We start from the raw sequence: 72,089 nt of genomic DNA, 5'->3' as shown, positions 1-72,089 counted from the left end.
AAATGACATGGCATGATTTTTTTTCATCAAATATTCTATCACATACAGATTGTTCCTACCTGTAAATATTATATCAATTTGTGTGATGTTGATCGTGTTGCTAACTTTAACAGGGAAACTGATGTTCTCCAAATTGTCCCTTAGTTGCTCTATCAGTGCGATGTCACTGATTCTGATTTCCACTTCAATTACGTATTCATACAGCTGGACAGCTTCTAATGAGAAATAAAATAAAACCCCCAAAAATATTATTACAATACTTAAAGATGAAGTGTTTTCTATATAGAATGGAAACACCAAGTACACAGTTGCTAATAATAATAAAATAAGTCGCCATCACCTTCTTTTGGCTGGCAGTACTGCCCATCGGATGGAATACCATTGATACACCTACACGTGTTATCAGTGATCTTATCACAGGCTCCGTATGTAATACAGTTTCTATATGACCAAACGTGCTGATCCTCACATCTGCACTGGAAGTTGGTGTCATTTGGGTAACACACTAAACAAAACAAAAACACATAAGAACAAAGATAAGACACACAAGTGAGAAAGCAAACAAATCTGTGATTAAATGCAATAAAAAAAATAGTTGTTTATAGCTGAAGTAGGTAATTTTTAGTATAAACATTTTTTTCTTATATTTGTTGAAAGTTTCACTATATCCTGACAGTAGAACAGAAAGACAGATAATTTGTGAAAAAAATCAGGTTCCTCTGGCTCCCCCTAGTGCTCCTAATGGCATTTGCAAGAAATCACCACATCTGGACAAAAACAACCAATTAGAGCCAAGAATTGGTTGTTGAGTCTCATTCCCAGGGAGTCAAATACAGACCCTTTGGGACCCTGGGAATGAGACTCCATAACCAACTATCTTCAAGCCATCAACCAAAGGCATCTTTGAATCTTTCTCGGCTCTGATTGGTTGTTTTCATTCAGGCCCGGTGGATTCTTGCAAATACCATTAGGAGCACTAGGAGGACCCAGAGGAACCAGTATTTTTCACAGATTATCTGTCTCATGTTCTACTGTCAGAACACAGCGAACATTTCACCAATAATGATAAACACACTGTTTATCATACACACTGGAGTAGAGTGCAGTAGGTATACTGCACTCTACTCCAGTGTGTAGGATTTAGTGGTTGCAGATTGCAACTCTAATCATTGATAGGCTACCATTTGGTCTCTGCAGTCACTAGGCAGGGTAAGGTCCCCTATGCTGCCCACAGACTGCAGGATTTTAAATTGTTCCTCGTTGAAGTTTAACTTGTGCATGTGTACACAGCGCTTGCTATTGCCCTGTCTGTGAAGCCCAGGATGAATGTTTCTGTTGACATACAGTATTTAGACAGAGACGCATTTTGTATTCTGTTGGTTCTGTACTCCAGCTCGCCAGATCTCAACTGAAACAGTGACTGAGTTCAAGTGCTGATTATCTTTAAAGCTATTCAAACATACAGCAAGACAATGACCATAAGTCCTACCACCTAGCACCTTAACCTCATGGGAACTCTTTCATTCCAGATCTAATGTGTTGGACCAGAAAGCCAAAAAAAACAACCAAATAATGTGTGAATGTCCAAGTTTAAAGCCTGCACTGTAATGTTGTGGTCATATATTATCTTATATGTGCTCAACTAGCATTGTTTAAAATTATGTGTAACATTAGCTGAAACAGTGGTGGAAAGTAACTATTTAGAAGTAGTGTGCTTAAGTATAATTTTGAGGTACTACACAGCGACGGATCTTGTAATGACTGAAAAGATGCAGGCTCGACCTTGTCCAAAATAAATCAGGAATATTCACGCTTTTGGCTGTATACATAGGTTCCCCTGGTTATGTTTTATATGTGTATGAGTGGTTAGCAGTTGCACCAGAGTGAAAATGTCTCCTCTAACTTCACAAAAAGCAAATAAAATTTACATTAAATCTTAATTAATCAGAATTTTGTCTTTTCTTCTCTCCTCTCCTAAAATAACAGCTGTAGTCCTTGTCTAACACATGGTGCTGGAGCTATTGCTGTTGTTTCTTTGTTTGGGTAATCCAGCAAAATGATCATTAAATGGGTGAAACCTTTTTCAAATGGATGCATTAAGCATTAAAAGAAAATGAAAGACCAACTTGAACACTTCAATGTCAAGAGAACAGGTGCATGACTTTAACTACTGTGTTACTTCCTCCAGATATTCAGTTAAAAGGTAAGAAATTGCACAGTAATAGCTCGATTGTGCATTGGTGCAAAGAAGGTGACTGGCTAGAAGCATTCTTTCAAGACCCTGTAATATATAACCCTGTAGTATCTCCATACACAGAAAATCACCAGGACATATATGACGGAATTAACCACGGTGCACTTTACTACACTTGGCTCCCCGTGCTGTGATTCACAATATTAGCATATATGGTTTTCAGAACAGAAGAGGCTCCATTCTTACCTGTGGTGATGTCAATGTCTGTTACATTCACAATGGGACCCAAGGCCAGGGAATAGCTGCCGTTGCTCAAGATGCTCCTAAGATAGTTAATTGTCTCCACATCTGTAACATTCAGTTCCACATCCACTGCATACTCAACCTCAGATAGCAGCTCTGTAAAACAATTCATTGGAATATAAATATAAATTTTACGGGAAACAAGGTTCGACTCCCCGCAGAAGTTGGGGTGGGAAGCCAGTTAGGTATCATGCCTCTTTTGCTGCAGTAGTGACTATTACTTGTTGGTTGGGCCACCTGTGCCGTGTCATTAAAAACCTCCACATAAACATTTATTTCTATGTTTATGTTTATATCATATCTATATATTTATGTATATTTTTGTTACTTTTACCGACATGTTGTGTGTGTCTGTGTTCTGCTAAGAATAGCAATTTTAAAACTGCAATAACTTTCCTCTCAACCAAAGAGAGCAAAAAACTGCCTCTTCAGCTGCTAATTTCGCCACTTTGTTCACCAGCTAGTTGCTAACTTTGTCTGTTAAGTTCTGGACAGGTAGAGCACAGTGGATTTATTGGCTGCCTGCTACATCTGGAAACAAGGCTGAACCCAAACAGTGCAGGCCCGAAACCAAAACAATAAGCTGAAAGACATTATAGCGCTATGTAGAGTTGAGAGACAGGTGATATCTCTGCTGAAAAATGATTTTAGCTGCTTTAACTCGCCTGTGGAGGATGAATAGTTTGTTGGAAGATATCATGCATTGGAATGCACTGAATTGAATTATGGTTAGAATACCTCTGAAGTCATTGTGATTAGACTAATAAAAAATGATGACTTGATTACCTGATATTGGCTGGCAGGACTGGCCGTTAGTTGGAATGGCATTGATGCATTTACAGATGCCACTGGATATGGAATCACAGGCTGTGTACAAGACACAGCTGCTGTATGGCCAAGCAAATTGTTCCTCACATCTACACTGGAAGCCAGAGCCAGTTGGTGAACACACTGTCAGAGGAGAAGAACAGTAATTATATGCTGTCATCCTTGGTAATATAGTTGTTAATAAGTTTGTCAAAGACGGTCAAGAAATGCTGCTCACCTGTTGTGACGACAACATCAGTGATCTCTGTATTGTTATCAAGTTGTATGGGAAGACTAGTTGCATTCAAAGCAAACCGAATCTGCTCGAATGTTTGTGCACTAGAGGCATTCACTACAACATCAAGGATGTAATTCCATTCGTCTGTAAGCACTGCAAATGAGAAAATAAACAATGTTAGTTTTCAGACAACCAGACATGTACAGGGTATTGCACTTATCACCTTCTTTCAGAGATATAGATGAGCTGTATCAATCTCACTCTCAGTGAGAAAGTGAATAAGTGTATTTCCCAAATGTATTCATTTCATATAATTTCCAGACTAACCATTCCTTTTCTGCCTGGTGTGAGGTAGAAAGTGTTCTTCATCATAGTGTACCTGAGACAGAAAAACAGATCAGCTTCAAGTAATTGCTTAATGTTTATATCGAAACCCGTCATCAGTCATCCCATATTTTCTGTTGAGTATCGTAAATACAGTGGACCTACCGGTAAAGCCGGACTTGAAAATTCAATGATGTTCTCTGTTCCCAAAGTAATCAGTGTCACTAGAAGGGCAAAGATGGTCAAGCCATTCTTAGATATTGCCATTCCTTTCAGGAAAGTTAGAGGAGGACAGAAAAAACATGAAATGAACCTTAATAATTGTCCCAATAATTATTCATCATTGCTATTCATCTATTTACCAGCTTTGTCATTAAATTCTCATGGCTTTGCGCCTGGTCCATATTTTAAGCCATGGACTAAAACTTGTCTGTACCAGGTAAATAATCCTCTTATTCTGCAATATCTGCAATATCTGTGTTGGTAGACTTACAATAAAATAGTTCCTTGTATCACATTGCTGCTGCTTTGTGTCTCTGTGATTCAAATCATAAGGTAAGATATGGAGTGCTAAGGGGACAGCACTACCTGGTAATCCTGTCATCACCAGAAATGGACCCATGAAAGAGAGTCTGTTAATGCTAACTAGACCCCCGTCTTTCTATTCTTCCAATTTCTCAGTTGAAAATCTCGACTGGAACACCCCTTGAAGTTGGATTTCCAACTAGGAGAGTCGAACCTCACCAACCCGGATCCATATTTCTTATTTAGAGACAATAAACACAACCCTTGTTTTCCAGTATACACACCTTCAATGCCCTGTTTTCTTCAAGGTATCTCTAACTGTAACAGAGAAGAGTCCACATAGTGCTGGCTGTAAATCAACGAGTGTTGCTGGATGGCACACCAGGAGAAGATTTATCATGTTTAAGATGCCAGAATGGAGACCTGTTCGGAATTGGAAGTGAGTGAGAAATGAGCAAAGACACTTCAAAATATCATAAGGAGAGTACATCTAATCGTGTGTGTCCAATGGCAAGCACCATTTCATGTGCTTGTTTGTTTTGCCCAAATGTGCACTTAGATCTATAGTGCTGTGATTTAACACAGCACAGAGGCATGATGTTGACTGTCAGCATTGTCATGCCAGTTAGTACATTAATGGGAGTGAGAGTCTGTGGAAACACCAGTTGGTTCACAGGTGCAGCACTTTACAAAGGAACTGTTGTTGTCACATTATATAATGATCTGATTGGTCTGGAAACCTCTGTTATGATATCACAGCAAACTCCATTTCCCTTTTATCATTACTGAAATGTATTTAGTCATCAAGGGCATAATGGCATAAAATTAATGTTTTAATTTGTGTTAGTTAACTTCGTTTTCCAGCTAAAATTATGTAGCGACTTTTAAAAGTCTATGCAGTGATGCTACAGCAATATGCAGCATAGTATACAGCACAATATAAATGTACAACTATACCTAGAACCTTAAAAATAGATAAAACACATTTGGAATATAGAGAACCAAAGACAGGCTACCTTCCATATAAGAAATAGTTACAATAATGCATTCTGTAAATGAAAATGTAATCCAAAGGTGACTATAAAGAAAATGTCAGCAATGTAAAAGAGACAACCAAGAATGGACATCTAGTTCTCACACTGCATCACAGAGAACCTCAGGATCATCTCACATCTATATATTTCTTAAGGAAACTTATCAAAGCAAAATTCCTGTACAAAGTTCTTGGAGCGATAGCAAACATCCTGACTGATAACAGTGCAAATTGGCATGGTTTGTGCATGGCATAAAACTACACAGAATATCATTGTTAATCTTCTATCCATTATCAGTGATATCGATGAGGTGAGGTGCCTGCGCAGAGCCCAAAGATTACTCAAACATCAACTGCAGCCACAGCCTTGTTGCAATAGCACAAAGACATTTTTCGTAATATAAGCCCTGCCCACAGCATTTGAGCTAAATTTGAGGGCCAGCTATGGCAAATTGTATTGAATATAAAAATTCTGAAAAAGTCACCTTTTACGACTTCATCCTGTGATGTTCTGTACCAAATTTGGTGACAATTCACTCATAATTTGTAAGAGTAGCAGAAAATCGATCTAGGGTGTGGCTTATATTCATAGATTTGTCTGGTCCCACAGAATCAACAAAAAAACTTTTTGTGACTTATGGTCCAAAGGTTACAAGCCAAAAACGTAAAGTTAATTGTTATAGCACCAGCATCCGGCCAAATACACAAATATACAAACACACAGACTTCATACTGCAAGCTTCTTTGTTTGGCTAGGGCTATTCAATACTTTACTAATGTGCCACAATCATGTTTGTGAAATAAAATATCTGCATTTGGCAGCTTTTTTAAGCAAATATTGATATATAATATAGATTATTTGTGATTAAATCAGCATATATTTCTGCCACCCCTTAAAGTTTGCAGTGCACTCTCTGGCCTCCCCATGAATGTTTCTCCAGAATTCTAGGTGAATTATGTTGTTTTAGCCTTAGCCAGTTTCTTGGTCTTTTATGTGATTCTGAATGTTAGTATTTGGATATAAAACATTATTTTCCCTCGCTCTTTCCATCCTCTGTGTTTGGAGTATTGCTTTAAGCAGACTTGTTTGAAGTTCTTTGTTCTTTCTTTGCTACATTTGTTGCCAAGTTTCCCTTGAAAACTATAGATCACTGATCTCTAAACAGGTAACAATAATTAATACATAAATGTATTCCCATAGCCTCTGTCAAAGTGCTTCAAAGTGCAGATTAAAACATATTTACAATAAAGGTTTAAAAACAGATAAGTGCATTGCCTGAGAATACAAAGGTTCTGCTGTTTCTTATTTATAGATTTGAAGCACTTTTTATCATTCAGTGATGACAGATATGGATACAGATACACTTTGTAAAGTCATACAGCACTGTCTAATGCTGTCATTTTTTAGTAATGTTGGTTATTTAGAAATTGGGAGTTTTAAAGAATATTCAACTGGTGTTATTATTATAATTATTCTAATCATATTTTTCTCATCATGTTTGATTAGATTTATTATACATAAATTTTTATATACAATCATATGCACATATATTTCATAAAGAATGTATGATGACAGTTTGATCAGTAATATCATACTGTAAAATGAAAAGGTTGAGAGAACTTTCATCTTCACTTCTTTTTTAGTTAAACTTGAACTTTTGAAACAAACCTTCTGAATTTCAATGTTGTTCAGTGAACCATAAACCAGATTAATTATTTTGGTATTTGAAAATTAAATAGTTGCAACTAAAATTATTAACCGTTTTACACTTTAAATAATTTTGTTTTACTATTTTTCCCCCCTAAAACTTTTAATATTTTTTTTAAGAAGAGTAATGAAGACAGTTGCCCTTGAAAGTAGTTTTTTCTTCTTCTTTTTTTTACAGTGCAGTAAATTGTATCATTGAGTTTGTACCTTTACATTTATATTCACTGTTTTACAGTAACATTGTACATATCTTTATTTTACTCTGTTTTACTGTTTTTGTACTAATTACACTTGAGAATCAGCCAAGTACTGGAAATACAAGTGCTACTACAATGCAAATGGAAACAGCAATGGCAGACTGGACTAAACTATGAGAAACCAGTTAATGGTTAATGTTAAATAGTAAAGTCAAACTGCTGAAATCTAACGTATCAAAGTATATTCTAACACATGTTAAGATGTCCTTTGACCCACTTTAATGTCGAGGAATAATAGTCAATTATTAGTTTGTCCTTGTCAGTCCACAAAAGTATTGGCAACACTAAGCCAACCATATACAATAATTTCACAGAAAACAAACTGCAAATACTGTAACCTAAGGCAACAGAGACGTGGATGAGCCAAAGTAAACTGACTGACAATCAGGGAAAATCATTTCACTGCTATCTCAATCCTTTCACACAGTAACACACACATATTTACAAAACTGTGGATTGCTTAACAGGTACTATAGAAAAATCAGAAAAGAGCTCACACTGTAAACAACCAGCTCTGTCAGTGAGCCCATTCCTGAAAACACCAACTCTAAAAAACCTTTCCAATAAAGTCCCAACAAATAAGCAAGCATTTTCACAGAATGTAAATCAGACAACTTTCTTACCATAACTCTGTTTTCATCTCTCTTCTGCTCTAAGTATCCAATCTGTATTCATCATAGAAGCCCGCAGAGCATAAAGGCGGTCAACCTCTAAGTGCAACTATGGGAAACATGCAGTGTGAAAAACTTCCTGAAACATAGTAAGGGACACACATTGCTGGCAGTGGCTCAACAGGTTTAGTTATTCCCTCAGCTTCCTTGTCTGATTCTATCTGCTCAGCACAGTTAAAAGGTAAGATGATAACAGGGGGCACCTGGGAGACCTTGAATCAGTATTCAACACAGTGGCTGCTACATTTAAATCCAGATAAATCCAATATAAGGTGCAGCAGACCAGACTGTCAATAAATGCACAGGTGACTCACTTTTATTCAGTAGGCAGTGTAATTCTTTATTAACTGAATTAACAGAAAGTACATTTTCATTTGAATCTTGTCAGTCTAGGTGTGATTTGAGTATAGCCAAGCAGTCACTAACTTGTACATGAAATGACACCTAATGATATTAAGGCTGCTGGGAAACAAACAAAGCCAAGTGCCCTTGAGCAAGACTCTTTCAACACGCAACACTAAACAGAAAGCACTCCTCCCAAATCTCAACAATATATTTCAAACAAGCTCATCTAAATTACATGCAGTCTGGAGAAGCATGTTCAGCACATTTATTCAGTATTCTCTTTATAGCCGACACTCACAGTTTCCTCTGTAGTGTGCAGTGAATTGAGATTTCAGTCAGTTAGTATCATTTTGTGTCTCCACTGACAGGCTTACAGGTGCATCTTCTCATCTGTTTAATGGTGAAACATTGCATGGAGGATGGTCTACATGCCATGGACACTACTACTTTTTTTGTCAGTATAAAGTATGGTGCACAACATTTAGACCAAGAATTCAAACACTCAATAAACTGGCAGATCCTAATGTTAGTGCACCAGGTGAGGATTTTGACACACCTTCTTACATTGTCAGTATTGTTTTAGTGTTTGTTTTAGTGTCAACACGGATGTAAATGAAAGGATGAAAGCTGACTGTTCACTGTTTTGTACTTTGGGGAATTATGACTACAACTGACAGTATCAACAGAAACTAGCATTTCTGCATTGGTAACATTTTATTGTATCACCACTGTCTTTTGTGAAGCACCACTCCACTTACTGTAATGCAAGCAGCTTTTAGCAATTTTAAGTGACACTAACTGTAAGTTACAGAAACATTCTTGATCAAGTACATTTACTACGTATTTTATTACAAATAATGTCAGTGTTACTTAAATTTACTTAAGCTACTTGATCAAGACAAAATTTAGTTAGTTTTAATCCGTTTTAACTATTTTAAGTTACATGAACTTATCTGGTTTTATCAGATCAGATGAGAAAAGTCTTCTATGTATCGAGGGCATGGACAAACAGCCTAGGACTTGGTGAGTCACAGGCAGGTCTAAGACTTCCAGCATGGTTCTTGCAGCAATCTATGTACAAGCCTCACTTGGTTCATTCAATTGAACCCCATACCAATCATTTCCTCTTCCACCCCTTTCAAAAACACACCAAGTAGCTAACTTGAATGGGTAGCCAACAAGTCTTTTAAGTCCAGAAGAACGAGGAAGCTGTGCGATGACGACGTGTCGCCTCCGTTAAAGTTTTTTCAAATAGACATCAAGTTCCTGCTTTCAACTTCAAGAGTGGCCTTTCGGTGTGCACAATGATGGCTACTAACATGATGACGAGAGCACAAGTTGCTCTCTGTACACATTAAGGGTTGCAGATGGTGCAGAGCTGCAGAGGCGCTGGCACACGGACTGGCATCTGGACCACCTAGACCTCTTAACAGAGGTCATAGTCTCAGTATAAGGGAAGATTTCTATAACTCAAATTATTTGAATTATTGAATAATCTCTGTTCACTAATGATGCCATGAAGGCAACACTGTCTCTAGTGTCAAACTAATGTAATATTATTATTATTATTATTGAATGCCAGAGGTCATCCAATAGTAACTATAGCATACAATATCAGTAATCCCATTGCTGTGGAAATTTGCTTTGCTAGGAAAGTAAGCAATTTAAATTGTTTACTTTTGTCGCTAGGAAATTAAAGACCTATCTTTTAAAACTGGCTTTTAATTTAAGATATGCTATAGCCCTCGTTTTTAGGTTTTGAGTCACTGTCACTTTTTTTTACATTATTTGTCTCCCTGTGTCAATTTTACTTTTTTATGTTTTACATTTGATTGTTTCTTTTGTATAAATTGTCAGCAAAGTTTCATTTATTGTTGTTCATTTGTGTGTTGTTTAAGTTTGTTATGTGAAGAACTTTGGGCTGCATGTTTGTATGAAAGGTCCTATATAAATAAAGTTGAGCTGAGTTAATTTATATAACTTTAGTTTTAATGTAAGCTAATATTTAATCCAGATCAGATTGTTGATACTGCAAAAGACTGAAGTGAATTGAATAATCAAAAGTGGAACCAGACTGAAAAAGATGAAAACAATATGTTTAATAATTACAGTTTTTTTCAATTGTTTACACGCAATTTTGAAAACCGGGTTCTTTTTTTCAAAATATAATCACAATTATCCAAACACCACACTCAATTTGCATAATTCCTAGATTGTTTGCAAAATGACACACTTCAGTCAAAACATACACACTTCAGTCAAAACATATACACATATTTGTGAAAATGCTATTAGTTTTCATTTAACCAACACAGTCCTCAATGATCCGACACTATTGCAGCCAGTTTCACACTGCTGTGATAAATAAAAAACACATTTGTGAAAAAACTAATTTTAGGAAATAGCATGTGCTAGATTTTAGGCCAGACATTGTTATGTAAGGGATAATTTAGATGTAAAAAAAAATAGTGACAAACCCACAACATTCTTCATGATTAGTTTGAGATATAGGGAGAATGTACACAAATAGGCCTACTATAAACTTACCAAGCACTGCACAACACTGATGCTGCAGACTGAATATTTCAAGTATTTATTTCAATACTTACAGTATTTCTTACCATAATCAATTACAGTAATCAACCAACAATGAAATCAATGAAACAAATAAAATCTGTAGACAAATAAAAATGACTGCATGAAGTACATACACTTTGACTCTACTGTCTACTACTGTAAAAGCAACAAGAATACTGTAACTATTCATCATCTCTCCGTCTGGCTGAGTGCTGCGTTTTCAAATTAGCACATGTGTGCTTCCACACCTGGTGGATGTGATTATCCAATTTGTTCATTAGTGTGGTCATTGGCAATCTGGGGCTTTGTAATGACAAGGAAGTAACCTCACAATCCTTATCTGTGTCTAAGGTGTGAAAATGTGTGTAGAGTTTTACAAATCACTGTGTGTAATGTTTTACAAAAAGGGTGAAGCAGACATTGTGTGTAATGTTGTGCCAATCTGTGGAGGTGTTTTGCTCCTTGGAGTAGAATATCGCAAATTATGTGGAAATTTTTATTTTAGTGTGTAAACAATCATAAAAAACTGTACATTTCATCTTTAGTTACAGACATGATTGTTGAACTGGAAAATCTGAAATGTGACACCATTTTCTGAGTGATATTTAGTGCCATTATGAATGAATTAATCACATGATTTTAGTTGTGAACTAGATTAGATATTTTTGCGTGTGAAGTTTCAGATACAAGTAACACCTGATGCTGTGTTATCTGTAAGTGGTTGCATATTCAGTACAATAACTGCATCACACCTGCATGTGGTTTAGAGGTTAGACAGTTGGTCCTGTGGCAAGTAGGCTGCAAATGTAATCCCTAATCTGCCTTGTGTCCATAAAAATGCCCTTAGGCAGGACACCCAACCCCTATTTCATCCCCTATTGTGTTTGGTCAAACTCAGCAACAGACTCCATAGCGGCAGTAATGTACACAGTGGCATTGACACATAGCAAAAAGAAACATCCAATCAGCATCATGGCTGAAGTACTTGCTGTGCAGGTTTCACAGCTATTCCAGTAAGAATCTGAGCCTTGGCGCCAGTCAGAACACATTTTCTTCTCCTAAGTATCAGTCAAGGTAATTTAAAACCATAACTACTACACCTCCTCTGCTAGCTAATACTACTAATAATACAGCTTTGGACAGTAGCTTAAACAAATGGTACTCTCCTTTTTCACTTAGCATCATTTCAAGAAGAATTTTGTATATATTGATAATTATAAGAAGCTTTATGGCAAGCAAGCCTCCAAAAAGATTAAAATATAATGCATACATACAGTGTTTTAATAAAGACAACCACAATAAATCAGCTAATCAAATGAAAAGAGAGAAAGGATGTTTTTTTGTGTGCTCAGCCACTTTTAGACAATAAAGAAATCAGTATATTGCTGATGTGGCTCTGGAAAGTATCACCAGCAGCTACATTAAAACCTGTCTGGAAATAACAAGAATTTCTTCGTTGTTACTGTTGAGTAATTGGAAAGCTCACAGGCACAAACTATTCCCGTAAAACAGTATTTGAGTATCAAGCTCAAAGATACAGTACATTCAGGCGTTCATTTATAAAGCAACCTCTGATGGTTGGCTTGTTTCTGTTGAGAGTCAATCACATAACACATGTGAACAATATCCAAGGTTGTTGTTTTAAGACAGCTAACCAGAAAAAAAAGAATCTAAACAATGCTAGAGACCCTGCCCTAGCAGATGTCTCACTGCAAGAGGGGACGAGTACCTGTAGTGGGCCCTTGAAGCGCTAATGAGAAAGCCAGAGAGACAACCTACAGGCTGTAAGGAAAGGAGGAGAAATGTGGATTACAATGCCATGGATTTATCATTAAACAGCGACCTGCTGATACTGAGGAATTACAACTTCTGATGTTATTTGCATGATCAGAGCTTGGCTCATAATATTTCTTTCGATTAAATCAGCATTCAGCATGTGATATATTCAGTAATGCTGGATGCTCACACAGCCACACACAGCTATACAGCCTACAGCCACATAACCAACACACACGACAGCAAACTGGGCTTCAAGCAATGTGTGTCCTGCTATTACTACAATAACCAGCAGACATTGCAGCCCACAACACAAGCAGCAACAACAGTCATCACAAATAATGAATATGAAACAACCCAGCAGCTGTCTGTCTGAATCCACTGCAGTCTGTATGAAATGTCCACAAACTCCAACATGTTTAAACACGACAGATAATCATCATCATCATCATCATCATCATCATCACCACCACAGTTGCTTTCAGGACTCTGTCTGACACAGAGGGTTTGAGTTGTTGACAGATAAGAGGTTTTTTTTAATAAGTTTATTGTAAGGAAAAACAGCAGACAGGACGCCAGCTTTTAAAACTCCCGGCGCTGTGCCTGTTCACGTCCAGATCACCTGGCGGGGGCCCTACTAGGGGGGTACTGAGGGGGTGGAATCAGCGACAGTACACACAGACCACAGTGCCCCCACTGGTGCTGGCTGCTGCATCCCATCGAGAACCCCCTTAGCAGTGGTGAGGGTTCCTCCCTGCTGCAGAACACAGACTGGTCATATATTGTTTTATCCAAGACACACAAACAAACCTTATTCTAAATATTCAACTAAACAACTACAATGGCCTGGATCCGAGAATGCTTTTTCGCCTGAGGGAATGATTGTTTGTACAAATAACTGTGTATTGTTTTTTGTGTTAAGCACTCAATATGTTTAAAGTTCCAGTTATGCAGGCCCTGTGCTGTGAACTGCAATAACCATTAGACATCCCTATGACTACTGTAAACGAGTCAGCCTGGTTGTGAGTGACTAATGCCTTACAATTAGAGCAATGCAACTGACTACTTGTATAATAGTGTTAACTGACATGATCAAATGGTTCATTATTATATAAGACAGATACATACGTAAGAAGAGACAGGAGAGATAAAACAGCAGGAAATGCATTCCTGTGATCAAGCCGTGCAACGTAGGGAAACATCATGAGGCCGAGCTTTTATTGCAGTTCAGTTAGAATAATAATGGAGGCAGTAAACGTGTAGCTGGTCACATATTTTGTGGATACAAATCTTTTGGCTAGCAGTCAAAGTGAACGCGTGATAGGGGAAATACTGTGACTTTTTCTGAGGTTAAGTAAAAACATTGGCTTTTGGATTTGTTAGCTAGCTGTACCAACCTAGTAAGGAACATTATAAATTGTTAGTGTTATAATGTGAACATTGCTCACATTTGTACATTAGCTTCTATTATATATTTGACCTAGAATGGCAAAGTGATGGTCATTGACTTTACTTGGCTAACGTTAGCTAAACAGATAAAATTCAGGTAGATGCTAGCAGGTTGCTATCAAGGAGATACTGTAGTTGTGTCTATCTAATTCAGTTGAATAGCAATTCTAGCATCTAGTATCTATATTCAAATGACAACAGCAATATCATTGCCTCTACATAGCTTTAAATCACTTTAAGGGTCAATTTACTAGCAAGGAGAAGCACATTAAATAGTTTGTGTCTGTGTAATTCAGTTGCGACGGACAAGTTGTACAAACAGAAACCTGTCAAACTGTCCTTGGCTACTGCACAACCTCCAATATGGCTGCCAGAGGATGCATTACATCTCCTGCACGCCCTCTATTCTGCTCTGTTAAATAACATGTTCTTTGTGAATAGGTGAGGATCAAAGACATCTTTGTGACTCGGCAAGTCTGTGGCCAGGTATGGTGAACTCACACACCTACGCACACATATAGTGAACCCACACAACCACACACGGTCAAGAATCTTCACCCATCTCAGTCAGTGTAACTGGAGCCACACTGACCTTTTCTGCTGCCCATTGTAGTTAAGCGAGAAAGTGAGGGATCTACAACAATGAGGGCATGACGTGTATGTTCATGTGTATAAAAAAAAACAAAATGTGAGTCTGGGTGTGTCTGGGATTGGAAAATATCTGATTGTCTTTGCATATAGGTAACAAAAGAACATATGCATGCAGTTTTAGACTGGGAATGAGGAAGAAAAATAAAGACTGAAAAGGAATACACAAGGTAGCATATTATGTAAGCTGTACCCATTTTGTAATGGAACACATTTTGAGATGTTACATTAGGATAAATACAGGTGTAAATAATAAAATGAATGATGGATGAATTCCCTTAACTTCCTTAGTTTCAGTCAGTTTATGCTGACTCACTCTGTTTTCCCTACTATGACAAGTAAAAAATGTGCCAGTATTTATGTGTGTACAAAAGTGTTTTTTGAGCTGTAATTTCAAATGGATATTTCAAAACCCTCTGTACCTTGTACCTAACATGCCTGCCTGCAACCTGAAAATCTTGTTTTGCAAGTTTGCTATAATATGAAGGATGTTCTTGTTTTCCCCTTAGGAGTGCTTTCTATTTCTGTGGCCAGGGGTGAATAGGTTGACTCAACCCTTATCACACACAACACATCCTCCTACAAAGCTGGTGCTGGTAGTTCCAACAAGTAGGATCTCTTCCGCTTTAACCGGGCTGCTCCGAACTATACATGGGCAGATAAGCTTTTATTTGCTAGAAATGTGGATGGCAAGGTACCAAACTGTCAGCAAAGGCCAAAGGAAAAAAAAACTAATACTGCATCTTTTCCTGGATCATGACACAACTCAACTTCTCCACTGTTGCTGTCTGGGTGTCCCCCAGGTGGGTCACATCAGTGGCTAATTATGAGTCATACCCATCTCCCCATGTGTGATGTCAGTGCTGACCTTCTAAACTCTCCCAGGTCGTTCAAAGTAAAAGACATAGATCATAACTATTTCTGATCAGCAGGGCGCCAGTCTGAGCAGATACAGTCATCTTTTATTAATTCTACTTTATTTATGTATTGATTTATTCAGGGACAATGCACATCGATTGATATCAATAACTGGGATATTAAGTGCCACATTAAGCCAAATGGCTAGTATTAATCTACAGATGTGTGCAGATTGATAATAATATAAAAATAATTTATTATGTACTTCAGTGGCATCTAGTGCTGAATTTGCCAATTACAATCATTTGAATACCACGCGCCTTCTAAATGAAGTCTGTCCCATTCTGGGCTACTGTAGAAACATGGCAGACTCCGCCAGATAAAAACAGCTCATTCGAAGGTAATGAAAACAACAATTCTTGTTTCCAGGTGATTATAAACTAATGAAAAAATACCTATGAATATTATTTTCCATTTCTGCCAATAGATCCTCCTAAATATTACACACTGGACCTTTAACTCGGCTTAGCTTTACAAAAATCTGAATAATTGACAACTACACACAAAGTTATGACAAATGTTTTGAGCTTTAATTGGTTGATTTTAAGAGGTTACATAGTAGTAAACATACTGGTTACACACGTGAAATTTGATGAAATCATCCACTCGAGCCGCATGTGCAATTCACATCTCACCTTCATCCTTTCAGACTTCCTTAGGAAAATAAAAAGCTCACACCCTGCAGTTTGAGTCTCCACAGAGACGCGGAGAGCAAGCTCACACATTCTCATCATCACCATCACTGTCATCATCCCACAATCCACAGCAGCACAGCCTTCACTCTTGTTCACTCAGTCTGGAATACTTTAAATAGTCATTAGTCCAGGGTTAAGAACCCCTGTTTCAGGCCAACTGGTAAGAGTTTACATCTAGCACCACTGGAGCTTTTATGGTAACTGGCTTGGTGAAAACAGAGTCCATCATATGCTGCTCTCATGGTGCCTGCAACATCCTCTCCAAACGCGGGTGAGTTTTTGGTGGTGCTTTTCAGTTTTATCATTATTTTAATAACGATGAACTTGGAAGGAACTCAGAGTACATTATTTCTTCCTCATTTAAATCAAGTAACATAAGTGGACAGACTTCAAGTAGAGTATGGAGTATGCATATCTTACATCCCAGCCAGGTCATCTTGTCACGCCAAGCGGGGGGAAATACATGTGAATGCCCATGACAACATGAGATACAAAGAAGTCAAAATGATAACAGAGCTGCTACAATAACATAAAAATAGTAAACTAAAAGTAGAAAACATTACAACAAAATTAAATGTTAGTTAACAGCATTTCAGGAAGAAAGAAAAAGAAAATGAAGGACACAATACATGTCTGCCTTTTCAATAGAAAATAGAATTAGTGCATCATTATTACATTTTAATATCAACTATGTAGCGCATGTAGCAATAACCAATGCATGAAAAGAAATCACATATTTCTACTATAGCACTGAAACACCCAGACATCCACCACACCGACATGAAGCTCCAAAATGTATCAAGAACACTTTATCAACGCTACATTTGTTGAGGCGAACGGGGCTTGCTAGCAGAGATCTGAATGTGTGCACTGGTAGAAGTATTTATTGTATAGCCTACTGTCCATGAGTCCAACAGCTTCCAAAGCAATGTATCTAAACCATTTTTCCTGTCTAGTCCACTGTTAGTTTAGAAGCCTCTGTCCAAAAGCAAACAAAAACAAAGCCATATATCATAATATTAGATAAGGTACACTATTTTGACGTTTAATCCAGTATTTTTGATATATGGCTTTGGTTCCAGAGCAGCAGGCCAGCCATCTCATTTAACACTGCCCCCTGCTGGAGTGGTTAGAAGTTAAAATGCTCAGACCCACAGATGATCTGATTCAGGTACAGGCAACTGGAAGGAGAGGAAGGGAAAAAAAGAGGGCTCATGGGCTGAGAAAAGGGCGTCTTACAAGCTCAGGCACATGACTTACGAGTCAGTTCATACCTGGTCAAATTATCTGTGACGGTGGTTTACAAGAACCGCTAAACCCCATTGAACCCCAAGAATAATACCAGTGTCATTTAGAATAACAGCTTACTATAGTCTGTGTGTAGTTTCCTTTCTTGCAATCATTTAGCAACAACCACCATGTTAAATGAATTTGTTTTAACACTGACATGATGTTAAAGGCAAAGGAAGCCTTGATGATTGGCACAACCAGCAAAAAACACCGGTATTATCCTTTAAAGGTGAAGGCATTGGCCAGTTAAGATAAAGAAAGTGCTTTTTATGTTTTTCCATGTGTTCAGCTTTTCTTCATACCAGCTTTTTTTTTTTTTTTGTTGGTGTCTGGAGGCTCTTCAGCCTCATTTTTAAGGTCACAATGCTCGCATAATATCACCTTAAACAAGGCTGAACATACTTAAGAAAAGTAAAAATAGTCCTTGCTTTGACAACCAGAATGCTTCCATTACATTGAGCGTTGACCCTGTATCATGGTGGAGGATGGAGGTTTTGAAGGAGTAATAGTGTGCACACACAAGACAACAGATGATTGGAGTGTACAGAGTAGTACCAGGAAACATTTGAAAGAGTCCTTGGAGAGACCTTATCTACAACACCCAGCTCAAATCATGTGACAGAGTGACAGGACCAGTCAGATCAAATCTGATTCATCCCTCCCACTGACACGTTCCTTTTAATTCTTGTACCAATTCTCATCTGTGTGGTTTCTTTATCCTTCCTCCACTATAACAGGTCAGGGAGGTGGCTGTAGACCGAGTCCAGCAGCGTCTGGCTGGCCTCTTGACTCTTGACTCCTGCGATCTCAAACAGCCGGTCCAGCTTGTCCTCGGCAGCCGGGATCTCCTCGATGACATGCAGCTCCTCTGGGTTTAAGATGTGCAGCATGTCGTCGAAGATGGGCTGCAGGTCGCAAGGGTCCAGACGCACTTGCCGCAGCACAGTGTCTTTCTTTTCTGGAGGGGAACAGAGAGTGGAAACAGTTATTGGAATTATCTTAAAGCTGCTCTAATCAATATTCGACAACAGAGACAACCATTAACAATGGGCAAATGACTGGGTGTAATGCCAAAGGGGTGCGCTTGTGGTGTTAGACCCACAAATAATTATCAGTCAACCTTTTTCACCTCAGTGCTATGGAGCGTTTTACCATCTTTTAGTTTCTATATTTTATTTCTGGACCTGTCACTGTTTTTACTCTCAGTTCTCTCAAGAACATTGTCTTTAGATGCAACAGGCGGTTTTCATTAAGAAAGCCCTAATAAACCCATTGTGCACTCCCTTCCTACTACCAAGTGGCAGACAGAATGCTAATGTGTCTGCTGGTTGTGTCAATAAGCAACTGTTTCAATTTTGTCATATAAACTGAAAAGGTGATAATGTGTCAGTGAGAGTGTTTGCAGCTTGTTTCTGCTGCCAAAAAAAAAACAGTAAATGTGGGTTTAAGGGTATCATTTTTAAAAAGGCATGGTCACCCCAGCATGTAAAAAATAAATGATGCATCGAAATTCCATTCAAATGGAATCAATGTGAACAGTGGATTTGACTGCTGGGACAAAATAAATCCACAATCATTTTCAGGGCTGATAGCAAGTGCTGACCTTTGACTGAACAGACAACCAGTGAAAAAATGAGGAAGCTTTTGTAGCTCCTTAGCTGTGCCTCACCTGAGCTTCTGTTTAACCTCCCTCTGTCAGAGTTTCGCTTGCTGTGAGACAGAGTTCATGATATAAAGACATCTTTTGAATAGACTGGGTGAACTAACTGTTGTGTTAGAGACTGGCCTAACAAATTTGCTAACTGACTGAGCTTTTTCCCTACTTCTATAAAATTTATATACAATATAACCCTGACTGAAGGGCACAGCTACTGACTGACTGTCAGATTTAGCGAATAGCGCAGATGTTGATCTGTCACTCTGTGGTGTGAGCAGGCTTTTTACTCTTCTTGACTTTTAGAGACAGAATATGATCAGAAAAAAGGAACATTTTTGATACAACTTAATGTACGTAAATATAGCCTAAATATAATTCTGCTATTATAAAGTAATTAGATTTTACAACCATTTCTCTTAACATGAGGCTGAAGTTAGCATGTGGAACTGCTATTAGACATACAACTGTAAATAATGTATAATCTTGCCTTATTCTGTAACTGTGCTTATGATATTTTTATTTTCCAACCTCTGTGTAACTTAGACTTTATTGCATACTTTACAACTTGAAATTACTCTGGTTTTATTGTTTGAAATGAGTAAAAAGTTCATTATCATTGTTAGAATCTTAGGCAGAACTAGTAGTAGGCAATAATGATGTAGCCTAATCTATAGGCTGGTCTACATGCTGGCATACTAGAATAAAGACTCCCATAAATTGTGGCTATGGATTGCATTTTCTGGTTACATGAATTAAAATAATAAGATTATTGCCAATACAATATTAGATGTAAGAACAATACTCAGAGCGACCACCTGGGGGCAGTCAGCATCCATACAACCATGTTTGAGCTGAGTGTTGTTGTCACATCATTTACAATTATGTGTGAGACGCATTAGTGAGTGTCTGAATAATTTGCTAGGGTGTGAAGAATATGAAAATGCTGATTCTCTCCTCAGAACAATGATCTTTCTCGGCTACCAGAAATGCCTGGTCAGATAAAAATGTGGGGACATGTGGGAGTGAATCCCCTGTGGAGGTTTGGGGTGGTTTTTAAAGTTACTTTGGGGTTTATAAAACTAAGTTTGACAGGTATTGATCACAAGTATAGGTCACTTGATATAATGACAGCTTTCTTACAACAACCAACAAAAACAACCAAAATGGATGCCATTGTTGAGAGCTGGAAAAACTAAAGCTGCTTTAAGCTAGATTTCAATGTGAAATGTCCCTATCAGACTGGCACTCTGTGAGGATGTAAATAGAGAAGACTGTTAAAGAAACACAGTGGCTTTTCTGTATTTGCCCACTGAAACTCTAATGTGCTAAAATGATGTGATAGCACAAAATATCTGTGCATGGGAAGAGTGATGAATCGCATCTTGAGAGTCGGAGTCAGAACGCAAACACAGACTGGTCTGGTCGGTAAATATTGTGTTAGATGCTACATTATAAGATATGTTGTGGTCAATCAGTTTCAGTCTGTAAATCAGTTTCAGTCTGTAACATTACATTTTTCTGCCAGTTGGGGGCACCAACATACAAAAACTTTTTTTTTACAAAAACACATTTAATGTGGCGCCAACATGCAGAAATAAGAGTGAAAGCACCACCTTGAGTTTGCCTATTTTAGTCTAACGTACTCTACAGTAACAAAAGCAGAGTTTATTAGCTGTTTGCTGAAATGTGGACCAGTGTAAGTCCTGCTTTACAAGGGCTGCATTTAAGATGTGCACTAATGGCATCTATAACTTAAAACAAATTCTCTTTTATTAATCAAAGCTCCGGCCACCAGGGCTGAGTTACCAACTGGGCAACTGCCCCTGGACTCTGTGTGTCAGCTGTTTTGCTGATTTAACTGACAATTTGTCTGGGAATTTCAGGGAACATCACTTTGAACGTGTTCAACTTAAGGTTCTTCTTTATGACCTGGTCTTAAAGCTTTATGATGAAGAGGACCTCTGTGTCACTATCTTGTTTGAACTACTTGACTATTTCAAGAACGTCTTTGGTGACTCACATAGGACTCACTTACCTTTTCCATCAAAAGAGAACTGGCTTCGTTCCGGTTCAGGCACTTAGTTTGGAACCGTTCAGAGCATTTTGACCAAAAATAAATCGGTTCGGAACCTGAAAAGTTGCTTCCCAGCTGGAACCAAAACATAGCAGGTTTTCCTCGGGAATCAAAGTGGTCGTGTCATATTCTACAGGTTGTTGTGCACGGTGCAGGTCCCTCTGTTGATGATGCATACGATTACTATGGTTCCACTCAAAACTAGTGGAGACACGGCCTGGTTTGCTAGATAGCACCCAGGTTCTAGAACTGAACAAAACCGGTTCACGGACCAGAACTAATTTGTTGGAAAAGGGGCCACTGTGTTCTCTAGGCACTGATGCTGATGAAGTTTTATGGCTTTACGGCTTTTATGGAATTTTTCTTGTTTTTACTTGCACTTTTACCTCATTAGTTTATTTTAGTGTTTGTTTATAGATCTCTCTTTGTAAGTCCTTAACTGGCTCACCTTTGGTAATGAAGGAGCCGTTCCTGCTGAGGGCGGAGTCTTTGCTGGAGGTGGAGTCACAGCGAAGGAGGGGCTCCGACTCATCGGGGAAGAAGCCTTTGGTGCGGTCCACCGGGGACTGCTCCACGCCCACGCCGCTGGCCCCGCCCACGCTACTGCCGCTGTTGCTGCCGCTGTGGCTGCCGCTGCCAACGCTGCTGGGGGACTCCAGAGGCTTGTGGATGGGACTGAGGCTTTGGCTTACATTCACTGAGGTCATCAGCTGGTTGATGTCAAACTACAGATAGAAACGGAGAGAAAAAGTGGAGGGAGAGGATGAGAAGGGGGAGCGAGAACGACACACCAATGCTCAAACACAGACACACAGGCTGCTGTTTGCTGCCCACAGAGCACATGAGCTCCCACATCTTGGAATTCAACTGTATCTCTTCATCTCTCTCCTTCTCTCAACTCTTTTCCCCTCATGCTTTCTTTCCATCCTCCTTCTGTTACTCTGTCTCTGACCCTCTTTTTTTTTATTTCATCCTCTGTTAATTGTCTCCCCTTTCTCTTTCAGTCAGCACTCTTAACTCAAGGTTTAAACCATTTATTATGAAAATAATACACACTTCACTTTGAGTTATTGAGTTAGTTCAGTGTGGGTCTATGCAGACAGAATCTGTGTCAGATGTTTATCTGGATTTCCTGTAGTTTTATAAATGGGAGGTTGACATATATGATTGTAAAGTGTATGGAACATGTGGCTATAAAACATCTGTGACCTGAACCACTGCATGTCTCAAATGTCATTTTTCCTGAAATCCACAACAAAAACATTATGTTTGTATAATACTAAATTGTGCTCATAATTACATTGTGGTGATAATGGATTTATGAGCCAAGTCACACCACAGTTCGGGGTTCGTATCCAGACCCCTGTCTGTGGTTAGAGAGAGGCAACAAAAGCACTGACCATGATCTTTCCCTAAACAACCATAAAAAGGTTGATAATGCTTAAGTCCAATGGTTCCCAACCTTTTTACTTTAAGAAGCTCTTTTCTATCATTAAAAAGTGACGACCCCTGACTAATTGACACATTTTATGGATGTTTCATATTATATTCAATGCATAACAATAACAACAAATAACGAAGACAATAATTGCAGGAAGTTTGTGCAAAACAAGCAATTGCGATGAAAAAGTATTGCTGTGATTGTGAATACTGCATCAGAGATGAGTTTTCTTGTTATATTTATTTTTATCAATCAAACTTAATAAGCTTCTTTTTTGACAAATTCTGTGTTTTATTCTTTCGGATGCTTGGCCATTGTTCTATTAGCTCTTTGGTTGTTTTAACTGCATACTTTTCTTTTTGCTACAAAAAACTGCAGAAAAAAGGGGGGCTGGAATAAAGAAAAAGCATGAATGCACCTTTCACTTTGGAGACGAGGCTTGAAGATAATTGATCAGTGTCATTCCCAGGATCCCAAAGCATCTGTATTTGACGACCTGGGAATGAAACTCAACAATCACCCATCTTTCTCGCCTCTGATTGGTTATTTTTGTTCTGGCGCGATGGATTGTTGCAAATACCATTAGGAGCACTAGGAGGACCCAGAGGAACCAGATTTTTTCACAGATTGTCTGTCTCATGTTCTAATGTCAGGATATAGTGAGAGTGTCAGCAAGAACGACAAAAACTTATTTTCGTAAAAGTTACCTACTGCAGCTTTAAAGTTTCTCTGAGTCCAATTTTGTTTTAGTTTCTCCGCCATATCGCTTCATCTTCCTGAGTCTGTCTCGTTTTCCTCTTTCTCTCCTTCCTCTATCGTTGCAAACCCCCCTCTTCTCACCCCCCCTCTCTTTCTCTCTTTGGTGTGGTAATGAACCTGTGGTTTGAACCAGTAGTGACTGGTTTGGGGATGAGATCATGAGAGCACATCTTGTTTTTCACAGCATGAGCCCAGCCGGGCCTAAAGGTCGCAGCAGCAGAGAGGTCATTTCATTCAGCACACACACACTGGAAATGGGAAATGGAGCTGCGGGAAAACTAGACAGAGCAACACACAAAGAAAAAGAAAGAAAATGCAACTGGGCTAGAACTTCTCTTCTAAAGAAAATCCATTTTCATTGTCTGTTATGATGGATTTCCAGTTTATTAAACAGAAACACCAGCACTGTTCTCTTCCTCTTGTGTTTTTTCTTTCTCTAGTCCATAATGTCTGGGTCACTGGGCTGCAGTGTGACACAACTCGCGTGATTCTGACAGAACAAACACGCTCTGTCTCACCCACAAAGGCGTGCATACATACATGCACAGAAGCACACTGGCACACACACACACAGTGACAGAGACACGCTGGCTTTCACACAGCAGCAGATGTAACTGGAACAAATATTTTTTTAAGGGCAGATGTAGATGTAGACCCACAGAGCCCCATGAGGGATGACACATTTAGCGGCCTCAGGGGACAGGAAGTCAGTGTGTATGTAAGACACAAAATTATACAATCTGATTTTCAACTTTGTGGAACAAATCTAAACTTATTGTGGTGACTGGTTATTATGAGATTAATGATAATATTATGATCATTAGATTATTTCATATTCTTTTAAGTTAACTCTTTGGTTATCTTATTTAGTTACTCACAGGAAAGGGTCATTAGGCCTGAATTTACAGTGTCAGAGAGACTGAACCAACCTGCACGGATACACTCATATTTATTTGTTACTTACTTCTCAGGTTTAGTCCATCAAGTTAATGCTAAATGACTGTCTTGTACAAACAGAAAAATAGATTTTTGAAAAGAAAAAATAAGGAAGGACAAGTCAGCTAAGAACCATTTTATAAATATGAAAATATTTAGGCGTTACAAAGAGTTGAAAGAAAAAAAAGTCATCCCAGATGACATATGGTTGCACCTTTCCACCAACATCTTGCTTCACATTCAATCAGTCCATTCATCTGCCCAGTGTACTATAACTCCAGTTTATCTCATCTAATGTTGTTAATTTCTGATGTTTTCCTGCTGGACATAAGATGTCTCTTACTTCACTGTAAAGTCCATTCTCAGTGGATGTACACTAGTGGATTCAAGTTTCTACATCACACTGTACAAGCTGCATACTGGACCCAGACTGTCCTCCTAACTATTTGTGATGTCACCTTAAAATCAACTTTTCAATGAGCACAGAGAAACTTTCCACTTTCACCAGATGAATGTGAAAACATCCTTCTAGACTCAAACTCTGCACAGACAGCATTCAAACAGCTCACTGTAGGAAGGAGAAGAAACACTGATTTCTGACTGGAGGGGACTTTAACTTGCAATGGAATAGAGAGTTCTGCAAATTGCAAGATCTTTAAAATTGTCAACAGGATCTAAAATTACACACAATAGAGGTCAAGGGTATGTGTTTTGTGATGCTGAAAAATCACACCGAACATACTGTCTATAGTTTTTACTGGATGTACTTCCTGTTCTGTGGATTATCCAAAGTAGCAGTGACATTGTGACATTGTACTACAAGGAGTTTTAACTGTTTATGAAACAGTCTCAATGTAATACTGATGCCTCTGTCTGACCTAGATAAACAAACAAGACCATCAGAGAGATCTCTATATAGTTTTTCTTACTGCCTGCCACCGCATCAGATTCCCCTTGAAATCAAATTTTTTTTACCTGACCCTTTAAAATAATGTTTTTGACAAGGCTGTGACTAACGGTGTAATTATTGCCATCCAACATAACCAGCCCACTGCTACATGAAAAGCTCTGTCCTCTTTGCCCACCCAGGCAGAGCTCTTTACGTACTGCCACTCTGTCTGAGAGCCCCTCAGACCACACGGAATCTGATTCCCTTATGCTGGCACCCTTGAACAACTCCAAGCTTAGCCACTGAGGACGGAGCCGGAGCGCAGGGGTCACTTTGAGGAAGAACACGACTGCTGTTCCAGAAAGCTCCTGGGCTGCTGTGTGTGTGTGTGTGTGTGTGTGTGTGTGTGCGAGAGAGAGAGAGAGAGAGAGAGAGAGAGAGAGAGAGAGAGAGAGAGAGAGAGAGAGGATCAGGCCGAGTTGCTGACTACGCCTGTCAGCGCAACACAAGGCCCTGCTGGGGACAGGGACTCAGACGCGCACACACACACTGGGCTCGCAGCCCAACACCCATATGTACACACACATACAGACCGAGCCAGCTAGCCTCACATGGCAGAGTTGGCAGATTTCTGCAGTGTGAAGGGCACAGGGGACAGACACGCACACACTGGGGATGTTTTGATTAATTACATCAAAAACTGTTACAGCGAAGAATCTCACTCAGCTGTAATTACTCCCAAAACAGACGAGCTATTAACTAAGATGCAGCTAAGATAGGAACTGTGTGTAGAGCACAGCATCGGGTCCCACTGTTAGAAACTATGATGTCATGGTAAGTTCAGCCTTTAATTCATCTATGACATTTAAAGTAGATCTTCAATGGATAAGCCTGCTCGCAGACTGCACTAAAACATACTTAATGTCAAATACACTCACACTCAACATTTGCAGATAATCTCTCTGAATTACCTTCTGAAGAATCAAATGCAGTTTCTGGGAAATTTCAGTCCTTTTCCCCTAGAAAGTACTGGATGTGGTTTCATTTTATCATCTTATGGGGCTCGTTATGGAAGGGACTGAAAGGCGTCTAATGGGACCTGAGTCATTAACACCCAATTAGGGAAGAAATTGCATTTGATTGTGCATCGTTGTGGCAGGAAGGGAAAATGACTACTGTATGTTGTTGTTTTTTGGTGCATTCAGAAAAGTTAAGAGGAGAAAGTGTGTACCTGAAAAACAGACTCCATTTTTTAATATATATAATTGTATAATGCACCTAAAAAGGGGATTCTTCAGCTCCTCAACGGTGTATTTATCTAAACAAATCACACAATCACCTATGTCCCACTGACTCATGCCCCCTTTTTCCTGCAGCCAGGCTCTAGCCATGTCTATGTCAGGTCCACCACTTTGATCTAGACTGAAATATCTCAACAAATTACAACGATTGGCATTCAGATTCAGTACAGACATTTATTGTCCCCAGAGGATGAATGCTACTGACGGTGCCACCAGAGGGACAAAGTTTTCACTTACAAAGTGAAATATCTCAATATCAGCTAAATGGATTGGCACAAAATTTTATGCAGACATTCGTGTTCACCTCAGGATGAATTGTAATGACTTTGGTTCAGCATAGGTTAAAATGAATGCTTTATTCTGCTGTCAAAGTGGCAAGTAATTTAAATATCAAAGTACTCTTTGGAAAAAGTATCCAGGTTGACCAAGCTCTTTAGGAGATCCAAGGTCGGTTGGGGTTTAGGCCATTCGACATTTGTACAAATCATTCAAATCATGTAGAAGATGTGCAGTGACACCACAGGGTTGGCATTCACCCCGGATTATGTTTTTAGCCTTATAACCTGTCCCGACGCCTTCTTTTTGTGCAGCTTTCCCCTTTAACCACATAAGGAATACCTCCGTAATAATGGAGTAATTAGCTTTGCTCAGTCGCTCTGTAATGTCGTTCATTTTTGTGTTCATTTGTCATACTGCAACTCAAGGGAGAATTCTGCTTTATCACAACTTGGAGCTTATTTTTTAGGCCCTCATTACTATCTAAAATGATACATTGTACTCATAAAAGTAATTTCTGGTAAGGAATGTAAGCTGTCAGACCTCCAGTTTAGCCGTCATCTTATCTTTTTAGTTAGATTTAAAAATGTAAGTGAACACATATGAAATGTCACTGCACAGGAAGACTTTGCTCAACTACTGTTTGTATTCCCCGCACTGCTGGACTTCTTTTTGGCCATGTCACTGCTTTCCCAGGTCTCAGAAATGAACTTGGTATATAGAAATGATTAACAAAATTACAAAGACCCAAGTTATAGTAAACCAAAATTATTCTTTAATCTACCTAAAAGCACATCAACATAGGCTTCGCTCCAACGAACGTGTCTATCTATTGTATTTCTAACACAAAGATTGGACAGCCAGCCTCCTCAGTGCTTATCCTCTTCAACACAGACTCATAACTTAGGGGTTGACAGCCTCCAGCTTTTGGTCATCGGCCATCTTAAAATTCCAATTAGCTGGGCACTTCCTGATCAAAACCAGAATGAAATTACGTTTTTGAAGCCAGAATTCTCAGCACTTGGCCAAGTAATTGTTGAGTCATTGGAACTGATCAACAATCCCATCCCACCAACAGAATGCAGTGTTTTTTGTTTCTTTGTGCTTTAGATCAGTAGTATTAGCCCTCTTTCAAATATAAAGGATACAAAACAGTGCTCATTGCAGAGTATCACTCTAAAATGCTTGGTCAACACTGTTGTCAAGAGGCCTTTCTCAAAACTGACTTTGCACCTTCTTTTGCATTTTGAACACAGATGCATTGCTGGAGTTTACTGCTCAACAAACACATGAACCTTTTACAAGCAACAATTATAAGATTTCAACTCTAAGACCAAAGTTTATGTTCCAAAAGGAACTATATCTTATGTTCAGGATTCTAAAGCTTGCAGAGATACGACTGCTGTCCTTTTTGAGAGCTTGCTGTCCCTTGATAAGACTAGCTAGTCTTAATTTTTTGTTTGGCTGTCCTAGTTGATGCTAAATGCATGCTGCACTATAGTTACTATAGCAACCCATGTTCTCTCCTTTTATACCAAGTCCAACACAAATGTAGATGAAGCAAAGCCTGCAAGCTAGTTCAGGTGGTCACCTCAAGTCCAAGAAGGCACAACCTTCCTTCCCAGCATCACCTGTGAGTCTATATGCTAGGGCAGTGGATGTCAGCCTTTTTTGGTGTCAAGAACCCTTAAAGTGATAACGCCGCCGACCTGGATATAATATGATATAGACTCAGGGATAAGATTTATTTATTCATAACTGTTTGTACTATAAATTGGCTGATTAACAGTGAAACCTATCCACGAACCACTGTTTCAGGGGGTTATATACTCCCCACTCCCTGCTTGGTGTTTCCTTTTGGAGAGTGACAAGGTCACATAATAATCCATTCCCCATGAGTCGGCTGACTGAAATCATGGTAGTCATAAAGATGATGAAGGCAGCATTGTCTTATTCACAACAGCAAGTATGATGTTTTGTAGAGCGGTTTTTGTGGTAGATTTAAACACTACACTACAGAAGTGACTCTGCTTTGTGTTGATAAAGAGAAAACAAAAATCACCGTCTTTCCCCTTTACTGATTCCTTCTGTTTCTCACTCCTCCCCGAGGACGAATGCTCCGTCTGCTGCAGTCTCTGACATCATGCATCCATTAGCCACACACAGGAGACTTATTGAAATGAAACAGCATGGCTGCTCTTTAATCACTTATTTGTACAAACTGATGCCCGGGTAAGAAAAGCAAGCAGGCAAAGCAGTATCTATATTAAACATTAATTTAATTCATGAATAAAACATGTATTTTTTACTTTGACGACATGTCATGAGTTATATCATTTGTAGCTTGAAATAAGATTTGTCAACTTCCTGTCAGAATACATTTTGTTGCTTTCCAAGTGCAAAATCAGATATACACTACATATGTTAGCAATGATTTTGGTAAACATGTTGTGGTGATTACACCTATTCAAGCTCATATTTTTGATTCAACTGCCTACTTTGCAAGCTCTCTTCTTCAAAGAATGCCTCATAGTTCACAGTGAGGAGGAACAGAAACGAGAGCGAGGAGAAAGGGAATCACAGCCGTCACTCTGCTGTCTGCTCTCAACAGCAGAGATAAAAATAGAAACATCCATCAGACAGCTGACACTCAGTTGTTCCGATGGGAATACCATCGATACGGTGAATGTTTTCTTTTCAACTGTGTGTTCAAACCTCAATGCCATACATTGCTGTTATGTCACAGATGCGTTGACATGCTTCCCGTAGGTGAGTCGCATTGACATGGCATACAGTGCATTGACCGAACATGACCACTCCACTCTTCTGGGAAGGATTTTAACCAGATTTTGGGCGTTAAGGCCTGGCCTGAAGTGGGTGTTCCAGTTCATTCCAAAGGTCCTGGATGGGGTCGAGGTCAGGGCTCTGTGCAGGCCAATAAATTAAATTCAATCAAATTTTATTTGTATAGCGCTAATTCATAACAAAAGGTATCTCAGGACACTTTTCAAATAGAGCATGTCTGGACCGTACTCCTTATGAAAGTATTTACAGGGACCCAACAGTTCCCACCATGAGCAAGCACTTGGCAAAAGCAGCATGGAAAAAACTTCCTTGTAAGAGGCAGAAACCTCATCAAATATGATAAATACAAACCAAACATACACAAAACGGTCCGCATACTTTTGGCCATGCAGTGCATCAATAATCAATGTAAATTAAACACTGAAACCCGTCCTTAAATTGTTCCAACAGAACTGCTCCCACTTCCTGTGGTCCCTTCACTGAATTTTTCCTGAATTTACCACACCTCCTCCATCAACAGTTTAATCATCTGCTATCTTATCTACGATCGATCCACTGAAACAAACAGGAAAATATTGCCGCACAAGATGTGCTCATTATTAAGCTGTGACGAAAGGCCAAATTACAACAGACGACTAAAGAGCTGAGACACTGAGCTCAGATGACTAGTGTGTCTTTAAAACCCGAACAAGGCTGTAACTGTGCAGATCTCACCTTGGAGAGTACAATCAAGGTCGCTCATTTGATACACATCACCAAAAAGTTAAAAGAGAGTTAGAAGGAGGAAAGTAAATGGTGATGAAGGATTCTGTGTGTCCCCTGTGTTTATGGCTTTCTGTTTAATATATTCAATCAACACAATAACGACAGAATAAACAGGTAAAAATATGTGCTGCCATCTAGTGTTTGAAGTTTGCATTCTGCTGCCCACATTGAGCTGAGCTGAGCTGAGCTGGCAATGTCACATGTACCTCTTTGGAGATCCACTGTGGCTTCAAACAAACAGAGATCTGATCCAAAGTCACACCACTTCCTCCATCAAAAAGTGAAGTGCAGGGAGAGGCTGTGACAGTGATTGTAATTACTCACAACATCAAACTTCCTCTCCCAAAGTGAACTGTTGCTTTAATGTGAGGAATGCTGCTGAACCACAGGGACTGGCTTCTGACACCAGACAGTTTTCCTCACAGATTAGATTTCAGGGGGAGAGAGATGCAAAGAACAGTGTGTACGACGGCTTGTGCCAGTGATGTTGACGGAGCCGAAGATGGAAAAGATGTGAAGACAGCAAAGGTCAAAGATATCTTAATGCTAAACTTCTGAATAAACATGCTACCCTGATTCTGAACAGGTCAAAAGTGTCTTGCCCTCCATCCAGCCTACCTGTGGGTTGTCCTCCATGACACAGCGGATCTTCTCCACCACGTCGATGCGGCGCTGTCGGTGCAGGGCGTTGATCAGCTTGGCAAGGTTGGCATCGCTGTCCCGGATGGTCCAGTGCTGCAGCGCAGCGTACGCCCGCTCATGATCTGACGAGTAGCCGTTGGAGAAGGCGGCCACCTCCCTCTCTGTGGCATTGGCAAGTGACTGATAGATGTCTATCCACTGGGTGCCCACCTGAGCCGCCACCAGCTTTAGGATATCCACCCCTGAGCAAAGAAAGAGAACAAAAATTTAGAGACGGTAAAAGATGATCATTTCTTAAACCACTAATCAGCCATTCAACATAGAAAGGTGAGAAAATGAGACTCAGGTGATTGCTGGATTTCCTCTAAATTGAAGAAAGTAGGCCAGTAGCTGCAAGCTGTGCTAACTAACAGGATGCAGCAGCAAACAAATTTTCTCATTTCTAAGTAATGGAGCCCTCATGCTTTGCTCAACACAATGCATCATTGTTCTCTTTCTGTCAGTAACACTCAACATCTATATGGTGTGTGTGTGTGTATGACAGTGTGTCTGGAATTATATTTTGCAGCTTATGTAATTAGTGTGTCATCTAATGATATGTGTAAATTGGTCTGTTTACTGTGATGAACACAGTTGTGACCTCCATCTCAAAACTAGTGGGACCTCAAGCAGTGACCATGTTATTCAAAGTTAAGGAACATTCATAGTTCTGCCGTTTGTAAGATCTCTTTTAAATGTAGAATATTTACCAAGATTAAGTATAGTTATAGTCAAATTTGTATATCTGTCAACTCCCAGGCAATATATATATTTATATATATATTATAGGTTTCAAAAAGTAATCATAGTCAATCAACTATCAAATTGGGATCACTATAAATTACAATCAATAAAAACAGCCAACACTTTTTCTTCCCTTGTTGTTCCAACTTCCAACGTCATAAAACTACAATGGCGAACATGGTAATCATTATACCCAGTGGTGTAGTGCAGGGTATAGCTCTCTGCATCATTTAGTAGTGTTCTGAGAGCCGACTGTTTTTCTTAGGATGGCGAAGGCATGTAGCTGTCAAATTTTCTTGAGTGGATGGAGTACTGAATAAGGAAAACTTCACCATTTGATGTAGATGTCTCACCCACCTGTGGGCCAGTATTGATCACAAAAGCAACAAACTGAAGTCTATTTATTTTAAGCTCCACTGTACCACTTGTACGACATAGTACTTTCCCCATCAGGTTGTCCAACTAAGTCATGAGGCCAGTGGCACTCAAGGAGCTCAAGGAATCCACTCAGTGCAACAGATCCACCTCCGCCTCAACTTTTCACACACATGCTAAGGACTGCACATACACACACACACACACACACACACACACACACACACACACACACACACACACACACACACACACACACACACACACACACACACACACACACAGGCTGATGCAAGAAGCAGCATGTCATGCCATAAGTCTTGGATCTCCTTGGATCAGCTGGGGCAGTCTCCTATTTTAGTATATAGACACACACCTGCTGTGCAGTTGGAAGTGGTGGAATACACAGAGTCATTCATCTTGAAGACAGACAGCTGTTGAGCTGCTCTGGTAAGCAAAGGATCTCTTCTCAAAAGCTTTTGTGATTACATTAAACATGTCAGGTTGGATCTTATTCTAATTGATCGCAGTGGAGAGTGTTTGAAGGTTCATCTTCTCATGAATCTCCCGAGCATTAATCAATCCTAAAACTGAATGGGCATGTAAAGAGAAGTCACATTGACCCGCAAGTGTTTTGTTGTGTAACCAGTACAGGAAGTCAAATATTGTATGGGGAGTGCTCAACATAAATACTTAACCAGTCCCTGCTAAGCATGATGGACTGATGGACCAGTATGATGGTCCTCGTATCGGCTAAGAACATGGGCATCAGGGAAGACTGCATTTTGCTCTTGCATTTTGGTTGTTATGAAAGGTTTGCTATGAGGCACTGCTGACTATTAGAGGACAATACATATCTTCATATCTAAGGCTTTTTGCTGTTGTTTTGGAATGTGGGAAAGAAAAGCCTATATTTATAGCAGCTTCACAGCCCATGTATACCCCACTTAGCCACTTAATGCAGGCTGGACGGGTCAGATAACTATCCACCAATAAAAAATGTAAGTGTAAATGTAACCAAGAACCACTAGAGGCCATTATCTGATACAGATAATCTGTGAAAAAATCCACCAGAGCCTGAACGAAAACAAGCAATCAGAGATAAGAAAGATAGTTGATTGTTGAGTCTCATTCGCAGGTTGTCAAATGCTGGGAATGAGACTCAACAATCAAGTATCTTCAAGCCACAAACCAAAAGTGTCTTTATATCTTTTTTGGCTCTCATTGGTTGTTCTGATTGGGCCCGGTGAATTCTTGCAAATGCCATAGGAGCATCTTTTTCTTTTTTATCTGTCTCATGTAGTACTGTCAGGATATAGTAAAGGTTTTAGCAAGTATGACAAAAAGTTATGTTTATAAAAATTACCTACTGCAGCTTTAGGTAATCTTAATCGGCGTGAGTGGTTCACTGGTGTGTACTTGCCCTCACTGTACCTGTCACTGTTGAAGCAACTTCATGCACTCTTCAGGTTAAGTTACTCACATCCACATAGCTCAACTGAAATGTCTTCTGTATCAGAAACATAGTAGTCTGTTATTGACGCACGCTTCTTCTGACCTGTGGACATTAGCTGCTGAGCTCTGTAACTTGTTAGCATACATTGCCATTGTTCTGCTTGTCTTCTAAGTGCCAGTACTTTTATAACAAGGCGGACAGAAAGTGGCCTCTGAGGAAAGCTACCTTTGTAAAGTCAGAAGCAGCTGTGGTTTTTAGAGAAGCACACGTGACCTGGATTAGTTTCGTTTAGTCAACTAGTCACAGCTGTGCAGGCAGCTGTCAGAGCTGTTTCTGATAACTGGAGCAAGTTACCATGGAGCACGTAATATAAGATGCTTCTTAAAATTATTGGTACATTATGACTTTAAAAAGTTACTTTTCTCTGATTTTAAAGGACCACTGTGTAGGATTTAGTGGTATCTAGTGGTGAATTTGCAGATTGAAGTAACTGAATACCGCTAACATCTGTATTTGACAACCTGAGAATGAGAACAGCCTGTGAAGTATGTTTAAGAAACTACGCTAGCCTGGAAATTTGCGAAAAAATGCGAAAGGCCTTATCTAGAGCCAGTGTTTGGTTTGTCCAATCTGGGCTACTATAGAAACCTGGTGGTTCAACATGGTGAACTCCATGGAAGGCAACCTGCAGCATCAGTAGATATAAACAGCTCATTCTAAGGTAACAAAAACACAATTCCTATATCAAGGTGATTATACACTAATGAAAACATACCTATGGACATTATATTCCATTTCTGACAATAGATCCTCCTAAATGTTACACACTGCACCTTTAACTGTACATGTTTCACAGTAAATACGTGCATCTCTAATAGCCTCACATTTCATATTGTAATTCACGGTCCCTCTGGTGACACACACACATCACCACTTGGCAATTCTCTTCAGCTATGAATACTGATTTTCACGAGCAGCTCTCCCCCTAAGACGTTGTGCTGCCTGTTCACACACCCTCTGCTCCACTTCCTCCCTGACTGTTATGTGAGTTGACAATGACTTGGCTGGAAATATAAACGCTGACTCATCTGTTTGTCGAGCAAAAATATAGTATCTCAGTTGCTTTTTTGTGACACAGAGAGGGCTATTCTGATATGTATGTATTATCCATGCTTTTATTGGTGGGCTTTGACATGGCAGGAAGTTATGCTTCTGGCTCTGGAGTATGAAGCAGGTAGGATGGTATGATGTGCATTAACAATTATGTCAAGAGGTATCTCTTAAAGGGACATTGTGTAGTGTTTTAAGTATTTTATTAGCTAAAATCAATGTCTTCATTCATAAATGTGTCCTCATTGGTGTAAAATTACCTCTGCCAATGATCTGACTTATCCTCGTAAGCGAAGAATTTCTTATCTGTATATACATTGGACGGGCAAGTCCATGGAGGCTTCCATGTCGTTCTGCCATTTTGAAAAACTATAATCTCCAAGAGGGACATAAAGCACTAGCCTACCTGTCCAGCTAATCCACAACGCGTTTTCGTTCAGAGCCAGCGTCATGTGACTGAAACCAGCTATAACGGAGAAGGAGATCAGTGAGAGGCGCTTGTCACTGCCCCGGCACATTTGAAAGTCTGCACTGCACTTTAGTTCATAATGGAGGATCATACTTACGCCGAGCCACAGGAGAAGGAATCCTCGTCGCCAAAAAAGCGAAAAAGGGAATTAAAAAGGCAACGTGACTGGCGAATTAAAAAAACGAGGGTAAACATCGGGGTGGCTTTTCCCAGGTGGAAAGAGCTAATGAAGGAGAAAGACTTTCAAAGGGATGCTGAAGTTGCCTGCTTTCTCCTCGACAGGTAGGCTTCTTGGTACATAACGGCTACCGTAGTTGCAATACGCATTTGAAAACGCGAGGCACTAGAGAGCACTATTCGTTTGAATGCAAAATATAATTTCACCGCTAGATGGGAGAAATTCCTACACAATGTCCCTTTAACCTAATTACCTGAATAGGTTTTTGTGTGTTGCCTAAAGGTGTTATATCTACCAACAGATCTTCTTTCAGGTCCTCTGATTGGATAATCTAGACTCTATGTGCCAACTGTTGCTTGTCCATATACATACTTGATGAAAGCTGTTTAGACAAAATCCTTGTATTAACTATGTTGAATAAACCAGCACCACCTATTCAGAGAGAATAAGAAAATAGAGTGAGCTAACTTATTAGCTGTGTTGCACCATTCACTTTCATTTATCCTCATCTGTCGGAGTAAAAACTGCTCCTATGTGTAAACTATGTGGACTTATTACCTCATAAGCAACCGAGGTAAGTTGATCATTAACAAGCTTCTTTAATTTGCCCTCTTCAATTACTTTTTATTGAACAAAATAAGGTGTAAATACAATGCTAGAGGCAAGTAAACAAACAGTAGAGACAAAATAGAGAGAAACTCCAGGAGCTCCTGGACTGACTACCCCTAGCCTTGCCGGACCAGCTAGGAAATTAACAGTTTGAGTTGATACGTCACCAAGCTTTGAGCCCCCTTTGTCACTTTGTGGTGTGACCCATCTCTTGATTGGACCAAAATAACCCTAACCCTAAATCATTTTCATAAAGACATATTCTGGGGTATTTTGTAGCATTAATCTAGAGATGTGTTTACACAGAGAGTCAGTTACACAGGAGTTTAGGAGTACCTCACTAGCATTGCTATATGCAGGGTTTTAGAAATATCAAATTCCAAAAACGGACCCACCCACTGAGTACTGGCCCATTTTAAGCACTGGGTATGTAGCTTGTTCAATTGTTTACAGTGCACCCAAGGAAGCCATGGACTGAGACCGTGGACCTTTTTAATAAAGAAGATTGAAATAGACAGTCAACAGTCTATACTGAGCAGTAATAAAGTACGACTGAACTTTTAAACAAATGTTCTTCTGGATTATGTGAAATACACACACGCCCACCAGCTTTTGTCTTCTGCATCCTGTCCAGTACCTGCATGCATTGTTTCCTGTGAAGCCCCTGTGTGTGGGTACACAATTTAAATCCCTGTGGTGGAATGACAGACTCTGCTAGCAACAAAGCTTACTGTGAATTCATGTTTATTGAATTGAACATCTTTTTGAGTATTTTCTATGTGACTTACTGTTATGAATGCCTGTATAAAATATCTATAAAAAAAAAAGACTCCTCTTGATAATGCCAAGACAATTTTTTTATCAAATCTACATAAAAATTTAGATTTTTTGTAAATTAACCAAGCTATATTTTACCTGCTGAAGCTTCCTGTACTACACAGCCATTACACTTCTAGAGCATCAATACAGAATTAATTCCACCACTTTTGATAAGCATCGGGTTGATCCCTGATTAATGTTTAGTGTAGCAAACATGCTAAGTGCATAAACCCAGGATGAGACAGAAAGAGATTAAATGGATGTAAGCCAGTGGTAGTAATTCATGGCTGGACACACACAGACACACTCACATGTACAAATGTATAAACACAGAGAAATGCAAGCGCACACAAGCCAAGAGGCAAATATAAATAGACATGTGAAGCCTGCACACATGCGTACACAGACACATTTCATGAATGCAGCAACACTCTACCCTTTACACTCATTCTCCTCTTCCAAACCCTCACATGAACCCTCACCACTACATGGTTAACCTCAACCGTTACCTAAACCTAATTCTTATTTTAACCCTCAACCCATGTCCTGAACCTAACCTACACTAACCTCACCATTAAGCCTTACCCTAAAACCAAATAACCCAAAACCAGACGCCTAATCCTAAACTGACCGCTTGTTGAAGAGAAAAAAAAAAAAGTGATTTGACCTAATTTTGCAAAGTGTCCTTACTCAAAATGGCTTAAAAACTCAAAGCTAAGAACACATACACATAAACACACAATCCACTACTCCTACTCAAGATTAATAGACTCGTGTGAATCACGGAGGGACCCAGAGGACCTCGCGTGCCAGCCTTCTGGGCCGAGAGCCTGTCAACTCTCATCCATAGCACACAGGGACAGAAGAGAAATCCCCTTGCTCTACATGCCTCACTGCTAGCTGACCACGTTCAAATGACCTATATAAGTCTCGTGATGATTCAGTATGTCAGCCTGCAGATGTGTTTATGTGTTTGCATGGGGAAGTAGTAGGATGCAGTGTGCTAAATGTATGTGTATTAGAGTGTGCGTGCCCTGCATTATGTGTAGAGTTGCAAGCTCTCCAACCCATGAAAAACTGAAATGTCAAACATCAGCTTCTTGCTGTTAGTTGCTGGTATTTATCCAAACTGACATGTTTTGTCAAACTGTCATATAAAGCACGATACAGCTGCCTGTAGGGGACAAACTGTTAGCTATCCCGAATGTGCGTCACTAGAGAAGAGTGTCAGTTCTGCAAGTATTGGAGCACATAATGAGACACTGTTTTTGGTAACATTTCTTGTGATGGGAAAAAAAACACAAAAGTGTCATTTGCTGTCCAATCCACATTATGCATTGAAAATGACTCATCCCATTTGGCATTGCAGGTGCTGATGACTTCTGTTGTGACACTAATTGCTTTGTATTTTCCAGTTCTCAGTAAAAGTACCCCAAATAGAGGGAAGCAGTTGTCTTGGCTACTTCTGTTGCACAGGAACTATGGAAGGTTTCTGGTACTCTGAAAACAATAAGAAAGGGAAGTGTGCACTCAACGTTTCTCAGTGGATACTACATGTATCTTTGTAAATAAGTGACACAGATCAACAGTATTCAGAATCTGATGTGCTTGTGTGAATGAGATTTTATGCTAAGTCATTGCTGATTGTTGAGTCTCATTCCCATCAAATACAATGTCATATTTCACGACCTGGGAATGAGACTCAACACTCAGCAATGATTCAGCATAAAATCCTCAACAATCTTTCTCCAGAATGACTGACCCCACCTTTAAACTGATTAAGGTTTAGCAAGACAAAAGTACAAATATTTGTTTGTTTTTTTAAATCTGTGTTAGTTTATTATTACTTAGGGATATTCAGCCAATCAGCAGGAAATCAAATCAACAAACAATTGTGTCAATTTATTGTTTAAGTCACTGATCAAGAAACAAGCCAACAAGTCTACAACCACACTAGTAGCTCTGTTAAACTAACAATGCTAACTTGGGAAATGTTAATATTCTAATATTTGGCAAATCACGTTTACTATTGGTTTTAAATGTCATTTGTTTTGCAGGTATTCAGTGCTGAACCAAAGTATTGGATAAACAGAAATGTCAAACTCATGGTTCTATAGAAAAGGTCAGGGAAGTTATAAGAATTCATCATCTATAAAACGCCTGTTCAAAATTTCATGGCGATCCATCTATTTGTCAAGATGTTTCAGTCTCGACCAAAGTGGTGGACCAACTAACTGACAAACCAACATTACCATCCCGAGAGCCATGCCACAGACATGCCAAATATCTGCTGGTTCCTGCTTCTCAAATGTGAGAATTTCCTGCTTTTCTGTTTATACCACACTGAATATCTTTGGGTTTGGACTGTCAGTCGGAAACACACCAAGCAATGTGGGAACTTGTGATGGCCATTTTAGTTTGACAGCAGAGTAGTGGAATAAAATACATTAGTGTGGTGATGGGGAACGGGACAGATGTACAGTTCTCCGAGTGTAATGAGAATGGAGCTGGTTATAGTTTCAGTAAAGAGCAACAGTGAGGAGCCAAACCAGCCACAATAGCGCTGACCAGAACAGGTGCCGCTTGATTAAGATCCTCTAAACTGCACACAATGAATCCCTGTGTCTGTCTCTCAGCTGCCTAACACACAGGAAACAAGACTCAGTTAAAATGTCGTGTTCTACGGTTGTCTATCTTTAAATCTCTATTGCAATGACCCAATTACATGAGGGATCAACTGAAGAAAATGTGTGTGTTAAAAATGTTAAGAATGTATGATAAAGCGAAGACACTCTGATCCTTTTACTCCACAGCGGTGCCTCTATTACACATAGCTCTCCAACTAAGGCAAACATTTGACTCCAACTCCCTCTAACTGGGGTTTACTACATCAGAACGAATAGTTCAGTTGATACTGCAAGTCAGTTTGGATCTCACTGCTACTCCTCTTTTCTTTCCACCTGGCATATATCCACCCATCTATCCATTTACTGCTCCTTATCCACAGTGGTAGCAGACAAAGACAGGTAGCTCGAGCCATGCCCTCCAGTTCTTCCTGAAGGATCCAGAGGCCCAGTGTGTTCTGGGTCTGACCTATCATCGCCTTCAAGTTAGATACGCCCAGAAAACCTCTAAGGGGAGGCATCAAAGAGGTCTAATCAGATGCCAGAACCATTTCAAGTGGCTTTTATTGACACAAAAGAAGCACACATTGTGCTCCTCACACTATCTCTAAAGGTCTCTGGAGCCCAGGCACCGTTCAAAGAAACCAATACTATTGTATCCACAATCACATTCTTTTGGTCATCACCATATGCTCATGACCACATGTGAAGGTTTTAATATACTGTAGACTGGCTGGTAAATAAAGATCTTTACCTTCAGGCTCAGCTCCCTCATCACCACAACAGTTTGGTAACAGTGTCAGCATTATTGTTGATATTGCAGCAATCAGTCTGTCAATCTCTTGTTCCATCCCACCCTCACTCCTGAGCAAGACCCCACAAACGCCTTTACTTGTGGCAGTGGCTCTGATGCCCACTCTGCTCATGCCACAGAAGAATGTAACTTTTCAGTAAGAAAAATAATGTGATATGTTGTCCTTTGAAGAAGGTGGTTTTGGACTAATTCATTTTTTGGATTTTGGATCAATTCAGCAGCTGTGCAGACCAGATTACAATGACACAGCATTCTGATTGTGCAAAGCGTCTAATTTCACAGCTATGGCTGGCCTTTTCTTCTTAGCAAAACCCAGCTGTGGCATATGGGTACTTAAGTGTCCAGCACCTGATATAAACAATGTGATTCTTCAGAAGATGAAACACTAATTATGGCCATTTTAGAACTCTTTCATGTTGTTACATTGAGAGACACTCATGATTCTTGAATAATAATATAGTTTTGTTCAAATCAAACACTCAAATAAGAAATTTTTCAGTGAGGAAAAAAACATATGGATCCAACAAGTGGTCTCACCCTGTTATTGTGTGTAACATGATGCGAAGCAGGGTGCTGTGTGCGTCAGCATCTTTAAAAATACCATTCTGTTAATCACATCACATAGACCTCTCACGTTCATTCCAATTTGGGAACACACAACGTTAAATTGGTGAAACGTGTGTGTGGCTTAGTGGGAGCACAACAGGCGCTGTATACCTCCAAACAGGCAACAACCCCCCCAAACCCTGCTCTTCACAATCAAACCCAGGCTGAACTGAGAGCATGCTACCTCGGCCCACCCTGGTACTGCACAGCGCAATATATTCTAACACGTGGCTCCCCGCTGGGCTTGGATGTGGAACTTGGCATTATTAACGGTGTGGATGTTTAACGAGGGAGGATGGTGGGCAGGTAGAATGTTGTTTTCCTTCATGTTTTCCTTTACAATCTGCATCTTACTTTGGAAATATATGTTGTAAATAATATGGCTAGTGACCACACCAAGAACAACCTGTCTCTTCCTGATGTTCTCTTAAAGACCATTATGGTGTTTTTCCATGTTTATGACCATTAACTACAAACTGCATACACTGCATACATTAATGCTTAACATTTCCATACAGTTTTGGATTAATTTGCTACCTTTAAGACTGGAAAGGATTTAATTCATTTCCTGAGGTGTGGAAATCAACTTGGAGACTACAGCTATTTCTCACTTCAGTCATTTCAGAATCATATTTTAGTGTACTGTTTAGCTGTAAAACGAGATCATGCATGACCAGGCAAGCCGCCATTGTTTCCTGTTACGAGTCCAAACTGTCCAATGAGAGCAGCTCAACTCGCAACTCTGAACACACCAACAATGGAAAGCAACTGATGGCTGATGGCTCGCGATTTAGCCTTGACCCCAATGTTGTGTTCAGACCGACAGAAGCGATACAAAATGTGGCCTTCTACTTCATTCGGATGGAGCCAGCCTGGTGATGCAGCTGAGGTGCCAACCCAGAGTGCAACGGCAAAACTGTTGAACCAGGTTGAACTTTTGCCGCATCACAACATCATTTGGCAAGGCTCTGCATTAGCCAGACAAATACATGCAAGAACACATTCCTGGTAGGTTACTTTGTGACATGAACACCATATTTGCACTGTTTACCTCAAGATCATTGATGAAATTTAAAATAGCTGCAGCCATGATAACTTTCCAGAGTTGTAAAATCCTCTCTGTGCATATTCCAAACCGCTGTTCAGTGTTCTAGCTTTTGATAAACCTTAAAACTCAATCGATCTGTTCGATCAATCAAACTGGACTTCCTGGATCATATTTCATGGCTCCCTGGTACATTAAACAACACAAACTCATATCCAATTGTCAAACAGTGCTGATTAAATATGAATCAAGATTCAAACCCTGCCTCTCATCCCTGACCCTGACTCTCATCTCTGCTCTCCTGACCAATCACAGTGTGATTTCAACATCTGAAAGGTTGTTTAAAACACAGTGGGACGTTCTGACAAGCATTTTGTTGGAAGCATACTCGTTGAATCTAGAGCAGCAAACAGCCACATAATACAAATATAACACTATAAGTGACAAAATGACATGGTTGTTTGTGCTGAGGACAAATATTTAAAGCAAAGGTGGTTCTAACAGCACGGTCAGCTTACTGTAGCCTCAATCTAACCTTTATACAACATTTTTGTGATTCCCTTTTATTTAATTTTACTGCTGTGTCCTTGTTTCAGATAAACAAATACGTTTTTCAGATCCTGTGCAATAAAAATCTGGCCTGTGGCCCTGGAAAGCCCCATTCAGCCCTGCTGTGGGGGAGTAGCAGTTTTCACTACTTCCTGACCGGCTCTGAGCAAATGCCAAGTACTGTATGTGTGTGATCTGTGCTTTGACGTTTCCCTTCTTCTTTTTCCTTTATTGCCCGTGCGTTTTAACTGCTCTAGTAAAGGGGCATTACAACCTTCAAGGGGAGCCAGCCACGCACCTTGGAAGGATTAAGAAGCTGTTTTGTTTTATGTTCCAGAGAGTAAATAGCGGTGTAAAATGGCTATTTGGGTTGCATGTGCATACATACATCTCCACGTAAATACATACACATGGGCACAAGATTACTCATCCATCGGGAGAACACACATACACACACACACACACACACACACACACACACACACACACACAAATGTAAAAAGGTCAGTTTAAAATTCTGTCTGTAAATGCCGGAAAGTCTAAAAGGCTTTAACACTGATCGTAACACAGAACTGAGTTTCATCTAAACTTATTTTCCCCATATTTAACCCATAATGGCAGCCTGAAAGACCACATGTAAAAAAAAACCACTGTGTCTAAATGCTTAAAGGTCCAGTGTGCCGTGTGCAGTGTCCATTGCGGTTGGAGACTGCAAGTCCCTCGCTTATTAAAATATTAAGTTCCTGCTAACGAAAACTGAATATTTCCTACTGCTGCAGCTTCATTTAACTGAGAATTTAACTGGCAAAACACAAGCTGACTTTTATTTTGAAGTAAGCTACTCACTGGAAGTGAAGTCAATTTTGATGAAAATAATTATGATGATCATTTTGGCCTTAATTGTGTAGCTCTACTAAGGAGGCACACCAAAGTGAGTTTCTTTTAACAATGACCAAGAGCTTTCCTTTTCTGCCTAAGTTTAAGCAAACCTTAATTGTAGAGATAGTAAACCAAAATATATTGTTTTGTGTGATGGGCATCGGGAGTTTTCAAAGGCCAATGTCAATTTACCTATTTTGTCTCAGGTAAAAGCTCTGAGTTGTGAGGACCAGGAGTGAGAAGCACTGTTAAAACACAATTCAGATGATTTCCCATGAAGTCTGATGTGCAGTGTAAAGGCCGATAGACGCTGCAAATCTTCCCACTAATGGTTTGATTACTTTGGTTATTTGCTCATTTTTACAGTAAATTACGTTGCTTTAAGTGGTATCTGTTGGCCACATTGCTGTAAATACACTAACACCAACTTATAAAATGATTATGACAAACCTAAGCTAGGAATTACTTATTTACAAATCCAGCAGACAGAGAGCATTATTGGCACTGAACTGAAGTCATGTTTCTTACGATCGGATGAATTTCAGTCCAATATTCACTCTCCTTTCAGCTCTGCTTTGGTTTCAACCCTTGGCTCTTAACTGCTAAATCCATTATGTTCACCACCTGCCTGCTGCTCACATTACACATAGTTATATGATACACTATTAATATAAGAATATTAATTAGTGCAGCTTTAAAGAAAGCTATTTCTTAAATAATGCATTTGCATTCAAAGTACAGTAAACTATCGGATTTTTTGCGTAACGACAGCATTTATCTTATATGATGTAAAAAAGTTCCTTTAGATTGACTCGTCTCTCTCTATCTCCATACCTCTCTTTGTCAGACACCTTATCTGGGCTAACAACGGCTGCTAGGTAACGGCAGGGAAGCCCCCTGTGTGCTCTATATAGCCAACAACAGTACAATACAACACTTCCCCCATCTAACCCCCCCCAAAAAAAAACACACACACACACACACACACACACACACACACATACTCTCTCTCTTAATTTCCTTCTGTCTATATATGCCTTTGTCCCCCTGTAAGAGAGCCGATTGACCCACCAATGTGCCTTGCCAACCAAACAACAACCCTGATGCAGCTGAAACCAGATTATTCCAGTTCTCTGTGGTCAGGCACTGAGGGAGCAGAGAGAGGGTGGCGGGTGGCTCAGCTTTATCACAGCACGCACACACACATACACACATACAGAGTTTCAAAGTGGGAATTGAGTGCCTCAGGCAGGAGGTGTCCCCTGGGTTTGGGTCTCTTTCAGTGTGAAATCAAGAGCCCAGCTGTGGGGAGAAAATGTACTCTACCTGTTGATAGCCATAGTCTCAACAAAGCTAAGTGGAGTGTGTGGGGGCAAAAGAGAGAGATGTGAACTCCAAAATTTAAACAACACAGGCAGACACAGGAATTAGGGAGAGCAGCACAAAAGAGGGTAGAGAGAACAATACAATGAAGCGAAAGACAGGCCAATAAAGTAGCAAAGTAGCAGGTATACAAAGGAGATAAGAAGGTTGGAGACAAGAAGAGCTAATAAAGAATGAGCCACAGTGAATGAAACCAGAGAGCAATAAACAAAAAGGCTGAGTAAAAGAACAAACAGGAAAAGGAAATGAGGGCAAATAAAGGTACAGAGAAGTGCCAAAGGAAGGGGGAAGCAACTGAGAACAAGAAGGGAAAGCAAGACAGATGAGGAAAGGAAGGAGACGCCAAGATGAAATTGAAGAACTGAGAGCAGTAAAGCAACCTGTGTGTGTGTGTGTGTGTGTGTGTGTGTGTGTGTGTGTGTGTGTGTGTGTGTGTTGGGGTGGATAGTGACAGCAGGGTGGTATTACAACAGGGTCACGTCCTTTCTTGTGTAACCACTGCCCTCCACAACATGTGCTGTGGGGCAGAATTGATTGGACCCACACTGGTGCGATCGCATCAACAGATGGTTCTACATGGCTCAGGAGGAGAACGAACGCATGTCATTACACCAGACTGGGATATCCAGTATGCAACTCAAAGTCCAGGACCTCCCATGTTAGCTGCAGATGTAGGCAGAGCTGTGGTAAGACACTTTCTCTGGGGGCATATCGGAGGCTTGCATATTGCTAAGGACGTCACAATGATATTGACATTGTACACATATAAACTCATATGTTATCTTCAATGGAGCATTGTAGGAGGTTCTATAATGGACTTTTTGCTAATTTAAGAAGAGCGCTTTTGTACCAAAATGTTTCCCACAATTCTTTACTAGGACCACTCTGAAATTAAACATTATAAAGACCTTTTCCACCAACTCAAACCTAGTGCCACTTCAGAGCTGGTTCAACTTGAAAACTAAAAAACATTAATTAGTAGCTCAACAAACAGCTAATAAATACATAGCTGGCTGGCCACAAGGGCCCAAGCCCCTGTTGTAAGCGGTTATTGGATGTAGACCAGCAAAGTGTTGGTGCTGTACTGGAACCTGCTTGAGAGCCAGTTCTCTAGCTATCGGAATGCAGATAACTAGTTCGAGATAAGGCACCGGCTCTGAATCAGCCCTCAAACTGCCTTGGTGGAAAATGGGGTAACAGAGGGCTTACCCTGTCCGTTTGAGTAGTAGATCCACTTCTCCTTGACCTGCGTTGGAGGTGCAGATGGTTTCTTCTGAATTGCCTTCTCCATGATGCTGCTAGGGTCCTGCATGGGGCCCTTCTTCAGAACGCGAGAGCTCCGCTTCACGCTGCAGACCACAATCACCACCAGCACCAGCAGGAGCAACAGCACTATCATCCAGGGGAGATGCTCGTTGATGTCAAAGTCATTATGGGTGCTCGGCCTTGGGGACCCCCTACGAGTGGGCCTATAGTAACTGGAGACTCCACCACTTCCACTCCCCTGCCCGGCTACCTTGTTTATACCTGTCCCAACCCTGACTATCTCAGCACCCTCCAGACCCTCCATCGCCCTCTTGCTGGGGCCTGGCACAGGGTCAGAATTGGGTTGCTCCTGCTGGTGCTCTTGGGCTAGGAGCGGTGGAGTCCGTGGGGGGTCATGATTTGGTGGGGTGGGAGTGCCAGGCCGGCTGAGGAGTTGCCGCTCAGCACGGTGGTCTTCCCCATCCAGGTTTCCCCTCAGCTGAATGGCAGCTGACTGGCTGTAGGTGCCTGTGAAGACAGAGCAAGGGATTGATGGAGACAAAGATAGAGGAAGCAAGAAGAAAAGAGATGAGAGAGAACAAAGAGGGCAAAGAGAGAAGATAGTACAGACGTAAGAGATGAGAGACAGCACAGAGAGAGGGAATTAAATTCACTCACTTGAGAGATTTGCTTAACCCAGACAATGAAAACAGAAGGCATCACGGGAGGGAATCCTAACACTCTAATCCATGCTAGCAATCCGGCACAAAAACAGAAGGAGGAATAACCTTTCATCTCCTTTCACGCTTCTGTTCTTCCTGCCGACTTACCCCAACTTAGCCCAAGATGCATAGTGAGCAGGAAAACTGACATTCACATTACATTTACAATTATTCATTTGACTTTCAAGTGACGTACAAATGGCATAGTCAGTTACACTCACTGCACTTGATTGGTCAGCATAATGTGAAATTATGTTGAAACGAGTGACACAGGATTAGAAATGAAAGATCTAATTGAGAGTTACCTGTTTTGGGTCTCTATGTTATCACCACTCTAAATCATCAGTGAAAACCTTGGTGTATTCCCTTAACTGCAAACAAAACCCGAGCTGCCTCGCCTCCTTTCACCGAGCTGAGGCCCAGCTGTGCTCCACCTCGTAATCTCACAGCACACAAGCTCTGAATTGCTCATTCTGCAGTCTGCTCCTTGATTAAGTTTAAACTAGGACAAATCTAACAGGCTTCCGTTGTACGAATTATTTGAAAAAAACTTAAATGGGGAAAGGGATTGGTCAAATGGGCTAACGATTCACAGCCAAACTAATCTGTCATCTGTTGAAATGAGAAAAGAACAAGTAGGATTGTCCTGTTTAAAGTAAACAGCAGCAGGGACAGTGCTTTTCAGGCATGGGAACAAACTGTAATGGTCAGTCGATATTAGTGCGTCATTAACCTCCACTGATTATCAATATGGCCGCTACCACCTTCCTGCTGTTCACTTTGTGCCTATGTACTGCTGCTAATGGGATTGGTGTTGTATAATGCCATTAGATCATAAATGGACTGCTGCTTTTTAGGATTGTCACTTGGATGCCTGTTAATCCCTGTCATCCTTTTATCAGCAGACAGGTACACAGGTGGCAGTCTAATCCCTAAATTGAGGCTGATATTTTGGCTGGCAAGAAGCAAGTCTTTAACATACTTTCAAGGGATGTAACACACCCTCTGCAAGTCATCAGCTGTTGATTAACAGATTCTGCCTTAATTAAATATCTTTAACAAACATAAGGTCAAAATATATATAAATATATATATATATATATATAACATAAGCTAGTGACCAAAAATTCATTTTATTTTCTAAATTGCAGAACTAATGACATTCCCATCAGCCTCAGCTGTGCTGTTTTTAATGCTTATTAGCCAATTTTAGCACACTTACATGCTTAACTTAAATGGTGCACATGGTAAACATTAAGTTCCAGCATGTTATTACAGTGTTGGTGAACATGGTAGCATGCTGACATTAGCATTCAACTTAAAATGGCTGAATAAAACCTCAACCAGCATGGCTGTAGACCCATAGAGCCACTGTAGGGAGGCATGGATCACCAGGGGAAACATATGGAGTGAAAGCTGGATCGATATGATTTATGTGGGGAAAAGAGAGACAAGAGTTTGCTGATGTTATCATGCTGACCCTAATTTCACTAAAATGCATTCTTTTTTATTATTTGCTTCCCCCATTATTGTTAATGACTAATAAAACAGCTTCTGTTGGGGGGCTTGACAGAAAAAGCCTGAAAGCCACTGCTCTAGTCTATAGTGGGGGTTTCATAGATATGTAATGGCTTTTACTCTTTAAAACATTCTCATCTTATCTTCACTTTTATCATTCAAGGTAACATACTTTGAAACAAAAAATCTTTTTATGCCTAAAACAAAACTAGTTGTGATAAATGGGTATTTACTGGCATGCTCCTGTGTACAGTCCGGTCAGTGTTTTCCAGGTTCTGGTATCTCCTATTCTTGGACCCAGCTGATATAACATTGAACATTCCTCGCTGGCTATAATGGTTGCTAGGAGATCTGCAATGTAACAATTTTACATCTCGTGAATTATATAAAGTGGAATATAATGAATACAGTTAGGCTTTTAACACTGCTGTTATGGTTGTGTAAAGTGGTTAAAGACATTTTGCTCGACTACAACAACCTTTTCCAAGGCGGTCCTTCCCATCCTCTCCACTGACAGTAAAAGACAGGTGAAAAATAACTGTCATAAGTGCGTAACACCCACACCCGCCCACCCCCACTCTCCCTTTTAGAGCACATATGGGGTCAGATTAACTGGCTGAGAAGCCATCGATCCCATGCCAACGCAAACAGTAGTGACAGTATTATAGATGTGGGGGTCTATGTGGGGAGGAGGGCTGCACTGGCTACGGATGGATGAGTCTGCGAAATGACTGGCTGACTGACTCAGACGGGACTGACGTAAAAGAGTAAGAAAGATGACAAGGGAGGGTGGCGGACAGAGAACGGGAAGACAAAGGGGAAGTATTTTTCACATTCACTGATAAGGGGGGGAGGGAAAAAGAAAAAAAAGAGAGATACAGAGGAAGACAGAAATACCCATAACTCCTCCTGACCACAAATAGTAACATTCCTGAGATAGGGAGCTGCCACCAGTATGTTGCCATGCCTACGACTCTCCTTCCTTTTAGGAATTCCCACAGGAAAGACCTGTGTTATTGATGTAATGATGCTGCAGTAGCAACGTGAGAATAAAGAGGTATAAAGAATTTAAATACACTTTATTTTGTCCCTATTATATCATTTGCTGTTGGTATAAAAAGGCAAAGTATGTTGATTTTTGTTTTTGGTATAACCGCTAGAACAGTATACTGTGACAACTAGTAGGCCTATGTAATGAATTGGTAGTATGGATTTGGGATATGCCATGTGTCCACCTCAGTCAGTATATATAATTATGCCACAAAGACTGTTCTAGTAATACTTCTGTACTAAAAAAATTAATGCATATCGTAATTACAAAAAGAGTTATAAAGACTCTTTGTATTATGGTTTCCATTGTACACAAAAATCTTAACATGATATAAAACAATAACTATCATGTCAAAAATCTTAAAGGAATTCAGAGTCTCATTATGAAGTCACTTCTACTGTCCACTGTAGTAAACTGAAGATAAATGTTATATTAATAATAATATCATATTCATTTACGTTTTTTTTTTCACTCTTTTCAAAAGATGGTAATTTTGCAGGAAAGGGTAAGTTTATATCTATATCAAATGCATGCTGGTTTCTTACAGGGAAAGAGTTTAAATTAATGTGAGTGGGACAGGGAGGCAATTAGCCTAGCTCAAATTGAAGACTGGAGACTGGAGGCAGAGGCAGCTAAAAAAAATGCTTCTCCCAGCATGTCTTGAGTTCATTAGGTTAAAACATTGTAACGTCTTCATTTAATCTATACACAAACAGAGATGTGAACATTTCAAAAAATGTTAGACTAGGGGGGTTGCAACGTAAATGAATGAGTTAAATACATCCACATCCTCTGAAAAGCCATATGAAAGAGATCAATGAACTACAGATAACAGCCATGAAACAGGGTCTCTGTTCTCACCTTTGTGTGCAGGTCCAATCACTGATGATGATGGAGAGGATGAAGAAGTCATGGTTTTCTGTACAAGCACAGCCTGTCGTGGCACCTGTAGGGCGGTTGTGGAGACAGATGTAGAAGCGGGTCCACAGACATTATCTGTATATTTAGTCCCTGGTGTGAGCAGCACCAGCCCCTGAGCTTGGCAGTCTGTGTGGGTTTGGCACCTCACCGCACTCGACTCCACATCTGAGAAAGTCCCCTTGGTGCATGGCTTACATAGCACGTCCTCCGTTTCACTGCCCCGCTTTTTCACCCTGGTCCCCGGAGGGCACAGTGAGTGGGGCTTACACTCTGTGCCACCATCCCCCAACAAGAAGCTGTTGGGGGGGCATGTGCAGACGCGGCCCTGGGTGGCCGTGCAGGGCACCTTCTCAACGAAGCCTGAAGGACACGGAGCCCGACAGCGATGGCATTGCTGGACCCCGTTCTCGCCACGTGTGAAGGTGCCTTCAGGGCAGGGGCTGCACTCCCTCACCCCTGCCAAGGAGCAGTGTGCGGACACGTAGGTGCCCGCTGGGCATTTGTCGCAGACCTGCTGGGTGCCCGAGTCGGGGTCGGTATGCTGATATTTGCGGGGAGAGAGGAGGTGCTGGTCAGCTGGGCTGTTTGTGGTCAAAACCCGGGCTGAGATGTCAACCAGCACTGTATATAAGAGCTAAGAAGAGAAGAAAGTGTGGAAGTTAAAGAGAAATCCAAAAACTGGCAGTGGTATTTAAATATACAGTTGACAATATTTTTATGCAACAAGAATGAAGCACCATGTTCATTACACCTGACAATAAAATTGAATAGTACTGATTTTTTTTTTGGCCACTTTGGGGTTTGCTTTCTGCTACGACTACTCCTAAACTCCTGATGGAAATATAGTTGCTAACTGTGTCTGTCTGTGGTGAGTGTTGGTCTGTCATTTGCTAAACAGCTGAAACACTATTGTCCTTCTAGAATAATGTAGCCTTTAGATAAAAAAAATGTAATGCCTAGAGCATGGTGTGTTAATATGCTAATGGGCAAAATACAACCAAAGTCACAAAGCATTATCCTCCGGGGAACCCAGCAAATATCACTTAAAAGGACGCCAAAGAAAAGTTAATGCAATTGTCATCCTCCAATCCATAATAATCCCCCCAAAAATACAATCAAGAGGAGACCAAAATCCTCTTAGGGCTGAGTAGGAGTTGTTAAGATACTGTATCTTGTTCTTGATCAAAGGAGCAGGAGAGATGGCTGGATGGATGGACAGACAGATGGAATGACAGACAGGTGGACAGCTGGTTTGATGGATGAACAGACAGAAAGACGAAAAGCTTCCCATAGCAACCTAATTGAGACTCCTGTTCACTCTGTTTAAAACGTGATATCATCCGATCCAAAACTGTGCCTCGACCAGCAATGAGTGAGCTTTATACACCCAGACAAATTGTTCACCAATTTCAGAATTCTCTTTGTACAATTTGGTATGAAACATCATGGGCCAGGCAGGCGGACCCGAGTGTGCTGTGTGTCAGGTTACATGGATTCTGCAAAGTTTTCGATGCTGCCATTTAGGTTCCCAATGTATGCATCTGCTTGTGGAGATGTGTAGGGAAATATCTCTTTCAGTAAGCCATTTAATCCAACAGCATTTAATTTACTCACTCCCCTGACTCATCCTGTCCCTCTTAAGTCGAGTGGCAAACAGTGCACATTCACTTTACAACCACAACTGGGGTTTTGATCAGACAAATGACTCGGGTTTTCTTTTTTTCTTCTCCTCTCACCTCTGCTGGGAAGCCGACAGCTCACCGGGTTTAGGGGAATAACCCACCCATGTCTAAGTTTACACACACACACACACACACACACACACACACACACACACACACACACACACACACACACACACACACACACTGACTGAGTCATGTCAAAGCAATAACATCAGGCAGCCTGACTGGTGGAGGACCGTCTCCAATAATAATGCTTGAGTGCCAAGAGAGCTTTACTATGTCCGAAACAATTCAATCCTGTCCATCCTGTTTAGTTTAAGCCACCATGTGTAATATTTATATTCCGTTACAGCATCTTTCAAATTATTCTGAACCTGTTTCTTTTTTGATGCCACCACTTGGGGATACCAAAGTGAGATACTACACATTGTGCCTTTAAAGAGGTTTATTAAAGAAGTTCTTAGGTAATAGCTTTAGTATACTTGAATGTACTGTTGTTATGAGAGTTGTCAGGGCTAAGTCATTGCTAGAATTCAAATGTTATGAACAAAAAAACATAATAAAAGTCCCTTGCCTTGGTGCAGTCTGTGGTTGTGAACTGCATATTGAGATGAATTATATATTTCAGCTGCTATGTTGTAGACGTATTATGTGATTACAGCATATTCATCAATTATACATAGTTTTGGGGTTTTTTTAGGTAGATATTTCAATAATCTCAGTCCAAAGTCCTACTTATAGTGGCTTTAACTTCACACTTGCTTTCTGTATCTCAATCTGTGAGTCAGTAGCTAATGCCAGGACGCAACATCCAACCAACAACGGCCCAACCCAACAGAGCTGTTGTGACGGGAACGAAAATTAGCGTTGGGAGGCATGATTGCTCATGTGTATTGAGTCATAAAAGACACCTGAAACACCATCCGGGACACCGCCCCAAACATTCTAGCATGTTCCTATTTTTTCTTGCCTTCTCTTGCCTAATTTGACAACTTCCCACAACGTGTTTGGCTCTATTGACCAATAGGAGCAAACGGCACTCTTTGGTGCTCAGCTGTAAAAATGGTAAAACCAAAAGAGAAATGATGACAGCCAATATGTCTGCTGTTACCCACAAACTAACCCTCTTTCTACCAAATGGAATGGGAAGCACAAAGGCCTAGTAGGAGGAACTGGTTCCATTCCCTAAACTCATCCGCTGTCTGAACCCACCATGTCTTCGTCACCCCTGGAGTCATAGTCCTGGTCAGAGCTGCTGTTATTTAGCTCTTACGGTGCTGGTGTATTCAAACCACTCCCGGTACTACAGCTAGGACCACTAACTAGCTAGTGGCAGCAGCATATGCTACATAACAGTGCACCGGTAAGTAACTCCCTGTATTACAAGAGAAAAAGTCACTTTCTGCGACTATCCGACTAATGAGAAGTGGGTGGACTAATACTCTTCTTATTGACTGCAGTTTAGTCAAGTTTTTTTAGGGATAGCCCTAACTTCAAGGCAAATTGGTTCGGAACCCGAGAGTTGGTTCCCACCTGGAACAAAAAAATAGCATGTTTTCCTTGACTTGAGTGCTTTTCGAAGTGGGCGTGTCATATTCTACAAGACGTTATGCACTGTGCAATGCCCTCCATTGATGACGCACCCTTGATTACAATGATTAAACTGGTGGGAACATGGCAGGTTCACTAGATAACACCAAGATTTCAAGAGTCCTGAATGGAACCGGTTCAAGAACCAGAGCTAATTTGGTGGAAAAAGACATCTAGTAAACTTTCCTTAATAAAACAGTGTTTACATACAGCCGGTGGGAGAATAAAGTCGGACCTCCCAATCACCTGTATGTACTTCAAAGTCTAGCACATAGTCTGCCATGCCTTGAAGCCAAGTCACTGCAAGAATTTATGACTCTGTGATTGCCCGATCTCACACAGACATGCAAACACTTTCAAACAGAATATAATAGGTGTGTAGGTTCACCATAGCATAAATAAAAAGCAGGGAGAAGCACACAGCGACAGATGGTAGGAGAGAAACACATGGATGGAGACAGGTCAGACAAAATGTGGATCTGTGTGCAGAAATGTGTGTGTAAGTGTGTTCTTCCCTGCTGAGTGTGTGTAGTCACACAAATGTGAATGAAGATTAGCAGCTTGTGTGTGTGTGCATGCAGTGTAAACAGGGTTGGTAGGTTTGAAGTGATGCACTGAGGGGGGAATTTTGCTGATGACGCACGTGAATGCTGGTCATCCATGAGCACCAAATCTCCCGCTGAACAAAAGCAATAGTTTAGGATCATACCAATATAGTGTGTTTCGGTGTGTTTTAATTCTTTGGACATTCCGTTTCAATGAATCGGCTGCTGAGAAAATTGGGATCAATGCGTTTTTTCAAGACATCAAGGAGGATAGCGGGATCCAAAAGAAATTTCCCACAAACCGCTCCTAATTAAACAATCAAAGGAAGACAAACTAATTTTATGATTAGTGCTAATAAGAATAAAGCTGTCCTTTCTTTCACCGCTCTATTGCCCTTTCACCACTCCACCCATTCTGCTCTTTGTGTTCATTCCCAGAACCTCATCCATAAACATCAGAGCATGTTCTAGACACGCTGCTCATAACTCAGTTGCGTCAGTAACATCAATGCATTCATTCACATCAACGTTCAAAGTGAGACGCTGGTGGAGAACGCACGCAGCAGTAAATGGGAACATTCTGCTTGTTACAGGACAATGGATGGTACCCCCGTGGCTCTTTCTGCTTGTTTGTAGAATTTGATTATTGGAACAGCATGCCCTGAACGTTACCATAATTGAGGTGTATCACTCGCTATTTATGGCGAGGCTGTGGAAGAAAAGGCATGCTGTGGTATTAAGCAGGAACTTTCTGATTGCTTTAATATAGGACGCTCATACTTTTCATGCCGTAGCCCACCGCGCTGATTTTGTTTTGTCTGGGGAAGGAGGCTCATTAAAAAATACCAAGCACATCCTAAAAGTCAAGAGAAAAGAGCTTAATAACTTTTTTTTTAGGTAAACAGGAACCTACTTCTACATCTGCAAATTCATGAACATACAGCGCAGTGCCGTACCTAGAGGCTGTCATGAATTCGCATTAACATCACCGTCTTCTGACATATACGCGTGTGTGGACTGCCTGGCTGAAAATAAAATTGGCCTCTGCTAAAAAGTAGCATAATATGAGAAATAATTAAACGTTTATGAAATATAACATACATTTTTTAGGGTACAGAGCAGAGGTGTTACATTATATAACACAGACCATAAAGCTGAAATCATGTCAAACTTTGCTACCGTACAATACATAGCGATAACATCAAGGAAAAGTAACACTTGAGGGACATCAGTGTGAACGTTGGAAGCTTAACAGCTTCCAATTTCTGAGTGGAACTCAAATGTTGAATGTTGTTGAAACTCTAATAGTTAATAATGTGCAATTAACATTTCAGTGACTTTGAAAGAATATCATAACACTAAATGTGCTGTCTTTGACTTAGCAAACATGTTATTACTCAACTGTCTTTCTAACTAGCTAGCTGTATATTGGCACATATCAGTTTATGTCGTCAGTGTTACCGTAGCACGTAACTGGAAAACAATCTAGAAAGGCTGTAGATAGGGCCTTTGGAGTTTTTTGTGAGTTTTGTGGCCACCGTAGTTTCTCCTACACGCTTAAAATGGGATGGTGAGGCGAGGGTGTTGTAATCTGAAACTTCACTGCTAGATGCAACTAAATCCTACACACTGATCCTTTAAAAATACAATTTGTGGTTTTCCTGTGAGGCTGTTGTTTGTTTGTTTGTTTGTTTTTTGGTTTACCCAGCATAGTCTGAATTAAAAGTTAGTTTAAAGTTCTATATTAACCAGCTAGGTTAGCAACAGTAACCAAGAAACACACTCTCTGCAACCCTACACATAGATGTTAATAATTAATCCCTCATTTTCTACACAGTGCCTTGTATATTGAAGTAACACCCATTTACTGTAACTTTACACAGTGTTTCCATGCCATGGTGATTTATGTTACTCTGGAAATATTTGACCACAAACAGAGAGCTGTCTACAATATTTACCCTCCACTATAACATAGTTCATAAGGCTTTTATATGATATCTGAAACTAATGGAAGACAGGACAGCCAATGGAAGGTGAGTGAAAACTGAGCAACACAAACTTCTGCACCGAGCCGACCCGGCACTGTCTGCAGCCACGGTTTTAAACCAATGAGGACAATTACTGCCATGGATGCTATTCAACATGTCAGGGGAAGAGTGCACTAAGCTAATGGCAGCAATATAGATGCATACATCTGGCCGGTGTGTGTGTCTTTCTGTGGTTCTGTGGACAATCTCTGTAACCATTCACACACAAACAACCAGTCTCGTGTAACTGCTTTTCCTGTTTGCCATTAGGAAAATACGACAACAAAGACACAAAAAGCAGAAGAGGAAACAAAGTGCAGCACTGGCACATTGACGGAACACTGCTGCTTACACACACACACACACACACACACACACACTCTGTCTTGAGCTACCTCAGCAGCTCAGCAATGCATGAATCAATTTCAGTCTTAGTGCTGCCAGCCTTCCTCTTATTATACCAACTTTGTCTCTATGTCTTGCCGCACTGCCCATAAACAACATCATCTGCCTGGTGCACGGGACAGACAGCCAGACACAATGTGACGGGACAAGAACTGGGCCGTCCCTGGTTACTCACACATAGGTATGACTAGCTCCTCATACACTGCAGTCGTTGTCACTGCTAACAATACCGATGGCCTGGGGGAGGTATACAGACAACCTGTGCAACCTGATCACCAGCCCCTTCAGTTCACCTGTCAATGACGTCGGGGGAGGTTCACACTGACCACCCAGTTCGACCACCTACTGGCACCTGAACCAGGTGCAGCAACAAGGACGAGATCCCCTGCTGGCTTCCCCTGAGGTAGCACACACCTCCGATTGTGCTCGTTGGAAGGTACAACCAAAACGTTTCCTTACACCCTGACACGTTGTGTAAAGGGGTACTCCTTAACTAACTAACTGATGATGTCATAACTGTGTCATTACCTTGGGTTTGGACACTACAAATGATCATACATAAAGACCAATACAGAAATGGGGTGTGGAGAACAGACATAGGCGTTTACCATGCAGAGAGAGTTCAATAAAGAAATGCAGCATTGTGGGAAATGTAGTATCCAGAGTATATGGTGCTTAGTAGGGCCTAGAGTTGGGCGAATGGATAAATATATTGGTGACTGGCGATTGTCCAACGCCGGTGTGTGTTTCTGGACAATGTTTTGGGCTATTTTTATCCAATTTAATGATCTGCCTCAGAAGAATGAGGGCTGCTGCTCAGCGGGAACGGGCTGTAGAGCCAGAATATTTCCACTAACTGGGCTGAATTAAGGGTTTATTTTGGTCAGTTTGAAGACAGGGAACACAGCAACAAGGTGATTCACAGAGGCTCCAACCAAGACTCAGGGGAAAGAAGAGGACGGGGGATGTCGGGCATCAGAGTGACACCGCGTAGAGCCAGAATATGTTCACATCTTACTCAGACGGTTCGACGGTTAGACGCCAGATTTGCTGGTTGTTGTATCTTAGGGCTGGGGGTAAACGATTATTCATTAAACGATTAATCGGGCGATTATTTTATCGATTAGTCGACTAATCTAACGACTAATTGGACGATTAACGTGAGTTAGCTAACGTTAGACAGATAACGTTAAAAGCTACTGCGATCTTCTTGCTACCGTTAGATAGATCTAGCAGCTGTGCACTTTGGTGGTGCTAGGCTAACCAACGCATCTCACTGCCACTCGCGAAGGAGACAACAACAACAAGCCCCAACGCTGGCCAAATCAATCTCATGCCCCCCCGCGCAGCCCGCCCGCGGCAGGCCAGCAGCCAAAGCCCACGCCAGCCAACGCTAGCTACTATAGATAGCTGTGTTCTGCAGCCGTAAGCCAGCTACCATTCAAGCCAACATTAGATGATAACTAACGTTAACTAAACACAGCTGTCTAGGCGCCAGTAGCTAGCCAACGTTAACGTTAGCCACCAACCCAGCAGAGCCCAAGCCACACAACACACCACACAAACTTGAAACCAACCCAGCCAACGCCAGCGCCCACCTGCCACCGTCTCCTCCACCAGCGACAACGGGGCGCCTCCACCCCAGATGCTCCCAACATTGCCAAAGAGCGCAAATAACCACTCCTTTACGTTTGGGACTAAATTTGAAGTATTCCCATACCTTCGATGATTTAGGGCGAGCTGTTTTTTTAGGACTTTTTCTTTTATTGGGGCTTTCATTGGGAATTGTGTGAGGAGGTTGCTGTTTCGTCCTCCATTCTGCAATGTTTTGGTCTCCCACGTGTGTGTGTGTGTGTGTGTGTGTGTGTGTGTAGAGCTGTTGCGAAGCGTCAACGCAAAGATTTGTCGCTACAGGCCTATTGTATCGGCAATCTCGGTTTTTGGACTGACGGTGTCTGGTTGGATCATATTAACATATCGCCCAACCGTACTAGGGACTAATGCCACATTCATGTCATATTGTAGTTATTGCACCATAATTATGAGTTTCTGACTTTTTAAAGTCAGTGTAATTAAACCAAATTGAATGGCTACATTGTTAATTTAGTATATATTTTAACCCTCAGACAACCAATTATGTAACGCTTGTTAGCATGGAATTCTTTCTGTTTCTACCATCCATCCCAAATGATATAAACACAGCAGTAATAAAAGTCAGGATATCTCAGCCTGTGCTGCTCTGAATTTGACCATTTTTAAAAATGTGTCTCTTGTGAGTGCCACTGTGTTATGGAAGTGCAATACTAAAGTGCTGCAGCACCACTTACATCAATCAGATGGGGAAAAAAACTTAGATTCCAAAAAGATTTGACCCACTCAAACGTGCACGCAGATGCTGTTTATTAAAACATTACTGATAACAGTCCCTAGATTGTGAATATGTGGTACAAACCAGCATCTTGCTTTATGCTGGGGTTTAATCTGCTAGTGGAAAATGGGAAGGGGATCATAGGGGACTTCAGATGATGCCTCTGTGACTCACTGGCAGAGAAAAGGACAGAACACGGGGTGAAAGAGATCTGAGGGTGGAGTCGTCAGTCAGGCAGCTCTTGTTTACATCATATAGGCACCAGAGTGGCACCACTGCACCACTGCAGAGCAGGTTCCTGTTGAGCACACCCACCCACACACACACACACACACACACACACACACACACACACACACACACAGTCACTCAACGAAACACACACCTCAAGCCCCCGACTTTGTGACTCCCTGCCTGCCTGCTGGTTGACAAGCTGAGCAGAACACCCTGTAATTCTACCTCCAGGCCGTCCAGAGACATGCCCAAGAACCCGTTTGCTCGTACGCATCGGAACAGAAGTACAACTGATAGGTCAGATCTTTTTTTAGGTGACAGACGGCTGAATCTGAACCTCTTTGCACTTCCCTGTTTTTGTGCATGAGCATAAGCTGTCAGCCGTCTGCACATTTTTGGCATGTGATGGGCCGCCAGGGCTGCAGGCATCAGACAATGTGTGTTTTGACCAGTATGAGAGTCACAGAGGAGTGGAGAAAGTACATTAATGTAGCAGTGTAGCAGAGTGTTTATGCAGGTGTGTTTACTCTTAATTGCACACATGATATAAGGTAAATCAACTGAATCAAATTTAATTTTAAAAAAGTGTCCTAGCTTTGCATTTAAAGAAAGAAATTGGGAGATTTCTCATTGATTTTAATAAAGGTGATGTTTTCCTTAAGTTATAGTCTAGTGGCCATTAGGGGAACTGCAGGTTAAAGAGACACTCCACTAAGTCCAAGTCAATTATTTATTATGGGGAAATTCTACCTGTTGTTGTGTGGTGTCTTCTGTGGCTCTGGTAGAGCTTTTTCAAGTCTGAAAAAATAACCCTGATGATGTCATAGTGATGTCATCAGGGTTATCTTAGGAAAAAACGTATATCACTTTTGTAACAGAAAGAGTCAAAAACTGGGGGTGTGGAGTTGGGTGTGAAAGACATTGGCCTTTACCAGACTGGGAGACTTACAAACTAAACACACTATCAAGTTGCATTATGGGAAAACGTAGGATCCAATGCTTTTGGAGCTCGATCAATATTGAAGACTAAAAATCTGCTGCTTCGATTTCTCTTTTGGAAGTCTCCCAACTCTATGGAAGTGCAATACTAAATCTCTGGAGTGCAGCTTTAAAGTTGCTTTTGCTTTAGCATCCGGTTAATGCTGTCAAATGAAACCACATTTCCCATAAAACCCCTCTCCTAACAAAGAGAGTGCTGCTTATAAATAGTTATAAAGGTTGCTCTCTAACCTCTTGCTTGTGTTTGTGGGTAAATGCCTTTGTGCATGCTGCTATCAAAACTGCTGATTCATGACTTTTTATTTCCAGACAGGGAAGTTCTGACACCTGCAGCTCTGAAACAGTGACCTTTACTGTACTCCAGGACTAAACTGAATTAAGAAAAACACAATGTTGGTACTGATTTTATAATACCATATGCAGCAGCCCTATGACTACCACACAAGGCCAAAAGAACCCAGCCACCTGAAACGTGATAGGGACAAGAACACACAGAGCCACCTTCGAGTGTCTTTACATTTCTTCACAACATCCTAAAATAAGAAGCAAACATGCACATGGACAGACAGGCTGCATGCCACCACATACAGCACAGTCTGTCAACATCAAGGAAGAGTTGTCTGTCTGCAAGGCATCAAAACACCGCCACACAAACTGAGCCCTGTCTCCCTGTGTGGCAAGACTGTGGATTGATGCTTAGCAGCGACAAACGTTAGCACAGAGTGTAGACCGAGGTCCAGCAGCAGCTCCAGATGGCTCGATACTGTAATTCTTTGAGAAAGGTTGCTGGTATTCAGGAATGAATTAACTGAACATGGTGGGTCATGACAGAAAACAAGCTACTGTTTAAACTGGTGTGTGTGTGTGGGACCACGTGTGTTACATAATGAGGTGTGTGCATGCAAACACTTGGGTGTGGGTGGGATGTTTGTGTTGGGTGTGTGTGGCACGCATTAAGCTGTAATTACTATCCAATTAAAGTACACACACACAGATACACACATGTTCACCCACACGGCGGGCAGCACAGCAGCACCTGTTGCCGTGTGTCCTCGAGTCATCCTGCACTGCAGTCGCAGCTCTGTCGGTTTGGAGAAAGAGGCTCTGTTTGTATTCAGTCGCGCTGAATTTATCGGCCACAATAGGCAGCCATGATGATTATTTGTGCAGATTCTGCTAATGACTGAAGCCAGTGGAGCACGGGAAGAACTGAGCTCATCCTTTGTGAAAATACAATGTGCAAACACTGGTCTCTGAAGTCTTGGGATCACGTTTTGGACAGATTCTCTTTGTAAAGTGACAGGAGTGATAAAGGTGATGACTTGTTTTGTATTTTCAAGCATTTTTTTAAAACTAAACCTATGCACTACCCGTTATACATTATATATATAAGGGTGGTTTAATGTCACTTAAAATGTATTGACCAGATAAATGAATCAGCTTAAACTTTCGATATGTCATTCCTGCCACTAGGGGGTCTCTCACATCAAAACAACAACAAAAAACGACGTTTGATGTCGTTGTGAAGTAGTGTGGGATCATAGGAGTTGTTGTCTTCACCACCATTGCTGTCAATGCAGTCAGCTTCTCCTGGTTAGGATTCCTTCAGTCTTCATTGTTCAGGAAGTTTCTACCAGGAGCCGAATTATCTACAGAGGTCTCCTCCTCTCCAAAATAAACAGACCCAGTGATTAAAACCGGCAAAAACAATGAATAAAGCAGTTCCACCTTAAAAATCAGCGTTTCTCCAATGCTTTTTGGCAGACAAAGGACGTCCAGGAGGGCCTGCGAACCGAACTGCTGCTAGCTCAGCTTGTTTCTCTGATAACTTCGGATCCAGACGTCCTATAACTAAAATCCGGTCTTTATCCGGTTAAAATATAAAGTTAACAACAACTAAGATTTTAAAAGTATATATTTTTATGACAGACAACAACACTGACACACTGACACAAAGGGTACAACTAATAACATTAATGTTTGCTCTGCTCTAAATGGAATTCAATCATCATTATTTATCCAGTGCCACATGTCAAGGTGTCTTCTTTGGAAAAGGCCTATGGAGGTCTGCACTAAATCTGACCTCCGTACTGCCAGATTTGGATTAAAGCTATATTTTTCCTTCATTTCATCTATAACTGGGCATTATCTTGGCAGGTTGATGATATGTACTGGCTACACTATGTTTCGTTCCCTGTTCCCACTGGGCATTGTGGATAGATAAAGAAAACAAATAGAGAAAACTTCTGTATTAATGAATTATTCTATTGTATATGAAAATACAAAGTAAAACCCGACCAAAGCACAAAGCTTTATGCAACAACACGACCCAGACCTGAACCTGACCTGAAAGCCTTTGTTTGGACCCGTCGGGTTTGGGTCAGGGAGCAGCACTCTAAGTTAAGACTCGGGCTGCAAACAACAATTATATTTGTATGTAATATGGAGTGATTATTTTCACGATTAATCATTTAGTCTATAAAATGTCAAAACATTTATCATAAATAATTAAACATAAGCAGAAAATCCTCATATGTAAGAAGTTGGAATCAGTAAATGTTTAACCTTTTAGCTTTAAAAAATGACAATTACTCGATTTTTAAAATAGTTGGCTAATAATATACATATTATATATATTTCAAATCGATTAATTGTTTCAGCTCTAGCTAAGACGCAAACAGAGTGCAAAAGACGTGGACAGAGGACGCAGTTTAGTTTATACGTAGGCATTTGTTTTCATAATACACGTTTCCATTCTAAATTCTACTTCAGTAGTTCTTACTCTGTACTTTTTAAGGGTTTAAAAAATTCAAGTCCTTGAAAAAAGTTCCAAAAAATGTAAAAACAAACAATAGTTTTTTTATAATTTAAACTTAAAGCTTTTGACACACTTATCATCCACCATGGCAACAAATTCATGTTTTCAGCTGAAAAGCGAATCCATGATGTCCAGCTTTTACCATCACCCTGTTTTTAAAAACAAAACCAAACTCTAACCTCTGAATTCCATCAAACACAAGTGCAGACTTTGACTTCCTTTTCAACAACCTCCCATTAGCTCAACTGCAGGGTCCCTGCAGGAGACAAAGGCAAAGTCTTTGTGCTGGAGTCCCAATCTGACTCACTGAGGATGGTGAGACCTGGAGCTCCAGCAGCTCCAGAACCCCACTAACAGATCAGTGGATTCAACAGAAAGACACCTCCACCATGTGAATGAGGCAAATCCTGCCTGGCATCGCAATTACTGGCACAAAAACACCCATCCACCCTTGACACTTCAGTTATGATGACAATGAAATGTCCTTTTCCATCAAAACAACACAAGAGCTCATATTTCTGATGGCAATTCTCATTTGAAATGTTGCTTAAAAAACTCATGTTGTATTCATTTTATTTCCTCTCCCTTTGTTTAACCAAACCATGTTCTCTGACAGTCAACACACTAGGGTTATATAGTGAAACAGGGTAAACAATAGACTGCTAGAGTGCCCTTTCTTCCTCCATCCTTCTACTGGAGACTTTATTGTGTTGTTCACCCACAGAGGGATGGGTGTTAAATCTAAGGACAAAAACAAAAAGTAGAATTTCTTGCAGTTTATCTGGCAATCAAACTTGGGAATTATTTGGGATACTTGATTTGAAGTTGAGTCTGGGACGGGAAAAAAACAGGCACTGTCCCTTTAAATGGGGAACCTGCTGGACTAGTCCTTAGAATAAAGACTAAAAACAAGCAGGGAGGTGAATAAATAACATGTGATGGACTCACCACTGCGGACGCACACATTGCAGGCATCGTCCTGGTTCAGGAAAAACAGATCAGGGTCGAGCAAACGTCCGAGCTGTCGGCTGGGGAAACACTTCTCATGCCTAGATGTTTCTCATCATCATCATCATCATCATCCTCCTCAGCTTTACTGGAGGAGAGAGGGGCTGAGCCGGGCTCTGGTGCAGCGACACACTCAACTGCAGTGTTTTATAGTCCGTGTCTCCTCTAGGTGGACCGGTTTCAGATAGTACGGGATCAGGGCTTGGTTCAGAAAGAACGCTGTGGTAATACCCATAGCGATGATGGATGAGGGCCACACCGGGATCGCCGCCTCGCCCCGTCCAGGGTTGTCATCAGTGAGCAGTGCGGCTCTCCTTCAGCCGCTGCGGAGCTCCACGGACAGCGCCTGACGTAGACGCTGAGGGGCGGGAGTAAGCGACGCGTCGCGGCCAATCGCAGCCCCTCTAAAGACATACACGTGTGTTAGACCCCGTCTGGATGGAGTGGGTAGGGGTGGGGGATGTGTCTTGCAGGTAAGTCCAGGTTGAGGCCCAGAATGATACGTCCTTGTGTGCTGTGAGACTGCTTGTTATACTGTGTTTATATCATTTACAAAGACCTTAGTATGAATATTCCCTCCACATTTAAAAACATTACAGTCCATGTCTAACTACAAATTAGGAAACATTACATTCAACATTGCAGTCAACATCAATGGCAAATAGAGGACGTGTTAGAAACATTAAAGCTGCAGGAGGTAACTTTTATGAAACCAACTTTTTGTCATATTTCCTGAAACTTTCACTATATCCTGACAGTAGAACATGAGACAGATAATCTGTGAAAATGAATTCCTCTGGCTCTTAGTTGATTATTACATCGACTAGGAATGACTATCAGTCAACTGTCTTCAAGCCACTAACCCAAAGTGTTAGTATTTAACACCCTGAGAATCAGACTCAACAATCAGTTATCTTCCTCTGCTCTGACTGGTTGTTTTCATCCAGGCCCGGTGGATTCTTACAAATACCTTTAGGAGCACTTGGAGGATCCAGAGAAACCTGATTTTTTTTCACAGATTATCTGTCTTGTGTACTACTGTCAGGATATAATGAAAGTTTCAGCATGCAGGCCCTTCCTCCCTTATGTAATTTACAATGTTTGTAAAGTCACGATATTTGAAATATGATCAGTTTACTGTAGTGTTTTATTATTGTACTATTACTGATGTGAATACACCTTCAGCAACATCATTAAAGTCTAATAACTTACTCACACTGTCTGTACTGAGACCAGCCAATCAGTTTGATAAGAGCAGCTTCTAATCCTGTTTTAAGTTATAAATAAAGATTAATTATTCTACTTATGCAAACTCTGCTAATAAAACATGATTCCAAATGTATTATTCTGTTGTCTATTATTATTATTATTATTATTATTATTGTTGTTGTTGTTGTTGTTGTTATCATACAATGATGATCGATTCTCAGTTAGATGGCTTTCCAACTTTGTCTTATGCTCGGAGCTGTAAAGCTTCACACAGTAATGGCAGTATGTTAAGAGAAGACATGAAATATGCTCAGACTTTCTTAAAAGCACCACGAACATGTCACTACCCCACTGTAGGTATGTTGTTCATGTAGGTACAAGTCAAGCCTCCTTAGCCTCCCTCTCCAGCAAGCTATGAAACCTAGAAGTATCGTACAGTAATAACAACACTAGAGTGCTTGAGAAATGTATCACAACAGTACAAACCAAGAGAAGGCACAACACTAACAAAACACACATTAAAATACCAATAGTGCAATGAGGACTATAATATATATTTAATACATATTCAAGTAATGTAAATAATATCACACATTTTGTGAACATTTAGTTAATTGTATCCTTTGTTGATTTAATTTGTGAAAATGATACTCAAATAGGTGTGCAACTACTGATTGTTTTTATTATTGATTACAGATTAGTTTCTATGATGATAATAATAATGAAAAATCACATTTCCCAGAGCCAAAACAGACTCATTTAGATAACTTGTTTTGTTGTACTATCAGCCCAAACCCCATATTCACGTTAGAATGAAAAAAATCCCAACATTTCACATTTGAAAAGTGACTAAAGCGATGAATCAATTATTAGAGTATTGTCAATTAATTTTCTGTTTATCATTTGTTTGTCGTTTAATCAACTAATATTTTTTAGGGATGCTCGATATTGGCTTTTCTGCCGATATCCAATATTCCGATATTGTCCAACTCTCAATTTCCGATATCGATATCACCCGATACCGATATATGCAGGCTTTTTACACCAGAACTGTTAGGTAACAACATAACATATCTCCTATTGTGGAATTAACACATTATGCCTAATGTTATTGTGATGCCCCACTGGATGCATACATAAAAGCAACATGGCTTTCCAAATGTAAACACTGTCTGTGCACAATAAGAGAACAACTTCAACTTTCATTGTATTAATACTGAAAAGAGCACTAACGCTAATCGCTAGCTATGCGCTAATTGCTAGCTAAGCATTAGCTTTGGTTAATATGTTTAATTTTAATTAATTCATTTTAATTAATTAATTAAATTTTTTAATTTTTCTGATGTATTTTGAGGTAACTTGTGTTTTGATTACTTCTTTTAGGAGGATCTATTGGCAGAAATGGAATATAATATTGATAGGTGTGCTTTCATTAGTAGATAATCACCTGAAAATAAGAATTGTTGTGTTTTTGTTACCTTAGGGTGAGCCATTTTATCTAGAGGGAGTGGGTCCTCATCTACTGGCGGGGTCCGCCATGTTGAACTGCCATGTTTTTATTCATTGTTTTCACGTGATGTCACACCCTCATTGGAACGCCCACTTGGATGGCAAAACAAGGCTTTATTCTGCTGCCTGCCAGCTACCTTAACAGTAGTGACTTTTGACACGGAACACACAACCAAACACTGGCTCTAGATAGGGCCATTCACATTTTTCCTGCGTTTTTCTCATTTTTGAGACAAATAAAAACCCTGTTTTGAACTCCTATCCTGTGTCAGCCCCTATGATTATAGTCATTGTACTGTCCTTGCAGCACGTACTCTTGTGCAAAGTCAGACAGCCAGTTAACACTCTCCAGTTAACACACAAGGCTTGACTTTTCTTGTATTTTACTGAAGTCATGTTTCCACTTTTGGATTTTGCTTTTGTTTGTAAAACTGAAACAGAGAAAAAAAAGAACAAAATCATATGTAATGATGTCAATTCAAATTACTACTAAAGCTTAAAGCAGCACTGTATGGTATAAAACATACAGCTCACCACAACAGCTAAGTGACAAAGTCAGTCACTGAACAGTATTAGTTACAGCTGTATGCTAGCTAGCAGAGCACTTTTTAGTAAAACAATAGAAAAGTTGCTTACATGACATTCCTGAATGAAAGGCATGTGTTTTCTTATTATTTACACATATTACTTACAGACGAATAGTCTCCGAGGCAGAAGTCAGAAATACATTCAGCAACTGAAGAATGTGCTTTACTGCAGAATTAACCCTGACCAGTAGAGGGCAGCACACAATATGAACCAATGCAAATAAATACAATGTTTTTAATGTTTTCATTTATTGAACTCACTTTTTTTAAATTGATAACTTATTTAAATTACTAAATTGCAGCCTGACTGACCGGAGGCCTTGAACAGGGATGACCAGGACCAGGACTTGTTTCCATTATGGAGCCATTCCATTATGCTTAACTGTCATTCTGTTTCCCCCCATATCAGCATGAGGCCATTCTCTGTGTATTTTGCTGTTTTCAGAAAGCGCTTAGTAATGCTCAGTGTATGAATAATTTATCAGCCCTTTTGATCCAGTGCTTTAAATTTCAGGTTTACAAATGGCCTGCAGACCTTTATTTCTGCTGTCAAAGGAGGGCATTGTTATCCCAGAGAGGGATTTTTTGATGTGCGACACAGATGGAGTGAGCTTCCCTTTGTTATGTTACCTATTGTCATTTCATCTGAGGTACTGCAGTCATTTTGATAGCTGCCTTTTTACACACCTAGCAGAGATGGAGCGACATTAGCATTCATTTGAAGTTTTTGTCCACCTGATGAATCCAATATTCACTCTCTTGTTATAGCTGCTGTATGCTCCACTATGTTCACCAGCTGGTCAGTAACTTAGTCAGCCTGCCATTTGGTGCTGGGTATGTGGTGTACAGTATATTTATTTGAGCTTTTTCCCCTGAAAGCTGAAAGAAAATGGGGTTGAGGAGGGAGAAGTGAGACGGAACCAGAACAATAAAAGCTACAAACCAAAACAGCGAGTTGAAAGGAGCTAAAACGCTCTGTAGAGCTGAGCTGACTCCTACCAACAGCCAGCATTGTATTTCTTTAACCATGAAGGCAACCTTTCCCTAAACACAAAGGAATAGTCCGACATTTTGGGAAATAACACTCAAGCGCTAGATGACACGACTCTCATATCTGTCTGTTAAATATGAAGCTACAGCCAGTTAAGTAAGCTTAGCCTAAAGACTGGAGGCAAAGGTTAACCACTAGCCACGTTTTATCCAAAGCCTGCTTACCATCACCTTTAAAACTCAAACATTAAGGCAATATATTTAGATTTTTTTAATCCTTTGGACAGAGCCAAGCCAGCAGTTTCCCCTTCCTTCCAGTATTTATACTAAGCTAAGCTTACGACGTCTTTCTTCCAACTTAACAGACAGACTGAACATGCAATACGTGTTGTATTGATCCTCTTAGCAAGAAAGCATTTAAGCATAGTTCCCAAAATGTCCACAATTTCTTTTAAGGTCCAGTGTGTAACTATTGGTAGAAATTGTGTATTAAATGGTGTCATTAGTGTATAATCACCTGAAAATAAGAATTATGTGTTTCTTGTTTTTATTTACAGACGCTGCGGGTCGCCTTCCATGGAGTCCGCCATGTTGAACCGCCATGTTTCTACAGTGTCCCAGATTGGACAAACTAGACTCTGGCTGTATATACAGTCTTTCACAGTTTTGCAGTCTGTAACTTCACCGCTAGATGCCACTGATCCTTTAACCATGTAGTCTGTAGTTGCTCAAACCTAACCAAACCCCAGCCTCAGAACAGAAAATGCTCACTTATTTTGCCATGTCGATATGAGGACTTGTTGAAGGTGTTCGCAGTCTTAAACAACGATCCGCTTCAAAGTGTCAGCCACCTGTGATTGGTCCAGGTTTCTACTGGACTAGTCTTTCATTATGATAACGAAGGGACAGCCCCTGTCCCATATGTGTCAGTGGAGCAAACACAGAGGCTTTAGCGGCTTGGATCATCTGTTCAGAGCAGTCAACCTGTCATCCATCCAGTAACCGTCCTGCTGTCGAGATATCCAGACAGTGTGTTGGCCCGTCAGTCTGCATACACACAAGCTGGCGTGCTCATATGGCCTCAGACGTTACTGCAAATAGAAGCAGCCGATAAAAGACTGAAGCACCATCTGCCCTGCACGTGGAGCGGAAGTGAGTGGACACAGAGCAGCGAGGGTGGGGAAGGTGGGGGGATAATGGGATGAAACGTGCTGCTTTGCTTTTGCTGGCGGGCGAAGAACTGAGCAGAAGTGGGTCAGACAAAGGGAAAATCCACTCAAAGTTAAGAATGAAGGCAATCTCTCTGGGATATTAGGCCTCAGTGTAGAGAGGTATGACAGAGAAAATAGATAGAAAGACTGACCCCAGTGAGCAGGATGTACAGGACACATTGCACATATGCAAAGCGGCTGCTCACTCATGCTGCAGAGCAGAGCTGACGTTCAGTGGGGCAAACAGCCTGAGTGGCTGCAGGGCCAAGCATATCCTCAGACTGCAGTTACTAGGTGAAGTTGCTTTATATAGAACTCAAGTAAAAGCAGGCTATTATGGGGAAAAGAGGTTTGGGCTATGTGTTTGAGAAAGTGTGTGTATATATGAAAAAAACACTTAATGGGAGTGTGCTTTCACGCATGCTTTCACACACACAAGTCCTCTAAGCATTCATTCAACCATCTACAATCAACACACAAACACAGCAGCCCACCCTCACACACACACACACACACACATGCCACTTGGCAAACATGTTAATCACTGCTGTGCAATTCTTTTAAAGGATAATTCCAGTTTATTACAACTTGGGTCTTATGTTTTCATAGTTTTAGGGACATTTGTTAAAAGAAAAGAAGGCGGGGCAAGGCACTTACAGGTTGGAAACAAACCCTGAGGTTACTCAAAATTTTTTTTTTAAAGAAATCGAATCGTATAATTGACATAGATAGATACTTGTATACAAGCTGTTTGTTAATCTTACTGGTCATGTTTCTTGCTCTGTGAAGTTGTAGCGTTGCTGCTGCTTTCCCAGATCTCAGAACAACTTGCTTTACTTACTTACTTACTTTTGTAAGCACAATGCGATCAGAACCAAAGGATTGATGGCCAAGGCTATTAAAACAAGACCCAGATTGTAGTAAACCTTCAAACTGAGCTTTCATTATTATGCACAATAGAGTGCTGCAGGGATGTCGTATTTTAATTGGTTAACCAGGAAGTTAGCTCCGCCCTGCATCCTTCGGCCAAATCCTATGTGACATTTCCACTGGATTTTGGGATATTACAGAACATTTTCACAAATGAACACCACTTTTATCATTTTTGAAGCATAAATGCAATCGCCAGAGGTGAAAAGCGTAACAGTAACAGCACGGTCGCATGACTTCAACCACCATCAATTCCAATTTGTAATTAAATCTTGTAAGTTGGAAAGTTTGAGTTACAATAGTTTGAAGAGCGCAACTATAAACCCAACAAGGCTGTAAAGGTGGACTATAGTGAGTAGATAGTGTTCGTGTTTGGCGTGGTGACGTTTAATGTCACAGACAACCTCTGTAATCTCATTGAGCCACTTTTTAGCAACTGCCTTTTTTAAAACCTGTAAAAGCTTCAAAATTCACATTTACTGGTGTATTTTATGTCATAGAACCAAATGTGAAAATTCTGTTAACCACAGACTTTATTTGTGGAACTAAAAACCAATGCAAAAGAGCAATGAACTTCGAGGTAAGGGAACTCATTTCCGGGTTTTATGACTCATTCCTGCAGCACTCTGTGACATGCATCCTCCACTGGACATCCCTGAAATACTTCAGCCCCCATCTAATTCAGTGGCATTTACTCCTGCAGGTGAGACCACCGTGAGCCTGTTAGCATTGTGTTTGAGAATGTCAGACCTTAAATGAGACAGCTAATTCAATTTTAACTTCCTTTTGACCCCGTCCAACTGTTCAACAATGGCCGTTCAGAGATATTTATAAATATGTAAACTTTGCATCCTGAGGCAGAAAAGGAAATAGCTGAGCTGCTTTCTGCTGTGATATATTCATCTTCACAGCCCGTCTCTGTTGGGGGTCTGCTGTAATCACATAGCTAACTCAGCTCTGTTTAGAAAATCTGACTTCATTGTTTAGTTTACACCCATTACAGGCCCCAGGCACGTGTGTCAGAAACCTGCTGGTGTGTTTGCACTGAGGAAGATGGATGCCCCCACTAGAAGACTCATACATTTCCTAATGCCTCTTTAAATCTCCCACTCTGTATAAACAGTCACTACTTCAATGCACACGTAGACGTTTATTGATGCTGCAAGCCTTAACAGACTGTTACTGACAGTTTAGAACTTGCCTCACTCACTCTTTGTCTCTCTAAATGTCTCTATGTACTCCATAAAAGCTCCATTGTTAATAATTTAAAAATCTTAATATCTGCCTGTCACCCACTTACATTTGTGTGTTTTGGTGGGACCCATCAGTGTGAAGCATTGCATTTCCATTCCATGGGCGTCATTTTTGCTACATCTGAATTCAAAGCTGCCACCCATGATGCATGTAAAGAAGAATCCTTTTGAGGTCTGGGTGTGAACTGTGTTTGGAGTAAATGCTTGACTCCCTCTCAGGCAACCGAAGCGAAGCTCTTCAGTGGAAATATGTTGGAGTTTT

At 40.5% G+C, this 72,089-nt stretch overlaps 2 protein-coding genes and 1 long non-coding RNA gene across 52 annotated transcripts in view; 1 reads left to right on the top strand and 2 right to left on the bottom strand.

The window, feature by feature from the left end:
* Positions 1–8,127, bottom strand: part of LOC127367939 (uncharacterized) — a 56,819-nt gene extending 48,692 nt beyond the window's left edge. For all 50 annotated transcript variants that reach the window (XM_051408196.1, XM_051408200.1, XM_051408211.1 and 47 more), the window contains exons 1-9: positions 8,013–8,127; positions 4,676–4,814; positions 4,032–4,135; positions 3,870–3,921; positions 3,543–3,695; positions 3,284–3,448; positions 2,441–2,593; positions 341–505; positions 60–215 (exon numbers count right to left, since the gene is read on the bottom strand). In XM_051408196.1, coding sequence (XP_051264156.1) covers positions 60–215; positions 341–505; positions 2,441–2,593; positions 3,284–3,448; positions 3,543–3,695; positions 3,870–3,921; positions 4,032–4,133 — 946 coding nt within the window. In that variant the 5' untranslated portion in view covers positions 4,134–4,135; positions 4,676–4,814; positions 8,013–8,127. The remainder of the gene's footprint in view (positions 1–59; positions 216–340; positions 506–2,440; positions 2,594–3,283; positions 3,449–3,542; positions 3,696–3,869; positions 3,922–4,031; positions 4,136–4,675; positions 4,815–8,012) is intronic.
* Positions 8,128–16,281: 8,154 nt separating this feature from the next.
* Positions 16,282–64,443, bottom strand: tnfrsf21 (tumor necrosis factor receptor superfamily, member 21). Its single transcript, XM_051408917.1, has 6 exons — positions 64,079–64,443; positions 50,400–51,093; positions 46,212–46,775; positions 31,280–31,545; positions 21,938–22,214; positions 16,282–18,716 (listed from the first exon to the last, which is right to left on the bottom strand). The coding sequence occupies exons 1-6, from the start codon at positions 64,103–64,105 to the stop codon at positions 18,487–18,489; spliced, it is 2,058 nt and encodes a 685-aa protein (XP_051264877.1). The 5' UTR covers positions 64,106–64,443; the 3' UTR covers positions 16,282–18,486.
* Positions 64,444–64,469: 26 nt separating this feature from the next.
* Positions 64,470–71,865, top strand: LOC127368292 (uncharacterized). Its single transcript, XR_007885610.1, has 2 exons — positions 64,470–64,611; positions 68,991–71,865. It is a non-coding gene; the product is annotated as an uncharacterized LOC127368292 (long non-coding RNA).
* The last annotated feature ends 224 nt before the right edge of the window (positions 71,866–72,089 follow it).

This window comes from Dicentrarchus labrax, unplaced genomic scaffold (assembly GCF_905237075.1).
Source record: "Dicentrarchus labrax unplaced genomic scaffold, dlabrax2021, whole genome shotgun sequence".
NCBI classification, from domain to species: Eukaryota; Metazoa; Chordata; class Actinopteri; family Moronidae; genus Dicentrarchus; species Dicentrarchus labrax.
The sequence above is the reverse complement of the archived record's forward strand: the minus strand, read 5'-3'. Positions and strand labels throughout refer to the sequence as shown.

Coding starts and splice junctions, on each gene's coding strand:
- tnfrsf21 (XM_051408917.1), bottom strand. CDS start 64,105: ATGCCTGCAATGTGTGCGTCCGCAGTG. Junction 46,776..50,399: donor GATTGGACCTGCACACAAAG/GTGAGAACAGAG, acceptor CTGTCTTCACAG/GCACCTACAGCCAGTCAGCT. Junction 22,215..31,279: donor TCATGGAGGACAACCCACAG/GTAGGCTGGATG, acceptor TTCTATCTGTAG/TTTGACATCAACCAGCTGAT.